The 72,089-nt window shown below is 34.8% G+C and overlaps 1 protein-coding gene across 1 annotated transcript; it reads left to right on the top strand.

Moving 5' to 3' along the window:
• The first annotated feature begins 32,705 nt into the window (after positions 1-32,705).
• Positions 32,706-42,847, top strand: LOC132287170 (1-deoxy-D-xylulose 5-phosphate reductoisomerase, chloroplastic). The gene is made up of 12 exons (XM_059789695.1): positions 32,706-33,048; positions 33,682-33,860; positions 34,190-34,276; positions 34,920-35,045; positions 37,430-37,492; positions 38,687-38,836; positions 39,037-39,104; positions 39,245-39,356; positions 39,532-39,636; positions 39,807-39,928; positions 40,520-40,666; positions 42,484-42,847. The coding sequence occupies exons 1-12, from the start codon at positions 32,958-32,960 to the stop codon at positions 42,650-42,652; spliced, it is 1,419 nt and encodes a 472-aa protein (XP_059645678.1). The 5' UTR covers positions 32,706-32,957; the 3' UTR covers positions 42,653-42,847.
• The last annotated feature ends 29,242 nt before the right edge of the window (positions 42,848-72,089 follow it).

The raw sequence follows: 72,089 nt of genomic DNA, 5'->3' as shown, positions 1-72,089 counted from the left end.
TTGTAACAACTCGAATGTCCATAATCCAGAGCATTAGAGAGTAACCCGACACCTAACCCGATAACTAGTCTGAAATGCGGAAGGAAAAACAAAACAAAAGGGTTAACAGAGACAAAACAATCTTTAGGACAATGAAAGAATACCAAATGGAGTCAATAAGTCTCAACTAGAATACAAATGTGGACACTAAAATCAAAACGGACAAAATATAAAATCAGGGGTAAAATGGTCATTTTGTCCAATGAGGAGATAATTTAACTTTAAATAAGTTAAATGATGTGAACTAAATACCATCTAATCATTTCATGACATCCTTAGAGGTTTCCAAAAAATGCCCCCTCCAGGTTAAGTGATTTCCTGACAGTGTCCCTCTAAAATGAGCATATCTCTCATTAGGAAATGAATCTAAAAATGGGATTGGTACAATTGGAAATATGACTCAAAATACTTAAATTTAGACTCAAGAATGACTTAATTTGGATCTAGAATGAGTGAGACATGATTGTTATAAGTTTGGGTGAAAAATCTATCCAACGCATGAATAGTAACTATGACTGGATTTACATTCTGCCCAAAAATGGGAAATATACTTCTGAAAAGGTTTCCCAGGGTCCCGTTCGAATATGCGGTATCTGTATACACCTAAATGATCTCGAAAAGTCCCGGAATGGTCAGTTCGGTTGTAGAAAAAAACGGTTGAATAGTACCAAGCCTCTAACTAAAAACAAAATAAAAATACAATTGACCACCTTTGGTCAGAAATGGTCCTTAGGATCCCCAAAACCTAACTTAAGCTAAAATAGTGCATAAAGGAGATGGGAGTAAATTAATGCACATTAAGGGAACTAATATCATGCTTTAAAATAAAATGGCTATTGACCTCATTACATTATATCAAATGAATCCCAAGATACAATTTGCATAAAAGGAGATTTCATCAACGGATATGAAGTGCATTATATATAGAAGCAATTATACATTAAAAAACCATAATTGAGTCTTCAACTTTAGAATCATCTGAAGCTACTTTGTTTTTGAAAAATGTTTGTATAATGGGGGCGAGCACCACCGCTCAGTAGGATATGGTGGATTACACTGATAATTTACATCCTTCGGAATCCTCAAGGACATGCAATAATGTTCGGCATCCCGAGAATGAAAGGTCATGCAACCTAAAGCCCTTCGTGAAATACAAAGGGGATCACACCCTAATTTTAGTCTCCGTGGTATGATAGTCTGACTCAACAAGTTAAACACATAGCCAAGTCATTTAGCAGAAATACTAGCCAACAAGTAAACTTCCAAGCAATTTATAAACCACATAAGGCACATTATCACATAATGACTATCACAAAACTATAACGATAACAACGTCTACATAATTCCATGAATGAAGAACTCAACCGAGCCCATGACCTCCTCCATGACATAACTCACACATGTGAATGCCATGATACAAAAATGATGACAATGTGTTGGAATCACCGGGATAACATTCCGCACCTATAATAACAATATGCTGGAATCACCTGAATCATATCCCGCACCTGCAATGATGATGTACTGGAATCACTGGAATCTCATTCCATACCCGCAATACAAATGAGTTCCCTTCCGTATCCTATAGATAGCATCTATCCATCAAATATCTTATGCATGCCATGCATACATAACTTATGAACACAATAATAACCACAATGAATCCTTGCCAAAGTAGCACACATACCATGACCCATGCATAATGAAAATAAACATAAGCATCATAATGCTACAATAATGTCTAAACTACACAAGTATAAAATAAAAGAAGTATTGGGAACTATTCCCGAGCACTTGACCCGATCTGGTCCGATTAGACCCGATTCCGAAAAATAAATGGAAAAAAAATACCGAAAAATGAAATAGGGACAAGTCCTCACACTAGTCATTCTCAAAGTTGCGCTTTAATTTATCCACGAAAGCAACACAGCATGTCAAGATCATGAAACTATGTCCTTGCTCAGGGAATGGGTCTTCTAGTCTGGTTCCTAAAGAGAAGGATGCTTACGCGCCAGCACTTGTTTCCCAAGGGATTACTGCCTCAATATCTCCATCAAATTCAAATTGAAATGTTGGTTCTACTTTAGGTAAGTCTACTCCCACATTTCGTGCTACAAAATATCATTCAGTGTTTCCCTTGCACCAAACTAGTAATATCCCACTCCCCAGTGAATATGATATGACACAACCACTATCTGACACACATTCCAAAGTAGTAACCACTCTCATCATACCTTTTTCTCCTTTGACCAAGCAACCACCTTTGTTGGTGAAGAACTGGGCCTTTCTGGTTCGTAATACAACTAAGCAGATGAGATTCAAATTCTTTGAGCTCAATGCTACAGTTGTAATTCAATTTGATGCTAGAGCTATCCTTGAACCTCTAAGTAAGATTGATGAGGAGGGAGCTAGCTTATGGTCTACATGCCTTGTGGGGTATTTTCGTAAGAAGAAGCTTCCATATGGCCTTGTCAAGTCTCCTACATTCATATTTTGGACTAAATATGGCCTAAAGGAAATTGTTACAGATTAAATGAACTTCTTCCTCATCTTTGATCAACTCTCATGTTGTAACAGAGTTCTAGCTGGTGGTGTGTAATGACCCAGTCATTTTCCTTCCTTTCCTTTTCTCAGATTTTTACGGATATTTTTTTTTTTTCCGTTGATCTTTTCCTTTCTGAGTTTGGTTTCTCACACTTAGTGTCATCTTGAGTGCTCAGGGATGGTATTCGAGACTCTTTTCTTTGGATTGACAACTTCCTTTAAGGACCGCGTCATTTTCACATTTTCGTTTTTTCGATACTATTCACTTTTCGTTCTTTTCCCTATTTTGTCTTTTCCCCATTTGTCACTTTGTTGGCACAACCTCACTTTTTGTGCTCAGAGTTGGTTTTTGACTTCGTGTATCTTTATTCTAAGTGGTTTCCAAGAAATACGTATCTTCACTTTTGCAAAAAAGTACTCTGGTTGCATAGTTCTTCAGAAACTTTTTCTTTTCTTGGGGTGTTTTTAGTAAATATCGTTTGAAGATATTTTATTTTAGGGGTTTTTAAGAAAATATTTTTGGAAGATATTTTCATTTTGGATCATTAGTGCAGTTATCACTTTTTGGAGAGGCCATTGTGCAAATAATGAAAGTTTTTGCAAAATGCCTTATTTTGAGCCTGGATCCTTGTACGGGATTCATTTTCATTTTTCGTTGAGTCGCGTACTCATAGAATTTCCTTCTGGTTGTTTTTCTCCAGTTTTAGGGTTTCTAGCCCCAGTTGCCGCCGAACTTGTTCGGGGCATATTTTTTTGCTCGGGACTCAATTTTCGATGTTGTTTCTTCCGTTGTTCATATTTTCTCATTTTGATTCTTTTTCAATAACAGAGTTTTGCCATATGATCACGTTTACTCAAATTCTACTTTTTCGGACCCGGTAGGGCCCGTTCGGGACACTTTTTGAGTTTTTCTATAAATAGGGTGTCTTAAATTGAAAAATCAGATTTCACTCTCTCTCTCCCCTCTCTTGGCCGGATTCCATGGTAGCCAAGGGCTACCACCTTCTCTCTCCTCTTTTGAGCTTCTTCCCCTTAGGGTTTTATGCTCGCCTTGGCGAGGCCTTCGATTCCACCAATTGGAATCTTGTTTTGGCTATTTCTTGAGTTTGGGTTTGAAGTCAAGTTGTGATTTTAATGGGGCTTGCTTGGGGTTCTTGTTTACCGTGTTGTCCCCGATGAAACCTCGAAGTATCGTCGAATTCTGAGCGGTTTCATTTTGGTGGCTTTTGTGATTTTCATCTCAAATTGAGGTAGGGGGTGTTTTAGGATTATGTATGTATTGTATTGAGTTTTTTTCCATGATTATACAACTTGGTTGCATGCCTTGTATCAAATCTAGAAATTAGTAATATTTATTTCTTTGTATAAGATTTAATTTACAAGGATGTATATAGCTTGGAATTGAATTATAGTATGATGATAAATTATGCTTTGATATGTTTGTTAACATATATTAAATTGAAATTATTTAAATAAGAATTGCACTTTTTATTTAATAATTTTCTTTTGTGAAAGTTTAATTGTCATGGTCATACCTTGCATGAAATTAACTTGTGATATGCTTTTAAATTTAGTCTTGTCATGTTCTTTAACATACGCTAATTTGAGAGCATTTGGATGAGTATAAAAATCTAGAGATTTTAATTAAAAGGATTAATTAAAATCTATTTTAAAGGTTTCATTGGCGTAATTAAGTTTTTAACTTGATATTAGTGATGACTAGGACTTGCATACTAGCATATGTTAATTTGGGACCATTTGATGCTGTTTTAGGAATTTAGAGATTTAATTATCATGATTTAATTAAATTATACCTTATTGTATCAATGACCTAATTAAGTTTTTGATTTGGTATATGTAATGATCATGCTATGTGGTTTAACATATATTAATTAGGGATCATTTAATTGAGATTTGAAACCTAGAGAAATTAATTAGGTTATGTAATTAATTTTCGTTTCTATTGTGTTAATGATTTAATCATGTGTTTGACATTGATTGTATATTTAAATCATGATTTTGGACTTGTAATGGATTCATGAGTTTATGTTTTCAATATTGAATTATATTGTTATAGCGTGTAACGAATCGCACACTGAAGATTCGACATGTGATGTTGTTATAGCATATAACGAATCGCACTCTAAAGATTCGACATTGTCATCCTATGGTAGTTGTGGCTTTAGAGCATGTATTGTGTGGTTTCAACCTACTTGTGCATGAAGGTAGTTTCGTGTACTATTTACTACGTATATAAGTTGTTAACTTATTTATTTTGAAGCCACTTGGGACATTGTTACTAAGATATGGCTAGAGTTTGGCTCTAGTATGGGAGGTATGAGTTTTCCCTATTTTATAGTGTATACTAGGGTCGTCTTCCCAGTGGGTTAATGCCTGAAATAACCGTTTTGATCTTGGTTTCTTCCGAGACGTGATTTCCAAGTCTTCTACTATTTGTTTTCGCATTCAATTCCAAGTTGACAACCAATGTTTAATTGTGACTTGTGGTTTTGGTTATTGGCGATTTAATGTTATTAAGTACATTTATGCATTATGATTTTGAATGAATTATAGCATACTTTTAATGTTATTAAGTACATTCATGTTTTATGATTTTTAATGAATCATTGTAAACTTTGATGTTGTTAAGTACATTATGTTGTATTGTTCAAATGTAGCTTATGAATGATCCTATAGATTCATTTAGAGCATAGACGTTAGGTGATATGACCCACTTTTTTCGTTTTCGTATTTTAGATTTCAAGTTGATAACTTTGAGAATCTATATCTTATTGCTTTGTACAGTATGCTTCTATGTCGTTTGAATTGCAAGAATGATGTGATCTATACTAGAAATGATCTAAGATAGCTTAGGATGCTCCCGGAGTCTCACCTTTGACATAGACGTTAGGTGGAATGAACCACAATGATTAAACTATGCAAATTTTGTAAAACGTTAGGTCTAAGCATGCTCATTTTCTACGAGTAGCTTTATGTTACTCACCCCGAAGTTACTAGGGATATTGTTTCAGGTATAGGAATCAATGTTGAGATTCTCATTATGCTTGGGCGATTAGTGGACTTGAAGGTTCTATTTTTGTAAAAGTTGGCTTGAAATGCCATTTATAGTCTTATGTGTCAAAATGTGTATATTTGACTCTAAACATGTAATGTGTACATAATACACTCTTTGCAATGTATTTGATATATATGACATGAGGGCAAGGGCCACAAACTTTAAAGTTCAAGTGTATGCATTTAGATTCCAAGTTTTACATTTGAAATGTAATTTTTCTAACTTTGGAGGTTTGAGATGTCAAATGTTGTAAACGAATTATAATAAGGCCATATGCCATTGTAACATGTTTAAAATGCCATATTACACTTGCGTGTATGTTCACATCATCACACAATAGCATATAATTTAAATTGATCATGCAATGGGGGATTCAAATTAGACTTAAAGTGTCTTTTCAATTTTGGTGCATAGCAGGTTCATTCTTCACATTTTCGACCTATTTCGGTTGACCGGTGGCTTGTTTCGGTCAACTGGCACATATTTTGAATTTTAATTGAACAATAAACTCAATTATAATAGCCATATTCAATTCTGAGTCACAAACTGGTCAACCAGTTTGTCATTTCAATTGACCGAAATGAAGGCTCGTTTCTTTTCATTTCTTGGCTCACTTCGATCGACCGAAGCATCATTTCGGACGACCGAAATGATGCTGCCTTGGGGTTTTGCTTGGTTTGTTGCCTCTGTAAGTTGACACTGTTTGTTTGTCCCCACAGGACCTTGTTTTTCTTGTTTAAGCCATTTAACGGTATACGTGGTCTAGTTTGAACAATATTTTGTTCCTTTGGTTGTCATTGGTGCCATAGGGTACCATTGACCTTTTTCATTCTAGCTTCTGCTTCCCATTATTTCTTTGAGTTCCGTGACTTCATGGAAGGTCACTATAGTGTCTTGGGGATGATCTATATCTCTAAAGACTTTGGTTTATCTTTTGTTTTCGCATTTTAGATCCGTTACTGGGTTAACTTTTGATTCATCACTGACGCATCGGGTTGCAAAACTTGGGCCGTCACATGGTGTAATACCCCTAATTTTAAGAGGATAGTCTCGGTATTTAATTAATTATTTTAATTACATTTTTAATTATTTATTTTAATTTCTTAGCTATTTGTTTGATTGTTTAATTGTTTATTTGAATAAATTGATTATGTGTTTATTTGAAATACTTGTCTAATTAAATTATATGATTAATGATGTGTATTTATTTGCTTAAATGTTAGTTGTTTATTTGTAATTACTTGTTAGAATTAAATGATTTAAATGCTATATTTTTTTTGTTTTGTTTTATTTTATTTTTTTTTAGTAGTAGTGGACCAAACCTATGGGTCACATAGACTACTTTGATAGGTATAAAAGGGTATGAATACTACCCATGGATGGTTATACATATATATATGGGTATATATGTATATAAGGATATTATGATAATTGTAGCTATTATTATTAATTACGGGTAAATAGTTATAAAATTAATCTATTGTATGTAATTATAAATTATGTATATATTATATTATATGTAATATTAGTTTTATTTTATTTTATTTTACTTATCTTTCACGCTAGTTTTAGGAGTTGTAATAGGATTGGGATTAGGGTTTTATTGTATGCCTATTTATATGCTTATTATGGGTTTGCATAGGGTGGTTACAAACCCTTAAGCAGATATAGAAAGAGGACGTGAGAATAGAGACAGTCGAGAGTTTTGAAAGGAAGAAGGAGATTTGGCAAAGGGAGTTCAAGGCTGAACCTAAGGGGAAGAAAAGAGGCTCTGTGCGTGGACTAGCACAGAATAGCAGAGAGGTTTGACGGCAGGGTAAGTCACCGAAAAATCAGAGAAGAAGGAGTTAAAGTTTTTATCCAAAAACCTTAGAGGCAAGTTCTTTTCTTACTCTCTCCCATTGATCTATGTTTCTATACATGCCTAGGTCATTCCAGGGGATTTAAACAATTAAAACGAAATATTTATGCATGCTTAATCGGACTAAAACAGAGAATTTCACGATTATATATGTTTATTCGTGATTTCTTTATTATTAGATTTTGATGCATGAACTGTTGTTTAGGTTGAATCTTTGCATGCTAACATACTTAAAATAATTTAGTATAAATGTATGGGACTTAGATTAGAGCTTGGGACCCTTAACTATGGAGATTTTAGGGTTTACAGAAGTTGAACTAATGAAGGAGACAAAGCCCATGCGAACCGAGCCGACTCAATTGCTAATCCAGCAGACTCGGTTGGAACTAAGTCGACTGAGTTAGGGCCTCGGGCTGAAAGAGCCGACTCGGTTGGTAATCGAGTTGACTCAATTGACAATCTAGCCGACTCGGTTGTAACTAAGCCAACTCAGTTGGGCTGCGACTTGGATTTTTAAGTTTTAATGACCAGAATCGTTTTAAACCGTATTTAATCCTTACAGATGGGTTTAATGGACTTAGGAAGATCCCAGAATGCATAATATACCTATATATGCTAAGGAGGTGGATGGTTTGGAAATTAAATAACCTATATGTTGTTTAGATTGGATGAAAGGATTAATTTAATTGCTTTAACAATTGAAATTAATGTTTAAACGGTTTTAAACAATGTTTATGAAATTTTATATTGTTTAACTGAGATGTAGGTTAATTACTTGGAAGGTAAGTTAGTCACATGCTATTTATACTGTTGTATTGCTTAAATAAATGCAATATTTATCTGTATGATATTTATCATATTATCTCTGGATTAATTGATGTATTATTATTTTGTTGCATCATTTATTGGACTTGATGGTTTAATGCACCGATATGGGACGGTGACATTATAGGGATTGATTAACCAAAGAAGTTAAGTCATACCTACTTGGATATATAGGGGAATGGATTAACCATAGAGTTAAGTCCTACTTATTTACGTCAGGCCACTGTATCAGATGGATGACATTTTTGTGTTAGGCTTATTCGGACTTTATATATATATATATGATTATGGTGCCATGATATGAGCTTGAGTCTCAGGATCATGGTTAGGGTGTGTATATTGCATAGGATGGATAACTGGATATAATAGACATCTAGGTGCCCTGGTTGGTCTAGCTACACATGCCTACTTTATGTGCGATTTGTGTGTTACCTTCTATTCAGGTTGAAATAGACCTATAGTCCACTGAGCGTCCTTAGTGTGTATTTATATATTTACGGACTATTTAGCTATTGTTGAGTGGTCTAGGATGTATATGTGTATCGGGTCTCTGTTTGGATTGTAGTAGAGTAAAATTTTTCGTGGGTCTGACCCACTATTATTTTTTTCAGGTGTTCGACAGTTCTAGTCTTAGAGTTTGTTCATGCCAAGCAGAGACAGTCACTCACTCTTCCAACTACGTAGGACTTTGTTCTATGTTTTAGTTTCGGTTTTCTTTTCAGTTCAGTTATTTTAATTACAGTTGCGTTATTATTAGGGGTCCACTAGATGGATTCCCAAGTTGTAATAATATTTGAGGTTTTGGAATATTGGATTATTATTTCAAGGATTTATTATTTAGATTTCTTTCAACTTAATATTACTTTATTCTTTATTCTTCTTGTATTCTATGCTTATTTATTACTTAATTGTTTGATATCCCTCGGGTTTGGGCTTGGGCCTGATCAATCCATGTCTTGGATGCGAGGGGTATCACAGGTGGTCCTTGGATTATGGGTGAGAAGCTTCCATTCTCTTTAAATGAAGTGAAAACCTTAGCTCCTCTGTCACTAAGTCTACCTCTGTGCCTAAGTGGATCAGATTGTATGTTATTCCCCTACAGTTCTAGACTAGGAAAGGCCTAAGCTTCATTGCTAGTATCATAGGTAAACCATTATTTGTTGATGCAACCACAAAGGACGAAAAAGGATTGTTTTTTCCAAATTTTGTGTTGAAACTGTCCCAGATACCACCTTAATTGAGTCAATCAAACTCAAATTAAAGAATAGGGACTATGCTACCATTAGAGTGAATACAACTGGTCCTCCCCCTAGGCTAACAAGAAAATGGAAGAGGTAAAGTCCTAGGCTTCCCAATGCAATGATAGAGGACCATTTAAGTAAGCTTTCAGAGACTGCTGATGTGTGTCAGTTTATTACCACTCGCAATAGCATAAATCTTTGTAGGATAGTACTATATAGAGAGTGTCAATTCCATAGGGAGGGGAGTTTTCTTTGCTTTGTTTTTAACTCAAATTTGGTTTACAGGTAACTAGTTGAATTGATTGATTTTGGTTGTCACGAACATAAAATAAAATAAAACTAAATTAAACTAAAGTGATTAGAGAAAGAGAGGTCTTAGGGCTTTGACTTCACCACAACTTTCATACTATGGTTAACTATTTCAACTCTAGGGTTTTAACAAATTATATTTCAAATGAATTGAACTCAATAACATTCATTCAATTCAAGTTTTAAAGAAAGATATTTTATAAATTACAGCTAACTATAACCTATTTGTAGTTAGCATGAACTATCCACCTACCTACCTTAACTACTTTAACTAATTTTGTAAATAATCCATCTTTCCTAAGCATAGACTATGAAAACATTAATTTATAAAAAATATTGGAACACCATTACATGATCTCCATTCTTATGTCCGGTAAGGCTCTGCCAGATACCGTCCAATAAGAATGGGTTGAGCATAGTTAATGAATCAGTTATATCTAAGATAAGGTAATAACAATTCAATAACTATTAAAACTTTAAAGAACCAATTGAGTTGTCTCAGCTGCTCATAATCCTGTAACCAAGAAATAAAATATTTATTAAAAATAACCCAGAGTTAAAACAATCAAACTATAGTAATTAGATGGGTTACATCAGTGCCCTAAGAGAGGAATTAGCTACTCATGACGACGCAAAATATCATATGTGTTGTTGTCGTCTTCATCGTCACAGACGACACTTTTTTTATCAGGATCTTCACCTTCTAAGGTTATGGAAACCCTAAAAGCTGCCACCATAATATCTGCCTTCTGAATAATATGAGAATAAGGAATTTGAAACCCCTTCTATCAAGGTCTATGCCTTATTTTATAGAAGAACATAAAGGTCTGGTGGGCTTTTAGGTCTTCTGGCCCATCTGGAATGAATTCAGACTTGGAAAAGAATAATTCCCGTAACTTTAAATCTGATCTATCCTAGAAGGCTCTAGTTTAAGAATTGGAGCTCGAGCTTTGGGGCTCAGGCTTGAGCTTTAGGAGCCAAGCTCGAGCTTCCTGGAATTATTGCTCAAGCTTCAAAAGATGGTGCTTGATCTTTAATTCTATACTTAGTTAAATTTCTTCAACTATTTTCTGAAGCGTCTTTTCCTTCAACACTAAGAATATTTTGGGATCTCTTCTTTTAACATTTCTCGATCTCAGCTTCATATGGCTCGAGCTTTTGGTCTTGGGCTCGAGTTTTTGGTACTCAAGGCTCGAGCTTTGAATGATGGTGCTCGATCCTTGAGGTTTGGCACGAGGCCCTGGAAGCTTGGTTCTTTCATTAAATCAACTCTTCGAATTCCGATGCCTCATGCTCAAGCTTGAGGGCCAAGGCTTGAGCACCCTGATGATAAGCGCTAAAATGTGTGTATTTAAACCCCTTAATCTTGAATGTTCTAGGATCTTATTCTATCTTATTTTCCCGTTTTAATACTTATTTATGTTTTTGTCTATTTTTAGGTCAATAAGGTTCAAATGGGCTAATTTTGGTCCATTAAGGCATTTTTGGAGTTAAAGTAAGTCTTGGTGAGAAGCTGGAAGGAGGCTGATGCTGAAAACTGCCAAGTTGGATCGATCGAACCCTAATTGATCTAACCCTAAACGATCACACCATACCTCTGAACAATCACACTATTGGTTGGATCGACCGAATTGTTCACATAAGTTATAAAAAAGCAGATCTAAAGCTCATTTGAAAAAAAACTCGGGGTGTGCTTGAAAGGGGAGATCCTAGGGTCGAGTTCTCACATTTTTAGGCTCCAAAAGCCTTGTATATAAGAGGGATTGAGCCATTTTTGTAGGGAGATTCATATTTTTTACATTGTAATTTCTATTTTGTTGTAGTTTCTCTTTCTAGAAAGTTAGAGATTAGGGTTAGAAGAAAAGAGGAAAATGGAGGCACATCTGAAGAACACATCTTTAGATCCACATACTCTCTATCTCTTGAGCTTCAAAGAAGAAGAAGAAGAAAAGGAAGAAGAAGATGGAGCAATGTTTGGAGTTTGCCCTTAAGGGTTTCATGACCACATCCACCTCCTCCATGATTGGCTACATCTACACTTAGGGCTTGGATGAACCCTAAGTATTGTGTAATTCAAACACTTGTATTTTTATTTTTAGGGATTTATATATATTGTTATGATTAGTGGTTAGCCTTGTGATTGTTGATTTAATTCTTCCTTATGATTCTCTATTTTAATTACATGTTGTCTTTTGTGTGATTATTTACAAATTGATCTCTACACTAGATTCTCTATGTTGGTTGCATGTCTATGTGTAATTAATTAAGGATTTAGTGATGGCTAAACATGGTTTTCACTGAATGGGTTTGTCAATTATTTTGATGGGTTATACTTATGCTTGATGGGTTGTTCTACAATTTAATTCATGTTTATAGGTAGGTAGACAATCTATTCTTGATTTGATACTTCACACTTATTATTGCAAATTCCATGATTCTCTAGATTGATGTGTGCTCTCATTAGACCCATTCGTTAACTAATTGATGGATTATGCCTTTGTCTTGGTGGGTTGTTCTACACTTAGTTTACTTGTTGGTTAGGTAGACAATTCACTCTTGCATTAGATAGTTCACACTTTTATATGCAAATTGTGTTTATGTTTGTGGCCACATCTTGATTGCAACAATGTATTCCCCATTAATGGAAAACAAGTGGTTAATTACATGAGCTTATTGATGATTCCAACACCCTAATACCTCTCTTCATATCTCTAAATCCCTAACTCAACTTAGTTTATTTTAATTGCATTTTAATATCCTTGCATCTTAGTTTAATCAACCAATCTCCCTCATTTGCAATCTTTTGATACGCTAAAGTTGAAGCTAAATTCCAACATGTGTAATCCCTATGGACGATCCCTACTCGCTATACTTCATTAGTTGTAGTAGTGGTTTTATAAATGTAAATTTGACTTTCTAAGCTTCCGAAACCACAATCATATTTTGACTTTGCGAAGTGACCTCTCGCATTAAAAGGTCTGTTTTTTAAACACATAGGAAGGGGCTCGTCACCTGAGGTAAGGCTCGAGCACCATTGAACTAGGGCTCGAGCTCTGAAGGTACAAGGCTTGAGCTTTAATGCCTTGTTGATTTTCTTCTTTTTTCTTTTGTAGGGCTCGAGCCTTATGACTTAGGCTCGAGCTTTGGGACTTGCATTCTTCCAAACTTCACCATTTAAGCTCTTGACTTGCTTTGAATGACCGTCAATGACTCTATAAGCTTTGATATTAGTCTTTTTCATCATAAGGTCCCGGTTTTAACCGTTTCCCTGGAAAAGTACCTATAAACACACAATAAACACAAATCAGTCTAACAATGGATAGAAGCATCACTTTTAGGCCTTAACATACGTATATTTAGGGGCTCGAATATGCAATATTCAGCGCTCATCACATGCCCAAACTTATATATTGCTAGTCCCTTAGCAATACAGAACTAAAGAGCTGCTTTCGTGAGAATCACGGTTGTATTTAGCTTATACAACAAGCCTTTAATCCCCTAGGTTACCCCTAGTGGACGAGTTGTAGTCTCGTGAGGGTTTCCAGTGATGATACCCACAAACATCTCAAACAGTGTCTTAATTGCACAATGCATTCATTCAAGCCTGTTTTCAAATCAGTATATCCTTGTAGTTCATCAGTCAATCAAATATAGCAAGTACAACCAATTATATTAATCAATAAAACTTTCAACTTCCAATTTTAATTTAGTAGCCATGGTCCCCATGTGTCAGTTTAATCATTTATTCAATAATCTCAATCTCCAAAACACTTTTTAGTAATGAACTTACAGTTAAACATGTGGCTTACTGTCTATTCTTGCATTTATTCCTTGTTATCGCTTAACCTACAAACAAACTTTTTAAATTCCAACTCTCAAGGCATTATTATTTTTTTCTACTGGTCTGCATTTTTCAAAAAGGATACTGTGCAATGTTTAGGTATATTAAGTTTTCTAAATCACCCATGTAACAAACTTTTAGCCAATGACTCCTAAACTAGATAGTTTTAGGGCATTAAGTGATAAAGCAGCCCTCCAGATCTAATTGTTCAAGTAATCTAGGCAACCTAAACCCCTTATGTCACAAACTTTTAGCCAATGACTCCCAAACCAGATAGTCTTAGGGCATTAGGTGTCAGAACATACCCTTAAGGACTTAATTGCTCAAACAATCTAGGTACAAACCTGAACTTGACCCTTTTCTACTCTCCTTTTTTTTTTTTTTTCATTCACATTGGTGAAGAATTTATTTATTTATTTTTTCATTCATTGCTTGCATACATACCTTTCTAAAGCTTTTTTATTTTTATTTTTTTTATATATATCTTGGTTATCAAAATCATCAAATTTACCTGCTTATCTCAGTTTAATTCAAAACAAAGTAAGACTTCTAGTTTATACCCCACAAAAATCATGCAAGTGTGAATATGTACAAAGTGGAGTAATTCAGAGATCAATTTCATTAAACAATAATCATCCTAACAAAGTGGACCACAGGCTACCAACTGATTTCAAAAATTTTTAAGACTTCCTTTTCAATATTATATTGGCAAACAAACCATTTCTAACCAACATCAGACTGCAAAAAGAATACCTGACAATCAACAGACTCACAATCATGCTTGTAATATCAAATTTTCAGAACCTTGTGTTATGTATTCCATTATAAATTTTGAATTCCCTTACCCCCAAACTTAGTGTGCACATTATCCTTAATGTGTGAAAATATAATAGAGTTAGAAAGATAATACCATAAAACCAGACTAGCAAAGATATACCAAAATGAAGTATGAGAGGGCAAAATAGAGAGCACCCCCAAACTTAGTTTGTAGTACCTGGCAAAATCAACAAACTTCAACACACATCAGAGTATCAAGTATATGGAGTAATAACAGAGAAATATCATATGGAGCTCACATACCAACACAAGTATAAGACAGGCAAAAAACATATATATAAATGATCATAATCAGTACAATGCTTCTAAATAACAGACTTAGGGTAGAAATACAGTATAAAGAATAAAATACATTAGAAATACTATCTTAGCCAACAAAAGTACCTATCTATCAAAAGAAAATACAGAAAAGCCCTAGACAGCTAATCCATATGAGGTGGAGGAGCATCTGTAGAAATAGAAGGACCAGACGGAGTGTGGTGTAATAACTCCTCAAGAATGCTCTGCTGCGTAGTCAGCAACTGTCTCAGCACTATCTGTCTGTCCTGTAACTTTGCCACCTGGGCCTGTAAAACTCTAACCTCAGCTTGAGAAGAACTCTCAGGCTGTGCTGCAGGAACTGGCCTCCTCCTAGGCGGGGCCTGACCATCAGAGAGATTCATCTCATCCTCTGTGGCCTCATTATCATCCACTTTAGTATTGACTTCTATATAACCCTCATCTCCAAACTCCATTACATTGCGATGACTCTCCGGCATATGTGTCCACACCTTATTCCATTCCTTCATTCCAAACAGAGGAGATACAGCACAAGACTCCTCTTTCTTATCTACCTCAAAGCCCTGTAGCTCTAATAGCTTGGTAATCATATATGAAAAAAGGTAGCTTATAGGTAGGAACATTCTTATGTGGTCCAATCTCGGACGAAAACTCCAATAGCTGGCAGAAAATCATCCGAGGAAATGAGTACCAATGCTCAAACTGAATAGCATAGAGCACTTGAAGAAAGTCAGTATTCTGAATATTCTTATGCCTAAGAGGATGAGCATTAGCAGAGATAATAGAATCCAAAATCCATAACCTCTTTGGAATCTTAGCCTTGGTAGTACTACTATGCTTTCTCCTAACAAACCTACCATCACACAACTTTTTAATCAAATTTTTTGCAATTGGTACCCTAGGGAAATGTGTGAATAGGACAACTACGCCTCTCATCAACCACCGGAGGAAGCTTATGATAACATTCTAAAGCTTCAGCAATAGCACAAGGATAAACAATGAACTTATGCCCATCTATCATAGTTCTAAGCTCCCAAGGGTCATCCTCACTATAAACAAGATTGAGATAAAACAACCGAACCAGGCGAGGATAAGCAATCTTAGTAACAGGAACCATAAGATGCAAAAGATGCCTATAACTAAAAGACTTCATAGCTTATTTAGTGGGAGGATCAGTGATGAATGCCTGATAATCAAAGGTCGTTTCATAGGAAATTGGAATGTCCTTCTAAGCACTTGGCAAAATATCCTTAATCACCCTGGCACGCTTAGAAGGAGCAGGACGAACCATCTTAACTCTTGTTGTAACATATCCCATATAGATATGAAATTTGTTGGAAGAGACTGCAACCAAGTTCTTGCTTTGTTCTTGAGAGAGAATTAGAAAAGTCGCATCCTAAATGAATTATTGGTAAGAGTGGTCAACTTGGTAGTGGAACACAATTCCAAAAATGCATCCAATTGCGTATAAGGATCCTATGTTGCAAACCCATGGAAAGTAGGAAGCATTTGGATCATAGCAGGCTTGATCTTATAATAGGTTACATCAGCATCAGGGAATACAAAGCACGAAGGGGAAGTGTATGTGGTTGGAATAAAATGATCCCTCAATTGTGGTTGTGGAGGAACAGGTGGAACTCGTTCTCCATTACCATTACCATTACCCGGTGCATCACGATTATCAACCATGTTATTAGAGGAACTTCATATTGCATTTAAATGTTTTTTAAGTTTTCTCAATTAACTCGGAGTTCTCTCTATTTCAGGATCATGCACTAAAGGTTTTGACTGAGTATGACGAGTTAACATGCACTAAATCCACTAACCCTAATAGTAACAAAAATAAAATTTTCCAAGTAAAAGAAAATAGCAAAAACTCACAGTAGGTTTTATAAACCGAAGTTTTTTTATCCCTTAAGTGTCTTTTTCCTCATTGCTAATTTCTTGCACTTGAAAAGAAAAAGAATTAAGGTGAGATATCAGAAAGTCCAAATACTGGTAAACCAAAAATAAACTAATTAAAAACTAGACAAATAAAACAAATCTCCCCAGCAACGGCACCAAAAATTGATGTGTGTCAGTTTATTACCACTTGCAATAGCACGAATCTTTGTAAGATAATACTATATAGAGGGTTGATCCCACAGGGAGAGGAGTTTTCTTTGCTTTGTTTTTAACTAAAATTTGGTTTACAGGTAACTGGTTGAATTGATTGATTTTGGTTGTCACGAACATAAAATAAAATTAAACTAAAGTGATCAGAGAAAGAGAGGTCTTAGGGCTTTGACTTCGCTATAACTTTCATACTATGGTTAACTATTTCAACTCTGGGGTTTTAACAAATTATATTTTTAATGAATTGAACTCAATAACATTCGTTCAATTCAAGTTTTAAAGAAAGATGTTTATAAATTGCAGTTAACTATAACCTATCTGCGGTTAGCATAGACTATCCACCTACCTACCTTAACTATTGTAACTACTTTAACTAATTTTGTAAATAATCCATCTTTCCTAAGCATGGACTATGAAAATATTCATTTATTAAAAAACATTGGAACACCATTACATGATCTCCATTTTTATGTCCGGCAGGGCTCCTTTAGATACCATCCAACAAGAATGGGTTGAGCATAGTTAATGAATCAGTTATATCTAAGACAAGGTAATAACAATTCAATAACTATTAAAACTTTAAAGAACTTGAGTTGTCTCAACTGCTCATAATCATATAATCAAGAAATAAAATATATATTAAAAATATCCCAGAGTTAAAACAATCAAACCATAGTAATTAGATGGGTTACATCAGTGCCTTAAGAGAGGAATTAGCTACTCATGACGATGCAGAATATCATCTATGTTGTTGTCGTCTTCATCGTCACGGATGGAACTTCTCTTCTCAGGATCTTTACCTTCTAAGGTTATAGAAACCCTAAAAGTCGCCACCACAATATCTGCCTTCTAAATAATATGAGAACAAGGAATTTGGAACCCCTTCTATCAAGGCCTATGCCTTATTTTATAGAAAGAAATAAAGGTCTGGTGGGTTTTTAGGTCTTCTGACCCATCTGGAATGAATTAAGATTTGGAAAAGAATAATTCCCGTAACTTTAAATATGATCTGTCCTAGAAGGCTCAAGCTTAAGAATTGGAGCTCGAGCTTTGGGGCTCAGGCTCGAGCTTAAGGAGCCAAGCTTGAGCTTCCTGGAATTATTGCTCGAGCTTCAAAAGATGGTGTTCGATCTTCAATTCTATACTTAGTCAAATTTCTTCAATTATTTTTCGAAGCGTCTTTTCCTTCAACACTTAGAATATTTTGGGATTTCTTCCTTTAACATTGCTCGATCTTAGCTTTATAGGGCTTGAGCTTTTGGTCTTGGGCTCGAGCTTTTGGTACTCAAGGCTCAAGATTTGAATGATGGTGCTCGATCCTTGAGGTCTAGCACGAGGCCCTGGAAGCTTGGTTCTTCTATTAAATCATCTCTTCAAATTCTGACGCCTTATGTTCGAGCTTGAGGGCCAAGGCTCGAGCACCCTGAGGTAAGGCTCAAGCACCATTCAACTAGGGCTCGAGCTCTGAAGGTACAAGGCTCGAGCTTCAATGCCTTGTTGATTTTCTTCTTTTTTCTCTTGCAGGGGACTTGCATTCTTCCAAACTTCCCCATTTAAGCTTTTGGCTTGCTTTGAATGACTGGCAACGACTCTGTAAGCTTCGATATCAATATTTTCATCAAAAGGTCCCGGTTTTAACCATTTCACTGAAAAAGTACCTATAAACACACAATAAACGTAAATCAGTCTAATAATGGATAGAAATATCACTTTTAGGCTTTAACATGCGTATATTTAGGGGCTTGAATATGCAATATTCAACACTCATTAACTGCTTTTCACATTAATGGTGATATGATTCATGATATTCCCCTAATTATTGCACCTCCAAAGCATACTTCTGAATGAAAAGTCATAAAAAATAAAATAAAAAAAAAGTCATAAAAAAAAAAAAAACGACTAAATCCTTATCCCATGCACCAATCACAAATGTGAACCTAATTTCCTCACCCAGTACTTACAATCATGCTCCTACTTCACCCTCTAACATAATCATCAACACTTCACCTCAGATTATACCATCCACATCTCATACACACCATAAATATGTGAACAAACTGAAAAACACTTCTTACCCCAAGAAAGGTTTTTTCCACCTTAGGCACTGTGGTACCTTTTCAAAATATGTAATGGGGAATCTTGTGGCGGACACCTCACCATTTGCAGCTCTCCTCAGTAGCAAGTCTCATTACTATCTACTTACATCAAGTTCATCTCCACATGACACCCCTCTCTATCAGCAAATGACATCACTGACTCCAGCTCCTCTGGATCACTTGACGATGGTACATCCCATAACAGAAAGGGAAAGATGACCACAAAAAGATAACAGCAAAGAGCTTGTCCTAGCTCAAGTCTTCTTTGAAGGGGGGTTCCACACCCCTGAAGAGGACATCTAGCCTCAAAGCACACTTCAAACAATATTAGCCATGACTATAATGGATGTATAGAATATTAGGCGGTTAAACCAATCCCCTAAATAAATCGAAGTTAGAGATTTGATTGCTGAGCATAATCTAGATATTATAGCAATCTTGGAAACAAAAGTCAATCCTTCAAACATGAGCTCTATTAACCATTTTATTGCTGGGAATTGGTCAATAGCTTACAACTATAGGCACTTCATCTTAGGAAGAATCTGGATTTTATGGAATTCCACTAATGTTAACCTCACTGTTTTTGAGGACCATTGGCAGTTTATGCACTGCTCTATATAAATATTGAGCTCCAATACTCACTTTTTGCTGTCTATTGTTTATACAACTAATATTTTTACTAATAGGCATCATCTATAGAAGAACATCATCAACTATTCCTCCTTAAATGCACCCAAACCATGGACAATTGTTGGTGCTTCATGTGAGATATATATTTTGGGGAGATGAAAATATATATTTTGTATATTGGCAACTTTCGGTGTCAAAACAAGTCCTAGTCGAGTTATAATTTCAAGTTACTATATCGGCCGGGATCGACAGCGATTGTGGAATTGGAAGGTTTTTCAAAGTTACCATGACTGAGATCATTCGAAAAAGGTAAAAACAACATTTGAGGAAGGAATCTAAAAAGGTTAGGACACATTTTACACTTGGTTATTTTTCAAACTTACTATATATAGTGTTTTAGGCTTAAAAGAACCAAAATTCAAGTACTAGCCAACTTGAACCAATTTAGCCCCTCTGAACCGGTTCAAAGCTTCAAGATTGGATTCAAAAACCAATCTGACAAGCTTGAACCAGTTTAGCCCCTCTGAACTGGTTCAAGATGTCCTGACAGCAATATAACTTCTAGTTTCCTGTTTCAGAATTCTTTCCTATTTGGTTTAGAATTTTTCTAAATCCTATGCACGAATTTTACCATATTTTTAGAGGGATTAGGTCATTCTAAACTCTATATAGATCTTTTCATATTCATAGGTTTATATATGGCTTTTGCATACAAAATTCAGATCTATTAGAGAGCCATCTTTGGGAGATATTTTTATTCAGAAAATCAATCTAATTTTTCTGATTTTATTTTTGAGAGAACAAACATAAATATAAGAGTGATTTAGGAGTGTTGTTCTCTATCTTATCGGAATTGGACCATAATCGAAGATTCAGAAATTTTGAAAAGCAGAATTTATTCATTCTTCATCAAATTCAGATATAGAAAAAAGGAGGTGAAACGATCACACTTTGAAGGAGTCAAAGCATTCGTGGAGTGTTATTTAATCTACTTGCAACTCTTCTACTGAGATCAATAGTAAGCCTGAGGTCAAAAACTGTTAGACGGGGGAGTCACAAAGCCAGGGATTGTCAGCAATTGGTTTTTGGTAGAACGACAGGGTGTGAGACTGAGTCAAAGTTCGGTATACTTTGCTTCAAACATAGTGGATCATTTATCTCAGGACTGCAAAGTCCAACAAGGTTTTTCCTATTACAATTGGTCTATTATACCAATTGGGGTTTCCTCACTAAAATCCTAGTGTCATCTTTCAAACTCTATTTATTTTACTTGCATTTTATTTTTGCCTTGAGATTTGATTTTAGTTTTATTTTGATAAAATTAAAATAAGTAAAAATTGGATAAAAGAGCAAGTTGAATCTATTCACTACCTCTCTAGATTATCTATTCATATTATTCCACAACCATTCCGTTGCGCACCAACTCCCAACACTTCAATGCAATCAAATCACCTTCTGAAAGCTTTGGAGGATGTAATGCCAATAATCCCTCCATGAATGAGTTCGCTTATTGCCTCCTTGATGCTGAGCTTGATAACTTAAATTTTTTTGGCTTTTTTATACTTGGAACAACAAGAGTTTAGGGACTGCAAACATTGCTAGGAAATTGGATAGGGCTCTGATCAATAACCAATGGAATTCCACCTTTCCATACTCTCACTATACATTCTTGGCCATGGTTTATCAAATTATTCACCTGCTCTTATCTCATTTGGTAACCCAATAATCAAGAAGAAAATACCATTTCAATTCTTTAATACATGGAACTCTAATATGGTTTTCCTTTATACAATTGCAAAGGTTTGGGGTGAATTTGTCACCTACACATCTATGTTCTAAGTGCTCAGTAAGGTGAAAAAGCTTAAGTATCCTCTAAGGCAGGCTTATTTAACGCCCATGAGTGAGATTTCATATAGATTGCATCCTGTCAAACATGAACTCACCTCTTGTCAAATTAGTTTGGATCTATCCCCAACTAATGTTGATCTAAGAGTGCATGAAACTATCCCCATTTGTGATGGCCTTGGTTTTTCAAGCCAGTGTATCATGTGATTAACTGAAGTTTGACCCAATAACGAATCCGAATGCGGAAGCAAAAACAGAAACAAGTCTCTAGGGATATACAACATCCCTAGGAGAACAAAATGACCTTCAATGAGACCACGAAACTCCACGAGAATCAACACGGAAGAAAAGATCAGAAAAGACCAAATAAGCCCTCAAGGGCAAAATTGTCTTTTTACATGGAAGTAACGTCTCTGAAAATGTACATCATCCCTAATACACAATCATGACTTTTTATGAAGCCACGGAAACAAAAGGGAAACAAGCAGAAACGACGTTTTAAAAACGGACAAGTTTAGCCCCAAGGGTAAAAATGGTAATTTTTAGCAAGATTTGGGTGCTACCGAGCACACCATTGGAAAGACGACAAAAAATTAATCAAGTTGGACTCAAAAATCACTTGATTCAGCCGTGAATAGTCTTTTGACAGCAGTGAATAGTCTTTTGACAACAGTGAATAGTGACTTGGGCAAAATGCTGAAATCGTGTGCCGTTTTGATGCGCTAAACGATATTTTTTAAAAAAACACGAAGAAGAAACCCCGCTCAAAATAATTTTTCCAAGCTAACCATATCGAAAGAAAATTTTATTTTTGACATGAAATCCACAAAATGCCCTTACAACATACTTTTTCAAAAAATGCATGTGTGCACAGAAAATCAGATTTGACACTGGGTGTTTGAGACTGAGACGGCATTTTTTGGAAAAATGTTGTGATGAAACCCCCCCCCCCCCTAAAATCACGTTTTCTATGTGACCATGTCATAGCCGGAATTTATTTTTCAAAAAAAATTCCCAAAATGCCCCTAGATCAGATTAGGTCAAAAACGATGAAAAAAATAAACAACTTTGCACCAAGTGTTCATTTGACCCTAAATGGTGTTGTGTGCTAAAACGATCATGCGCACAAACGTAAATAGTGATTTTAAGCGTGTGGGAATGGTCTGCGGCTCCCAAAAATGCCCGATGCAAAATACGACCTATCCGAACCTCAAAATGCAAAGAAAATGTTTTAAATGAAAAACTTGAGACCAACAAGCATTCATTTCATACAAATGTGATATTCTGTGCAAGGTGAGCATTCTCGCAAATGTAATCTAAATATTTATACGCGTTCCAATAGCCTACGGCCTCAATGGTCGCTAAATATAAAATATCACCTATTAAACCTCAAATTTTGCCAAAAATGGCTTTTAAAAGAGAAACTTATAACTAAAATTATCAAATGGTCTCGAAAGTCTATTTGGCCCCTGGCCACACTTCATATATAATTAAAGGGAACCTATAGAAGTGCTAAAGTCCACTTCCCACCACCCATGCAAATGCAATGAAGTTAAAGCATGCTATTTTTCTATTTTTTAACAATATAGTTTGAAGGTAAAAGTACTTAGGATACAAAATAAAAGTCCGTGACTCATGACCTCATCTTATACAAGTCAAATACATCACAAAAAGTGTACTTACGTACACATTCATATTTATAACCAATTATACAAGTTTTGACATATAAAACTACAAATAGCATTTCATGGTAACATTTGCATGAATTGAATACTTCAAGTCTATGAAACTTCCAAGACATAGTGTAAATCCCAAATCTTGATTCCTGTACATGAAAAATGTCCCCACTGCGTGGGTGAGTAACATAAAGCTACTCGTTAGAGATGAGCATGCATAGATCTAATATTTTTCTGTTCATTAAATTGATATAAATCAATATATAAGGTCCATGCCACCTAGCGTTTATGTCCAAGGTGAGACTCAAGGAGCATCCTAAGCTACCTTAAAGTATTTCTAGCATAAACCACATCATTCATGCAATTTAAACAACATAGAAGTATGTGGTACACGCAACAAGATATTCAATACACAAGTATATGTACACAAGTATACAATTAATGTTGAAATACACGTAAGACAAGTATATAAGCCACAAGTATACTAGGTTATCTACCTTACTAAATCATTAATATACAAGTGTACACACCAAGTACGCTAAGCAATATTGAAATGGAAATGCAACATATATACAAGTATACATTCATACGTATACTAAACATTTTTTATACACAAGGCATATAAGTATACAAATCCAAGTATACTAATTAAAAATGAAATATCATGCACCAAAACACAAGTTAAAAGTAATCCACGATTACAACTAGGAATTGAATGCAAAATCAACCAATAATGGCAGAAAGACAAAGGACATAAGGTCTCAATGACCAAGCAAGTGATTCCGGGTTACTAACCCGCAAGGTATTACCTAGTGCGCACTAAATCCAGAATAAAACCGTTATATTGGTATTTTTGGGTTACTAGCCCTCAGGGTACCACCCAATATGTACTATATGAAATAGAAGGAACTCTCATCCCCCGTACTAGAGCTAAGCCCTAGCCCTAGCCATAACAATTTCTAATGTCCATAAAACCTTTCCAAAAATCATCAAGTTATACAACAAAGTATATCACATATACACAATGCACAAAAATTAATTACCACGCACAACCAAGTCATGGAATATATACAAGCCATGCCCTAGCATTCAAGCTACAATGGCATATTAAATGTCATATAAGTAAAATGTGAATACTTACAAGTTAAATCATAACTTCAACTCATGGAATACTATCATATAATCATATAACAAGTTCCAAACCACAAATTAAGCAAGAATACAACATCAATGCCTAATTACCTCAATGGAAGTATAAATGGAATTTAATTAACTTAAATAATTAAATTCTCAAGATTACAAAGTAACTCCAAAAATTCTACAAATCATATATGTCAAAGGTCACATCAAGGCCTATTTTAATTTCATGATACAAGTTAATTCTACACTAGGCATCACTTCGTGAATTAAATTTCATATAAGATAATAATTAAATAAAGTATTCAAGACTCATTCAATTATTCTTAATTTAAAGTATGTTAATGAACATATCAAGGCCTAATTTAAAACCACATTACAAGTTAATTATACACTAGTTACAACTAGGTAAATTAAACTCAATGCCAAGAAAATAATTAAATAAAATTCTCAAAACTTATCGGAATATTCTCAACTTAATTTATATGATAGAACATGCCAAGCTTATCAACAATATCAAGTTAAAAATCCATTCAAGTGAATAGAACATTTAAAATAAAATTAATTAATCTCATTAATTAATTTTCTCTAGATTGTAAAACAACTCCAAATACTCTCAATTTAACATAGGTTAAAGAACATACCAAGACCTATTGAAATATCACATTACAAGTTGATTTCATGCTAGTTATAACCATGTGAATTAAATTTTCATTCAAGAAAAAAATTAAATAAAAGTTTCATTACTTATTCAAATAATCATAATTTAATATATATGTTAACAAACATATCAATACCTAATTTAATAGCATGCCACAATTTAATTCCAAGCTATATACAACCATATGAATTAAATTTTATATAAGAAAATAATTAAATAAAATTCTAGAATTAATATAAAGGCATGCTTACAAGTTGTATATGCTTATAAAACCATCAATACAATACATATATAAACCTAAAACATCCCCTACCTCACTTTGAGATGAAATCTCAAATCCCACTAAAAGGAAACTGCTCCGAATCCTATGATACTTCTAGGTTTTATCGGGGACAACGAGGGAAGCAACAATAACCCTTGAGGCACCATGAAAATCCAAACTTGAACTGAAAACCCGAACTCAAAAATGGTTGGAATCGGCTTCTAATAAGGGGGAAATGACTGTTTCGCCAAGGCCTACGATAAATACTAAGGTACTATGACATTTTACAAAGTGGAAGAGGGTTAATTTGGAAAAAGAAGGGTGGCAGCCATGGAGGAGCTGTAAATTTGATCTTCAGCAGTGTAGAAGAAGGGGAAAATGAAATGATTTAATTTTTCAAACCCCCTATTTATTGAAAATCCCAAAAAGTGCCTCAAACGGGTTCCGTCGGGTCGGGAAAAGTGGAATTTGTGCAGAAGCGCTTAAACGGTAAAACACGACGAAAAAAGAACCGAAATGAAAAAAAATAAACAACAGAAGAAATGGCGTCGAACAAGTTCGGCACTAACTAGGGTCGAAAACCCTGAAATTGGGAAAAACGACCAGAAGGTAATCTAAGAGTACACGACTCGACGAAATGTGAAAATGAATCCCGTACAAGGATCCAAGCTTAAAATGAGGCATTTTGCAATAACTTTCATTAATTACACAATGACCCCTACAAAAAGGGATAACTGAAAAACTGCCCAGAATGAAAATATCTTCCAAAAGATATTTTCTTAAAAATCCTTGATCAAAATATCTCTAAAAGATATTTACGAAAAACACCCCAAGAAACATCAATATTTCTGAAGAATCCTTTCATCCACGCCCCTATAGGAGAAATAAATAACCGGTGAGCTTTTCTCCAAAAGTAAAGCTACGTGTTTCGAGGGAATCAACTGGAATGAAAACTCATTAATTCAAAACTCAACTCCGAACACGAAAAGTGAGATTATGCCAACAAAGTGACAAATGGGGAAAATGACAAAAAGTGAATAGTGTCGAAAAACGAAAAATGTAGAAATGATGCGGTCCTTTAAGGAAGTTGTCAATTCGAAGGAAAGAGTCTCGGAAACCATTTCCAAGCACTCGAGATAACACTAAGCGATGAGAAACCAAACTCAAAAAAGAAAAGTCAACGGAAAAAAATTTATTCGTAAAATTATGAGAAAAAGGAAAGGAATGAAAATGACTGGGTCATTACATCATTTGATGAAATTAAAAGGCTCATTGACATGGAAGAAAGCAACTGGAGGTAAAAGTCAAGGGTTTCATGGCTTAAAGATGGGGACTGTAACTCTTCTTTTTTCTTCAATGACAGGAATCATAAGAACAAGCTTACAAGACTTACTTCTGCTGATGGTTCAGTTCTTGCTTCCCCCTCAGACATTCAAAATGAGGTGATTTCATGCTTCAATAATCTACTAGGGTCTTTTACATTTTGTTATCTTGGTATTGAGGCTTTAGCTCCATTTATCACAAAGGCAATTCCATCTTATCTTTACTTTAAGCTCTCTGCATTGCCCTCTAATTTAGAGATTCAACAATGCTTTTTCTTCTTAGATAGCAACAAATCTCCAGGGCCAGATGGGTTTAATTCCTTATTCTTCAAGAAGGCATGGCAGATTATTGGATGTGATGCATTGAAAGCAATTAGGGAGTTCTTATTTAATGGGAAGCTGTTGAAGGAGCTTAACACCTCCCATATTGCCTTGTGCCTAAAGTTCCAAATCTTTCCATAATGAATGATTATAGTTGCAATACTATATAGAATTGCATCTCTAAGCTTTTTACTAATAAACTTAGGCTTGTTTTACACCATTCATTATATCTCCTTCACAGACTGCATTCATCCAAGGAATATGTATTGATGACAACATATTACTAGCTTAGGAGCTGCTTAATGGCTATCACTCCTACTTAGTTCCTTCTAAGTGTGCCCTCAAGGTTGACATTAAGAAGACTTTTGACTCTATTTGTTGGGACTTCATTATTGATACTCTTGTGCTTTTTGGATTACCTCCAACTCTCACTTCTTGGATCAAGGAGTGTATCTCATCTCCATCTTTCTCTGTGTCCATTAATGGGGAACTTTAGGGCTTTTTCAAAGGGGCTAAGGGTCTAAGGCAAGGTGACCCTCTATTACCTTCCTTCATCCTTGCAATGGAAGTGTTTTCGTTAATCTTGCAACTACTTATCTCATCAAATCCACAATTTCAGTATCATTGGAAATGCAAGGAGCTCATTATCATTCATTTAGGCTTTGCTGATGACCTTCTGTTCCTCTTTCATGGGGACCTCCATTCATTACAGATATATTTAGATGATAATCAAGATAAATACGACATGAATACACAATTACAACTTAGATATAGGTTCAGTTCTGCAAAATCTTCAAGAACTAGGGTTTCACAAGGTTAAAATCTGTATTGACCTTATTTATGTGTAAACCTCAACTTTTACAGCCTTGATTCAACTATGGAAACTTGCTCAGATGATAATAATGCAGCTCATAGCAAGTTATAAGGATATTAAGTTCAGATCAACAAGCTAAACCAGTAAAAAGGACTAAAACACAGGTCTGAGAAATCAAAATCAAATGTAGCTAAAAGATGGTCACAAACATGCTTTCTGCAGATGTAAAATGATAAGTTACACTTGCCTCAACTTTGTCTCAACACCATAACAAGCTTAAACCAAACTTAGGCCTTCAAACCAACTTCTGCACCAACAAACATCATAGCAAACAGCCTCCATTTGATAATCTGCTCTTGTGGATTCTCTGAGTGTATTTCTGTGCTCAAATCAAGCTTTGATAATTACAACTAATATAAAAAATGTGTGTTCATATTCAGCTCACTTTTCTCACTCAATGCAGTTTGCCTTAAAGTTTTCTTAAAGGCTTAAACCCTAGAATAATGATATAACAACATATATATAGTACTCATCTTATCTGAAAGAGGAAACATATGTGTTATCATTATCCAATCATTGGCCACAGAATAACGTGTAATTCCTTCGTGAATGTACCATAATACCCCTGCCACCTTTACAGAAAATATCTTCTAGCATGCAAGCTAATTGATAGCTTGTGTATGTATATGTATACGAATATATAACAAGCTTAATCACTAAGCAAAGAATAACAGCCTACATATTCTCATACTAAAACCACAAGACACGTGTCACAAGAATGTTTAGCAATTTGCTTTAACCAAAATGCCCTTGCAGTGACACTTGTTAATATACACTGTCTTCTGCAGTTGTGACTGTGAATAATTGATTAACCTGAGAATATAAGCAATTCAATACAATATACTATCATACACAAGTGTACATGATATAACACGTATGTGAAAAGACCTAATTGCTCCTAAAATGCTCTGTAACCAAAAATCAACTTATGTGCTAGGGCTTGTAACCCTAATTGGCCTGCAAAGAGAGTCTTAAAGACAATGTACCTTCCTTAGGTCATTTGAGTATTCTTCTTAATAATGTGGAATGACCAAGCTACCTCTGAAGATCAATAATATGCATTGTTCATGCCAGAATCACTTAGAACTCAATGTAAAGAACATGTGACAAACTTTTTGACATTTATAAGGGCAAACCCTAATTCAAACTATATATAAATATAAATTTTTATTTATATACATATTGAGTAATAGTATTATAAAACTTTAACTCATTTCTAATCTTTACACTAAGAGTTGCTCTTAAATGATTTAGAAAATAAAATTATGTGATCATTGTAATGATTTTTATATCATATATATTATACTGTTACTTCACTACTTAGTCATAATAGTGTTTTTGTTTTAATTCAACAAGTATCATTTCTTCACTTGTGACCATATATATAATGTCAATTTTTCGTAAAGGAAAAAGTTGAACAGTTTAGAATGTGTTCATATTATTTTCAGGATTACCAGATAGACTTGTGTTAGAAATGTCGAAAAATGTTGGCCTAACTACTGCCTAAGTGTTTGAAAAATTTCAACAAAGTATTGGCTATATATCCAACACAATAAAATTTAATTTTTATTTATGAGCAAATAAATGAAGTATCTAACAGTGTCCGGAGAGACACCAACACGAATATGACATAAATACAACTACTTAATAGAAATTTCCGGGCTTTCTAGGCCTCCTTTTTCTGCTAGAATTGAAAAGGATGTATTTTTCCTTATTCATTCGATTGAGTCCCGTGACATAATTTTGGACCAATAATTTTTCTCAGTTGGTGGTCAAAAGAGAGATGAACTTAATGAAAATGTATGCTATTTGAAAATTTGGACAAAGACAACTCAGGTACATATAAAACACGCCCATGCATGAGAAACGTGGATGCAGAACCCTCCAATTACATGCACATGATTTCTTCAATTTAACTAATTTGATTCAACCTTTTGGTACTAAAAACTATAGTCAACAATTCTATTATTTATTCTCACTTTTTATTTTGAAAAAAAAAATTTGACCGTGTGACCTGTCTCGTTACAATTATAATGAGATTTAAATTCAAGATTTTGTCTGCTCTAATAATATTAGGTTAATCATATTTGTTTTAAAAATTAAATCTTTCACAGTATTAATTGATTAGAAGAAAACATACAATCATAATTTACGTTGAAGTAGGCTATACATCTCAATCAAATATGAGTCTCATCTACTATTACACAAATGGACCTGACAAATAGGAATCATTTTTCTAATTATATAGGAGTTTTTGTTTTATGCATGAATTTTTTTTTTTTCCTAATTGATATTCACACGCTGTCTCTTTACGGAAATCATTTATTAGATTGTTTATCAGACAATCTAAGACTTGATGTTTCATGAAACATGTCCAAGTTCTCACCCGCGAGGCCAACTCTTAGAATTATTGCATTAATTATTACATAAAGAGGTGTGGTAAATACAGTCGCTCAAGCGACTGTGCATTCACAGTTGCACATTTAATTGGTTGAAAAATCCAATTATAGAAGTTGCAATTAATTTCTCTTTTCTATTTTTTGAAACTATAAAACTTTAACTTTTTAAACCAAATTATCCTTTTATATTTCTTTTTTTTTTTTTTTTTTTTTCTGTCCTATTTGTACTTATATATATATATATATATAACCTTCATTCTTTCTTTGTTTATCTACTTTATTCTTTCTCTCTCTTTTTTAATTGTTTTTAACTCTCTCTCTCTCTCCCTCTCTCTGTAAATATATATATGCTCATCATGTGAATAATTTTTCACGGCTTCTTCTTCTTTAGATAAAGAGAGAGAAAAAAAAAATTATAAATTCATGTGAATTGATTGCTTCTTTCTTTTTTTTTTTTTTTTTCAATTATTTTATTATATATATATATAGTAGTTAACCATACTCTGAATATCTCATATATTAACTAAAACTCAAATTTTATAATATTACTTTAATTAAAAATCAATCTCCTCAATGTCATACAGTTATTTTAATTAAATTACATAAAATCTAATAAAAAATCCATCAAAATGGAACGTGTGTGTATATATATATATATATAAAAGACAAGTGAAAAAAAAAAGAAAGAATGAAAGTAAAGAATAAAGTATAGCCATACATATCCAATCAGGCAAGAAAGAGGAAAAAAAGAAGAAGACAATTGTTAAAAATAAATAAATAAAAGTTAAATATATGTAACAAAGGAAAGAAGGAAGGTTATTAAGTATAATGAAAGAGAAAATAATTTAAAGCAAGTGAACGTGCATTCACAATACAACTGTTCTCCTATTGGTCCCTAATACAATTTTATTTTAGCTTTGTCTTATCATTAATTCATTTTTTTCTCTCAACCATTTCACAACTTTTAAACTTCTTCTGATTTTTAAATTCTCTTGCACATGCTTGTTTAGAATAATATTCCTTTTGTACTTTGTAATTTTTTTGACCATCTTACAAATATTTTTTAACACAATTAAATCACTATTTGTTAAATTAGAAGTTAAAGATACAAAAGGCTCCAACCGGACTCCTCACTCAACCACTACAAAAATCTAAATTGTGTGTTTTATTGCAAGTTAAGTAAAGATAATAAATTATTAAGGAGAATACTTAGGTCCTCGCTAGTAAAGATTTATAATATGGTCACGGCTGATATGGACCAATAATAAATTGATATAGAATAATGATAAAGGAATCGAAAAGGAATCCCCGAATTAACACCGAATTTGACGTGGTTGACTATACTTCAAGTGTTAAACAATTATTTTTTAGAAACTGTTTAAGTAGATGAGATAAACAAAAACACGAGACTTATTCGGAAAAATCAATCGGTGACCTTATCATTTTTCATTGATATATAATCTTTAATTATCGATGAGTTAAATACTCACTTACCAAATTAATGATAATAATTTAATTATCATTTATAATTTAATAATTAAAATATAATTTGTCTAATTATTATTAATCTACATCAGTAGTGAGTATGTTATCCTCACTAGTAAGACCTAAGTATTGTTTAATTATTAATACTATATTAGTATTGCAATATACCTGAGATGGCCCTATTTCAATTCGAGGCCTCAAAGTGCATCAACCCGACCCTGATTGTTTTTATACTCTAAATGCACATCGTTTTCTACACATGCATTTACCATTACCAACACTGCGTCTATGAACCCATGATATAAAACGATTTAATCATGTTTTAAAAGTATATTCACACTTTACAATTGTCTCAAAAATAATCACATCTAAATAATTGTGTCTAATTTTATAAAAAGAGAAAAAAAAAAAAAAAACCTGCAATAAATTGTTTATTGCTAGTGGAAATGATTCCCATGACAAAACCTTGTTTTAACCATTTCTTTAACTCAAAATATTCCTTGTGGATATAGATATACATACATAAAAAAAAATATTCCTAGTGCTCATATCTATTCTTAGTGCATAAAATTGTTTATTCTTAGTGTGTCTTCGTGTGAGAAGTTATTACGTTATGAATAAGCCCAGACCAATTACTATTGAACACAAATCCACCAGCATCATTTTATCCCCTTTGACTCCCTAACCTACTAACCCATTGCCAAGTTGAAAAAAAAAAAAAAAAAAAACAAAATTATTATTAAACATGTAAATAATTATGTTTAAAAGATTTATTTATTTATTTATATGTCTAATAATAATTAACTGAGAGCAATGATTCGGACCATAGTCCTTCCATAGAAGCTTATAATGGACGGTAAATAATGTTGAGAGAAATTGGGCCCACTTTAATTTTTATAGTACAAGACCATATGCTATTTTACAAAAGGAAATTTGAGGAGGTACATGGGAATGATGGAGGAACGACGTCGTAACACAGTCTTTATGATTGATTAGTTTATGCAATACCAAAAGCATATAAGCATAAACTAAACGCATGCATTCCACGAGCCGAGGTGATTCTCCTCTCGTCTTATCCGTGTTTCGTCGGCTATTCTCCACCTTCTCTCTCTAAAACTCACTTTCTTCTTCTCTATAAGAAAACTCTGCCATTGCTAGACCCATAGAGTAGTTCGATAATTAATTCTACACTCTCTCTCTCACAGAATAGTCATATAGTTCTACACTCTCTCTCCTGTTCCGTTTGAATTTGAGGATCAGAATTCACTAAAAGGGGCTTTTGATGGCTCTGAGTTTACTCTCCCCAGCCGAAATCAAGGCCATTTCGTTTTTGGAGTCCTCTAAATTTAACCACAACCTTCACAAGCTTCAAGGTCCCTCCCTCTCTCTCTATACATAATATATGTATATATTTCTCTTTTGTTCCTTTTTGTTGCAGTTATAGATTTATTAGAAATTTACTACTTTCTGTTGTAAAGATTACTTAACTGCTTCAAGTGTGTACTGCTGATTTCTCTGTCGTTTGATTGATTTTTTTTTTTTTTTTTTTTTTTTTCTGAATATTAGTGCTAATAAAATGATGGGTTTCATGTACTCCAATGCTAAATCAAATTTTCACTTTTATTTTTGTGGGTAATTGCTCACTTCTCTATGGTTACCAGGATTCAATATCTCTTTCTTTTTTCTTTTTAATTGAGTTTAGTTCAGCTAAATTGTTATATCTTATGCACGCCTAATAAGTTACAATAATGATTTTGATTCTTTACGTTCCTCTCTTGCAAGATTTTATTGCGATAAATCTGAAGTACAGAAGGGGTATATATATCCTTTTCTTTTTCAAAAAATATAGGGTTTGAAATTCTTTAGACTTCGATTTGCTTAGGGACCTCTTGGAGCTGAATTAATGTTCTAATGTTGTGTTGATTTGCTAAGGGACCTCTTGGTGCATACTCTGGTTTATTGATGGGAGGACTAAATGTTCAATTTTCTATTTTATAATATTTTAGGTGGTGTTTCTTTGAGAAGGAGGGACTGTGGAGCAACATTTGGAAAGATAGTTCACTGTTCAGCACAGCCACCTCCTCCAGCCTGGCCGGGACGGGCTGTTGTAGAGCCAGGTCGTAAGACTTGGGATGGTCCAAAGCCAATCTCAGTTGTTGGGTCTACAGGTTCTATCGGAACTCAGGTGAAGAACTTCTATTATTATATGAAATTAAAATAGACTATCATTTTTCACATGCATACTTTTCTATTATCAATTTATTAATCAAACATGTTCTTGAGGAACTGCTTTTGACTAGCTCATCTTGTCAAATTATTGTCTTACTCTGGTGATTATTGTGCTTTTTATTTAAGTCATTCTCTCCTCTAATACACATACAGTGCAATGAAAGTGGCGTTATTTTGGCCCAGTTTTTGTCACGTCTTTATGTTATGGTCAAACAAATTTCAGGCATGTGTTTTGCGTTTTTAGTTTTCTTTGACTTCTTACAATCATATCTTGGTGCTTTACAGACACTGGACATAGTCGCGGAGAACCCAGATAAGTTCAGAATTGTGGCACTTGCGGCTGGTTCAAATGTTACTCTTCTTGCTGATCAGGTGGTCAATCTAATAATTTTTCAATGTTGTATAAACAAGACAAGGTCTAATATTTTAAAATTTTGACAAGCTATTCATAAATTAGAGCTGAATAAACTTTATCCAAGTTACTTGATCTGACAGCTCCAATTACCAACTATATCGTGAGACACTTGTTGCCTGATATTGTAGGCCTCTGTTATGAGTCTAAGATATTTGATTTTTGAGATTACACTTGAGCTGATTTGCAAAATTGATTTTGTATTGTTATTGTTAATTTCTGGTAAGGCATGCACTTACAGAAAACGGTGAAATTGAGTGAAAAGTGAATTGGCTATGGCGTACCACTAATCCAAAGTCAATAGGAAACAATTTCTGTCCCGTCTGTATTTGGTCTTACAAATTGTAATATTTACTAATGATTCTATTAATTGAAAGATAAGCTATCAAGCTAGGTTATCGTTTCCAACATTGGGATCTAGGCGTACATCTGTCTTATTGTACTCAAAATAAAAATAATACGTAGTTCTGTTTTAATTGTTGTCTCCAACCAAAATTGGGGTTTTCTGGTAAAGTTGTATCCAACCTGAACTTGATCTTGCCTCTTATTACCTTTATATTCATTTCCTGAGTTTTGATAATGAAAATGTGTTTTATTGTACAGGTCAGGACATTCAAACCTCAATTAGTTGCTGTTAGAAACGAGTCACTGGTTGATGAACTAAAAGAGGCTTTGGCTGATGTTGAACACAAGCCTGAAATTATTCCTGGAGAGCAAGGTGTCATTGAGGTTAGCCCGATTTCCTCTCTTTATATCGGGACCTGGCTCACGTACGAGGATATTGTTTGCTTTGCACCCTATCAAGTTCTTATTTCTCTCTTCACATTACATTATCCTACTTTTATATATATCTTGTATGTATATGGAAGTTCCCCTCCAAGCATAACTATTAATGTTACCTGACCTTATTCAAGGTATCCTAACTGGACACTACTTCCTTAGTTTTTTTCCTTTTGTTTTAGTTTTAGTTTTTTTTTTCTTTTGTTTAGTTTTTTTTCTTTTGGTCAAACCTTATACTAATGGTAAGGGACAACTCTAATTTTTGAGTGTCCTGTTCACAGCAAGATTTAGAGTCTCAACCGATCGAAGTATTGGTCGAACCATACTGCTGAATTGTCGATCAATTGAAACGCTTTGGAGTTCCGTCGATCGATCAATAAAATTCTCGATCAATCGAGCCTTAGTGATTTCTGGTTCTGACTTTAATTTTCATAAAAATATATCTTTGACTTAGTTTTGGAATACCAAGTTACTTTAGAACATTTTTAAAGCATGTTAAGCCCCAACCCATGAATATATTGGCTAACCTAAGGTCAATATAAGTTCATTTACCTGTGATTGAATATCCAACTTTCTTGAATTCTACATCTGCCATGTCTTTAATTGATGTTCTTGAACAACTTAACGGCCAACACTTTATGCAAGTATGTGTTGATGAGTAATTTGCCAACACATTGCTTATTTTCGTAACACTTCCCACTACTACACCATAAGTTAGAAGTTTAAGGGTGCTAACTGACCATGGATCTTTAATTTTAACCGTTCTTGAAAATTTTGAGCCTTAAGGTGTTCATCAGCCACCATCTTTGGTGCATATATAGATAACTTAGTAAACTTGGACTCTTCCTCTGCCAAAATCATATCTAATGTAAATTAATGAACATTACTCTTTTCTGACTCCTTGCTGACCATGGAAAATACTTCTCCAAACATATTTTCTGAAACTGCCTCCAAGTCATCTGTGAAGTATTGGGTGTCCTTAACCATTTTCCACCATATATCAGCCTTATCTTGAAGTATATACTAAGCTAAAGTCACAGTTGTCTCTCTGTGACGACAAGTAAATTAAACTTCTTTTTAATCTCCCTTAAGAAATTTTCATCTTCATTAAAATAAGGAGGATCAGGTTTCATAAACTCCTTTGCCAACTTCACAGCTCGATCCTCTTCAGTCCCTGCATGAACTGATTTGACTTCTTGTCCTGCCTGATTTGAAATATTTGGTTGATGATTTTTGAGCTTGCCGCCGCATTATATCTACAATACAATGAAGCGTTTGATAGATGCCATGTACCTCCTCCCGTCTAAAACTAGCAAAACTTTCACTCTAGTCATCTTAAAAATTAACAAGCGAATCATGATTAATAATCCTCTCCAAAAGTTTCAATACACAATTTTAAAAAATCTCCAAATATTCCGCAAACCCCAAAAGTTTATCGATCAATCATACATTAACCACAAATGTAATTAGATCAAACAATCTTGTGAGCTTTTATCAAAATCTTCTTATTCCACAACGATTTATAGTTTTAAATGTGCCTAATACCCCATTTGGATTTATTCTCTTGGCTCTAATGCCAGGACCCACCTCACACTGTGTAGATATTGTCTGCTTTACAGTGCTCAAGGTTTTAAAATGCGTATACACAGGTAGGAGGCATCCCCCTTATAAGTGCTAGCTACTTCTTTCCCCAATACAATGTGGGAAATCACAACTGGCGTGATCCTTGTGGTCTTATGCACACTCCCCCTAATTACAGCTGAGGATTGTCTCTGATACCGTCTGTCAGGAGTCAGGACCCTCCACACACTCTGCAGATATTGTCCACTTTGCACCCTCAAGTTCTTATTTCTCTCGTCACGCTTCATTTTCTTACTCGTGTACATATCTTATATGTATAAGGAAATTCCACTGGTAGCATAACTAGTAAGGTTTCCCGACCTCATTTATAGTATCCTAACTGGACACTACTTCCTTTTTTTTTTTTTTCAGTCGAACATTATATTAATGGTTTAATCCTTATTCATTTTGTTTGCCATGTATAAAAATATATATATATATAACTAAGGACCATTGTAGCTATCAAATAGTTTCTGTTATTCATATTTTCAAGGTAAAGTTCTTACGGAATCTTCCTTAACGCCACAAGCTTCTTCCAACTGTTATCTCTTTAACCTTTTTTTTTTTTTTTTCATTTTCTATACATATTATTTATATATATATATATATTAATTATAAATAAGTCAATGCAAAACGGGTCATTACACTTGTTATGTTTCGCAGATAGAGGTTATTCTCATTTCTTGGTTTACATTGTTCAAATTTCATTTCAGGTTGCCCGACATCCAGATGCTGTCACTGTAGTCACAGGAATTGTAGGTTGTGCAGGTTTGAAGGTAAACTTCTAAATCAATCCATTTGAATTTCTTTCCTAGTTACTTCCCTTTTAGACCATTTTAGCCAAAACATCTAGGGCTTCAACTCATCTATTAATATAACATGTGATACATATTAAGTTCTAGTTGTTTATGTTGACTGTATTATTATCTAAAGGATTAACATATTTTCCAAAAGGAACATTGGAAATCACACATATGTTTCTGCATATGTATATGTATATGTATATGTTTCATGTATGTGTATTTGTGTATATGTGTATTTGGAGTCACGCACACATGGCACTTCTTCTGAATCAATATATGCATACAAGTGTTGGTACATGACTGCTTGAAGCACCTTATGGATTGATGAGAGTTGTTCTTGTGAGCATGTGATTGACTAGTGTGTTTACACTATTCTTATTTTTATTGCATGAAGAATCTTTAATGGATAAAAGATTCTTATTCATGTTATAGTGTGATGAAGGATTTCTATTCCTTTAGGTCAGCCAAAGAGAAAATTAGAAAAAAAAGAAAGAAAGAAAGAAAGAAAAAAGATTATGTTTCTTCCAAGCTGAGGACAAGTCAAATATAGTGTTTTGTGGAAACCTTTCATCCAACTTCAACATGATAGAAACATATGTTAGCATGGATGGGAGTTCACACTATTGTGGTATCATATTGTCATTATTACTTTTAAAGGGTTAATTTCTTAATGTAGACCAATAAATAATAATGTCTTCATCAAATCACCCAAGCTAAGTACTTCATGTTAGCCAGCTAATGAAACAAACAAAAAATAAATAAAATAAATAAATAAATAAATAAAAAGAAGTAAAAATAAAAAATAAAAAAAATCATATAGATCGGACTTGGAACTTGTTGGCTTTGCTGCCTTATGATAGAAATAGTACATACCTGTCGTAGCTTGTAACTTCGTCTTGCCTAATATCATCATAATGAATAAAAAGAAAGGAAGGAAAATCCACATGGGTGCAACTGTGTGAGTGCACACAGATAGAGACCCTTAGCAGATATAAACAAAAGTTGAGGTTTTTTGACCATCCATCTGTTTTCCTTGCGGACTTGAAAATATTCTGCAAATGAACTTTGGTTGCTGGTTTATTTGCTGAATGCATTTACACATTGTCTGATGATGATACTTTTTGAACAAAAATCTAATTATTCTATACTCTTCTTCTGATTTATTAGCCAACCGTGGCTGCAATAGAGGCAGGGAAAGACATAGCCTTAGCCAATAAAGAAACTCTAATTGCCGGGGGTCCGTTTGTCCTTCCTCTTGCACACAAGCATAATGTAAAGATTCTTCCTGCTGATTCGGAACATTCTGCTATATTCCAGGTATGAACACACATCTTTCTTGATAGGTAAGTGCATCAATACAGAGGCCTCCATTGTATTTGTTGCATCCTTTTAGACAGTCAATGTGAAGCCAAAATATAATTCCATGTGAATTATATCGTGCCACTGTTCTATATATATTTGCTCCCAATTTTTATTCCTGCTCATTACAAAAGCTAAAAGAGATGCCCTTGCTTCAGTGTATTCAAGGCTTGCCAGAGGGTGCTCTTAGGCGCATTATTTTAACTGCATCAGGCGGGGCTTTCAGGTTTGAAATTTTATTTCAAGAATGAAGCTTTTGAATTGTATTTAGAATTTATATCTGATATGTGTCCTGTAATATAATTTAGTCATAGTTCCATTATCTTAAAAGTGATATTTAACCAGTTATTCTTCTGTTGCTGACAGGGATTGGCCTGTTGCTAAGTTGAAAGAAGTTAAAGTTGCTGATGCTTTGAAGCATCCAAACTGGAATATGGGAAAAAAGATTACTGTGGATTCTGCTACCCTATTCAATAAGGTCATTTCTATTTCCGTTTTTTCATTTTCATATCCAAGCACCATTTTATGTCTTATTGATTAATTATTTTTACGAACCATGCTATGTTGATTAAACAGCTAAAGTGGTGGTTCGGTCATAAGCAGGGAATATTTTTAGCCTGACAGGTTCTAATACATTATTTTCTTTTTGACAGGGTCTGGAAGTTATTGAAGCCCACTATCTTTTTGGGAGTGAATTTGATGATATTGAGATTGTTATTCACCCCCAATCTATTATACATTCAATGGTTGAAACACAGGTTTAATTCTCTCTTAATTTTCATTTTGCTTATTTCCTGAGGCTTGGATCGTTTTTGAGATTTCATGCATATATTTTATCAATAAACTGGTTTACTTTAATATCTCGAGGTACCCTGTTTTGAATCTGACAGAATGATTTTTTTTTTTTCTCTTACTTTTTCCTTTGCAGGATTCATCTATCTTAGCACAGTTGGGGTGGCCTGATATGCGATTACCAATCCTCTACACATTATCCTGGCCAGACAGAATTTACTGCTCTGAGATTACTTGGCCCCGGCTTGACCTTTGCAAGTAACTAGCAGATGTCCCTTTCAGATTGTGATTTTGATTTTCATTAATTTTTTATATTATTTTTCCTTCAATTTTATATATGTAAACTTTTAAAATGTAGTTTCACTATCCATAAGTTACTTTTCTTAGGTAGGTACCATGAGTTACTTCAGCTTTAGAGTGACCAGATATTTAATCAAAGCCTATTAGCATGCCATTTGTCTTCATATCTACAACTAGGAATTTACATTTCTAACAAAAAAAAAACAAAGGATTTTGCTACAAATAAAGAATATGGAGGTCAATTTTTCTCCATTTTCTTGTCAAAAAAGAATTTAATTACCTCCTTAGAAGTGAGGAAAAGAAAGAAACTAACTCAGTGTTTCTTAAAAGAGAATAACTAAATCTTTAGTATTCTTGTCTCGCACTTATTTTGACTTTTTATGGAAGTGGTTTCATTTACTAAAATGTCTCTTTTGTTTCCATCCAGTTCTGGTAGGATTTTGAATGAATACCATTTCTGATGTGAATTTTTGTATTTGTCAATGAAGTCCATAATTTATTAACATACAACATATTTAAACCTTATATTTTTATTTTGGTTTGATACAGGCTTGAATCACTGACATTCAAAACTCCTGACAATGTCAAATACCCATCCATGAATCTAGCCTATGCTGCTGGACGATCTGGAGGTACCATGACAGGAGTTCTTAGTGCGGCCAATGAGAAAGCTGTTGAGATGTTCATTGATGAAAGGTATGTAGTTAGATTCCTATTTTTACTTTGTCTGTTAAATGTTTTTCTGGTTCCGCTTTCTGACCTGTTAGATTGTCAGAAGGAACTGAAAGCGTGCGTGATTTTTTCTGTTAGTTTTTGCAAAATTTCATGCAAATTAGTATCACTTCTAAAGGGCAGGCTGTTAACAAAATTTGAGTATCAAGGTTATGGGTGTTAGATCAGGTTAATGGATGCCGAGACTGTTAAAACCAAATTTGTTGACTTTTGTCAGAAAAAGAAAATATGTTTACATATAAATAAAATAATAAATACCATCATGCTGACAAGGTTTAAACAACAGTTCCACTTAATGTTACTCACCTTTAATTTTCCTCAGTTTTAAATTCCAAAGCTATCAACTAGTGATAGTATAAGTGTTACGGTGCAAAACTAAGTGGAAGGATATATTGTACTTCAGAGACACATAAAGATAACTTTTCCAGAAATTTGTTAATACCTATCATCAAATATAGCTGTTGGTCATACACCCATTGAGCTTGTCAAGACAAAATTAATTTATTGTGATTACAAATGCAATATAAAGCAAGGATATTTATACTGGGGAGTCGAATCCATATTGTATCCATATCGAATACAGCTGCTTCTTTAATACACACTGATACTTGTCCGTTATTTTTTACACGAATCCATAATTTGAAAACATTTTTCTACTTCGGACATGATCTGTTACTTCTGAGATGCTTTAGAAGAATAGAACACGTGATTGACATCTTTTCAACAGTAAAATGCTAATATTATCGCAGTATTATTGTTATGAAAAGTGGGGGTCCTAATACTTGGAATTTTTTAGAAATTAAGAATTGCAATATAATGAGAATATAGTGTTTAATTTAGTCCAAAGTCTATATGTGCACATAAATATCAGCTATTTCATTTGATTTTTATTATTTTAAGTTAGAAATACAAAATATTTTTTTCCATGAACAAGCACAAAATATTGTAGCTTCATAAAACAATTGTTTGTCAAAATCCTTTTAGAAGAGTATCAGTTATAATATAACATGACCAACAGTTATTTTTTTAATTTATATATATGTACATTTATCATTCATACAATGTATACATATAGATATATGTTGCCATATCCCTATCTTGTTTTCCAAGAATTTGTCAGGTCCAATTCTGGGTCATATTCTTTTCTGTATTCCCCATAATTTTTGAATTTCTTTGTCATAGATGACCATCCTTTTATTCAAATTAATCTTGGATGAACCCCTGAAAGTCCCAATCTATTCCTGTTGCATTAGTTTTAAATTTGTTATGCTGCAATAACCTTCGCGCTTTAAGTAGTATATGGTTATGGATGAACTTTTATAGGTTAATATTGCGTGTTTTACAATTGGTGGTGGCAGTATTTTTTTAACAAATCTTGTGTACTTGAGCCAAAGCAAAGAAAAAGGTTAGAAAATTACAGCGTCCTTTTTTTTCTGTCTTCCAAACTTCTGCCATCTTATAGAGTTGCTTTGTTAGTTTTATTACCATTCATAAAAACCAGACATTTATATGATTTTTGAATTTCCGAAAAAAAAGACATTTATATGATTTAAATTAGCAATTATGTTTTCCTTGAACTTTTGGACATAAACTAGATGGCTGTTACTCTTTAAGAAAATGGCTGTTACTCTTTAAGAAGATGACTGCTTTGTTTGACTTCATCTGAACGTCTGAAATGTCATAGATGTTTGAGTGCCTGGTAGTTGGTTGTATTTGACCATGTGATGAGTATTGTGCATTTCATGGAATTTTCAGCTAATGTATTGTTTTCCTGTTTCCAGGATCGGCTACCTGGATATTTTTAAGGTTGTAGAGCTAACATGTGCTAAGCATCAGTCAGAGTTGGTGACCTCTCCATCCCTTGAGGAAATTATACATTATGATATGTGGGCACGAAAATACGCTGCTAGTTTGCAACTCTCCTCTGGTTTAAGCCCTGTTCTGGTATGAAAAGACGGCCTTTCCCCAGGGAATGAAAATGCTGAATTTAGATTCAGAAGAATGTGTGGATGCAGTCCTTTGATGTCATCTTTCCGAGGTATGTGAGGCATGAATCAACTGTATCACATTTGAAAATTGATGTAAGCGTCTGTAATGTGTTCATTGTACTATAAGGTTATAAATATATGAATGCATTCTTTATCATTTGGAGTACAAAACTTAGCTTGATCTCCAATGGAAATGGAAAACCAAAAAAAAAGGGGGAAAATGATAAGCATGGTACATTATTTGTGCAAATTAAGGAATAAAAGGGGAAGACAAATGATGAAATTTGCAGTGTGAAGCATTCCAATATTTATCTTTTTCCTAAATTGAAGCCCTTCTGGATTGCAAGAAATTAGGCAGTCACAGTCTTTGTGCAATATTTTCCAGCTTGATTGCATTCTCTTTACTTCTAGTCAAAGATTTTTCTGAAAAAGAAATTTGTATTTTTAAAAATGTTTTTGTTAGTGAATCAACTAACACTTGATCAAATTGTGATGAACCATTGATAAAGTATTCAAACTTTGACATTGCCATGTTTATTCAGTACAAATTGGATCTAGCTTGAGGAGAACAATTTGTTAATAACTTCATATGGGTTCGAGCTGATTGATCAAAAATGCCATTTTCATACCCAGTATGACAAAATGAAAATGGAACAAATTTTAAAGATACAGAAATACGTTAAAATTGAATCAAATACCCCACTTCAAAAACAGCGATGGAACAGAAAGGTTCTGGTACTCCATCATGAAAAAAGAGAGACTGAAGAAAACCTGCTGGAACGGCGTCATCGTCGACTTTGTGACGGACGTAGACACAGAAAAACCATCTTAAGAAAGTTTTTGAGAACTTGGCCCCTCTTTGGGATCCGACGAGGCCTACAGGAAGGTGGCGGGGGCCGGATTCTTTTGGTGGCGGCTTGGCGGGAGCAGCCATCTAATTAATATATATATATATATATGTATATATATATATATGACTATGTAATGGAACTGAGTTATAAGTGAGCAAGTTGGATGCTGAGCAGGCTACACAGTACACGATGCTTGAGAGAGTGTCGACGAAATGCTATATAAATTCCAAAGAAGCGTGAAGGCCGCGTAACCGAGTAAAGGAGCGTGTGAGGGCTGGGTTTGGGGGTTTAGTTTGTCTTCTCCAATTTAAAGAACCATTCTCTCTCTCTCTCTCTCTCTAAAACCAAACTCAAAAGCCTTCTTTTTCCTTTTTTTCTTATTAATTTGACCGAGTCCTCGTTCATCTCCCGTGGCGCATCAGCTGCTTAGAGTTCTTCAATAAAGCTCCTCGATATATATATATATATATATATATATATATATATTTAAACGATTATTTCTGCCACACACATCCAAGGAGTTGAGACTTGAACCTTTGTATCACACACAAATAAGATTTGAACTACTTTCCCTTTTTAAAATTTATTTATTTTTTCTTTCTTTCATTTTTCTGTTCTTTTAAAACAAGAAAACATACTTACCTAAAAAAAAACATCAAACATATTTTTCTAATTTAATTTGTTTATTAAAGCTATTTGTTTTAAAAAAAAAAAAACAGAAGAAATTTGAAAAAGAATGTAAAGTTACACTACAACTGCAAGCTTGATACAAGATGTGTTGTTTTCAATAAACAGAAGCAATTTAACCTGCTCTGCCAAAGTCCCATCTCGCTTCCCCCTATTTGGGACAAGTTTGGAATCAACCTAATAGGGTTAGGGGTGGTTTGAGAAGAGAGTTTAAAACCCGTAAAACTCTGAACCCGTATGTAGGTGCAAGAAAACTTTATCAAACGTGGTTGTGTGCGAACAATGATTCCTTACTCCAAATACCCAAGAAAATAATGCAATAAAATTAACGCAAGTAAATATAGAGGAGAAGAAAAATTAACACTCAGAATTGCCTGTCTTTCATTGGGATCTTAAACTTTTATTTATAGACTACAAACCCTAGTTAAGTCCTTCTCGGACTCGTTCCTTGCTATACAAGTTATTTCCATATTGAAATTTCCTTCATTATCTGGCCAAATCCTTTTCTTGATTGAATATGGATTACGTTTGGGCCTGGTGGGCTTCTTTTCGCTTATGGTTTTGCATTGGTCCACTAAACGAAATAGGTTGCTCCATCTCCTCTTATTGGGCCTACTCTATATTATTCTAAAATTTCATTTTATGGAGATGTGTGTCTTGTTGTAATTAGGCCTTCATGCACCGCACTCTGATTGGTGGGGATTTTTCCCTCCACACTCTGCTCTTAATTCCCTCTTTGAATGAGATACACATAGGTAATTTCAATTGCCTTAGAAGTGGAGGAGTTTATGTTGTTCGTGCCCATTATTGTTTCCCTTAAAACCCATGTCGTGGGGTTATGTGCAGCCGCTATTATAACTAGTTTTGCTTTATATATATATATATATACACACAAACACACACATATATCACTATTGCAATCTATGGAAAGGAACTCAATTATGATACACTCCTTCAATTCTGAAGATCCTTCGAGCAATCTTCTACAAACTTTACTTGGTTCGAGCCCTAAAGTCAGTTCCTTTCCCTCCTTTCATTCAATTTCATTTCTTTCTAGTCTTAATCATGAATGAGGAGAGTAGTAGCCGTACTATTAGCAACACAGCCCCACAATCTAAATTCCAAAATCAAAATGAAGGGAAGAGGTGGTGGTAAGGGATGAAGGCCCTATAATCCTTGATATAAGCACTATAGAGAGGAAATCTGATGAACCAAGGGGGGTGAATTAGTTCTTTTACAAAACCATCTTTAACACTTAGCCAAAATACAATGTTATTTTAGGCTCACATAATCATCCACAAGTACACAGTGATTTTATAAGGAAAATCTCTCTCAACTAGAGATCAAAAACCTTGGTTCTTGGCCTCAGCCATTGTAAGCTCCACTAGTTGTAACGCAAGTAGATACACACAGCTGTCTCTTACTCTGCACCCACCCTAGATCACATTAATGTGCACACAACGCTCCCCCTATCCTAAACAACACTGTTTGGACCCTATGAGCTCTCACAGCTCACCAAATACATTGAAAAGGGTGAATAATATCAATTCTTAAACTATTACACAAGATAAGATCGATTGTATAGCTCAGATGATAATATCAATGACACAGGCAAGGTATACAATAATCTCAGCTCAAAAGGACTATTTCTGTAGAAAACCCTAAAAGCTAGGGTTTCAAAGGCCAAAGCACCAAATGACCATTTTTCTATGCAGATCTTAACTTCAACAACCTTAATTCAACTATAAAAACTTACCAAGATGATAACAATGCAACTCATAACGTGATATACATATAATAAGCTCAATCAATAGGCTAAACCAATAAAATAAGCGTATATGGAGGTTTGAGACATTAAACTCAACTACAACAAGAATATGTGTAAGAACTTTGTTTCTGCAGTTGTGAATCTGTAGTAGTGAAATGGTAAAACAAACTTGCCTGAACCTTTGGAAACCTCTGTGTTGGTTCTTGTGTTTCAAAGTGTTTGCACATTTAATGTCAAATCCATGCTTACAATGCTGTAATTCTGTATTATCACCATTCATGCTATGTTTAGTGCCTTATAATATTCCTCAGGGGTAGTTTAGTCATTAACCATCCTATGATACTCTTTCATGAAGTTTAAAGATGGTAAATTGTATTTGCATCACAATTCTCAGGCCTTTTCTACTGGTTTTGATAAGGTTTATGGTGTGATATTATGCTACAGGGTTATCTAGGGACATTCATGTCATTTAACAGTTGTATTAGACCTTTTCACACTCGTCTAGTATACTGCATTGTATTGATCATCATAGAATTGAGGTGTATTACATGTTTTACAGTCTTAGTAACAGATTCTATGCATTGTGTGACAAGTGGCTTATAAAGGGGTATTCTTATCTTTATACTCAATGGCCTAATATGTGACACGTGGCTGTGGTATTAGAGTGAGTGTATATATATAGAAATGCATTTCTTGAGCACCAAATGTGGATAACAATAATGTATGTGCCTTACAATGTGAGCTATAATTTTTTGGTATACTAGAGGACGAAACAACTGAGGTGGCAAGGGTACATTGGTCCTTTCAATGAGGAAATGTCAGAATATTCTCTTGCCAATGATTGGTTACAGGTGCAAGGTGTATATCCTCTTTAGAGTAGGACTTGGATTGTATACTTGAATATATATATATATATACACTTATAACATTTCTGCAGACATAAGCCTCTTTTGTAAAACCCTAATTAAAACTACTTTGTGTAAGACTCGAGAACTGAACATGAAGTATCTTTCTTGAGATTATTTTTGATGACTTGAGCTTGGAATTCACTCAGAAAGATGCTTGGAGTGATCATAATATTGTTGAACATCTTAGTATCCATTTTGCTGTTAGTTTTCTGGTGCAAAGGCTGGATTGGGGGTTCACTTTTAGGTTGATCTTGCTGTGGTGCTAAGTCAAGGTTGAGATAGGTATATTTTGGCTTCTTACATTTGATGAGCACTTGTTCTTGAGCTATATGTTGTTGCAAGTTAATTTTGTATCTTAAACCTGTGATTAAACATGGTTTAGCCTTTTGATCTATGTATAATATAATTATAACTTGCTATGATGTGGTTGATTATCATTCTAGCAAGTTTGTATTGATAGATTAAGGCTATTGAAGTTAAGTTTTGTATAGAACTCTGGTCATTTCTGAATCTGGCTTTGCAAAACCCTAATTCTTAAGTTTTATGTGGTTTAAGGCCTATTTGGTGTTGATTTGTTACACACATTCTATATTAATTATAATTAGCATATGAGCATATATACATTGAAGATTTAAGGATGTGGAATTCATCTCTGAGTTTGAGGGTACACGAAATTCCATTGTTACCCTTCAAACCCTAGCTAATGCGGAATGAAGAACAGTTGTTGTTATTGAAACTTTGGCTATGTTTATCACTCTTATCTTGTAATACAGCTTGAGTATTGTTGATTATAACCTTATATATATATTTTTTATGAGCTGAGAGTGCACATTTGGTCCAAGTAAGGGTGATATGGACAAGAAGAGTGCAATGCGCCCTTAGTGGTGCTAGTGTGTGTGTAGAGATTATGAAAACTAGTGTGTTAATTTTTACAAGGGTGTGTGCGGAGTGTGAGACAGCTGAATGTGTAACTACTTGCATACAACTAATGGAGGCATTATTGGCTGAGGCCAACAACCAGGACTTAATCTACCCCCTACCACACTAGAGAATTGTATCTCTAGAAACCAAGGAAAGTGGAAGAAAAAATGGAATTCAAAGCAAGGTATGGTAGACAACAGAGTGAGGAAGCTTTTTGTCTTCCAAGTGCAAGACTAAAAGCCAAGAGGAAAAGTCTTGAAAATGAGCTTCCAAGGCTAGGGTTTCAAGCTCCAATAGTGGTTTAGGTGAGAGCTGTAATACCCTTAGTTTTCTAAAGGATAAAATTGGAATTTAAATTTTATTTTGTGTGAAATTTTAATTTGTTTTTGTGGCTAGGTACTTATGTGTCAAATTAGTTATTTGTTTGATTTTATTTTAATTAATTGTTGGTTTTATTTTATTCGTTGATTTAAATAGATTGTTTTCTTTACTTGTATTTTTTTTTAATTAAATTAATTGGCTTATGTGTTTAAATGGATTAATTTAGTAATTATTAATTTTGATATAAATAAGTTAAATGAGTTTTTGGTTATTACGTTAGTTAACTAGGGTCTTTAGGAAGACAGTGTGTTTAACCGACATGGATACATCTTGGTTGCTTTATGGGCCGACTTGGGGTAACATTAGGGCTCTGTCTCTATTATTACAAGGATTAGGATTTAGAATTTAAGTCTATAAATACAACCATTATGTTGTAGTCTAGGGTTTACGCTCATAACTCATAGCACAAAAACGGGGAGATAATTCTGTAAAAACAGAGGGTAGAAGGAACAGAACATTGTATGGGTGGCAAAGAGAAGAACAGAGGGGACCAAGGTGGGATTTTGGTGGACTATTCTAGAGCACTAGGAGGCTTTACAAAGGTTCGTGTTGCCAGAACAGTGGACACGACGCTGAGATTTCATAATTGAAATCACAGGCAAGTTCAATTCTCTCTCTATCCCTTTGTCCTGTGTTCTGTGCATACCTAGATGTCTCTAGGATTTTAATTGAATTTTAATCTAATCTGGCACGCGAAATATATGTCAAGTTGATTATCAGTATGTATATGGTTGTTTAAAAGAATTCTTGAATGACTTGTGTTGGTTTATTTTAAGCTTATAGATTGGTTCTGTTTTAATGAATGATTTAATTCGTATTGTTATAAACAAGGGATTAGGATGTCATGGAATATATATAGGATGGTTAAGATTAGTTTTGATTATCTGTATATGTTCTAGTATTACATGTAGTTATGTCTGCAAATCGAAGATCAAGTTGTATGTTAACGTATAAGGAATCGGTAAGGTTTTAAATCACTGTAATAAATTTCAATTGTCGAACCAAACCATTGGGATGCTATTTGGTATTAATAAGACCCTTAGGATCAGTTTTAGAAACCAACTGAAGGGTAGAAAGTGGCCGGGGTCGAAGCAGATCATCGGAAACAAAGAAGGAAGCGGAACAGTGGGCTTCCCCTTTTTGGAGGCGGCTCCAAACACTTTGAGCCTGCTCCAAAAGTTTTTGGAGCCGGCTCAATGTTGGTTTGAGCTTGCTCTATTTTTTTTTTTAGAGCAGGCTCTTTCCATTTTGACGCGTACTGTAAGTTTTCAGAAACTGTTTAGGCTCTTGGGGTTTCTAAACAGTTTTAAAAATTTAATGGGGGTTTCAATAATTAATTTAGGATGTAATTAAGGTCTTGTATTGCATAAAATACCCTCTTTGCATTAATGGAATTAGCAGTGCTCTATTTAACAACTTGTGCGCGATTAACTGCTGGAAGGAAGTTAAATTGTCTAATTTTAATTTGACAATTTAGGGTGATATAATATGATTCTAAATTAAATTTTAGATGTATGAGGGAGTCTTTTAATTAACAAATTGGACTTGTAGCATAGTTTATGGCTCGGTGCTAAAACAATAAAACAATATGCAAAGATGCAACCTAGCATGCTATTGATGGATAAACGGAACTGAATTGTTAGAATTAATTTTAGCAATTTCTTGGACAATATTATGATTTTAAAACTTATTTATATGCATGATAGAGTTATTGATTTGTTAAAACTGATCTATTCATGCTCTGGATGTTAGTCATTGAACTGTTAAACAATACATGGTTTAACTCTTGGATTTAAATTGCTGAACCTTTAAACATCTTTCTGTAATTATTTGGGTTATAGTTTGGACTTAGATTGCTGAACTAATACTTAGGTTCTGTTAATCTAATTAGATGTTGGCCTAGAATTAATTGAAGAATTAATTATATATATTTTTTATCAATTACTTAGATGGATGCTGGATAATTAACTTGATGAACTATTGAACCTTGTCTTGTTAGTTACGTGGATGGATTCTGGATTATAGATGATGTACTGTTTAAATTCTGTTTATTATCTATTTGGATTATATGGATGTGTTTAAAGTACTGCATAAAATGTTGCATCATTTACGGATCATTTGCTTGTATGTACCGGTATGGGACGGTGACATACGGAGGGACGGATTAGATCAAAACGGTAATTCCAACCCAATCATACATACGGAATGGATTAACTAAAATAGTTAAATCCTACATGGATGCATGTCCTGTCAACTAAAACAGTTGAAGGACATAACGGATGGTTGTTTATAATTTCTGTTAGTAGAATGGATAGGGATTTTGTTAAAACATTTAAATCCTAATTTTATGTCGTGTCATGGCAACGAACTGTTGAGCGGTACTACATTGGTTTGGATGGAATTTATATATATAAACTATGGTACCGTGATCTGAGCTTGAGTCTCATAGTCGACGGTTAGGGAGCGTATATGCATTAAGATGCGTAGCTAGCTATACTGGTTGAGGTATACCCTATTAGGCTTAGGTAGTCATGCCCACTCAGGTGCGTTTTTGCATATTGCATTCTATTCAGGTTGAGACCCTCAGCATAGCTTAGTGAGAGTCCTGTAGTGTGGTTATATGTATATATCTATTTACGGACTATATAGATATATGGTTGAGACATCTAGGATGTATCTGCGTATCAGGTCTCTGTTTGGATTGTAGTTAGGATAGAACTTGTTCGTGGGCCTAACCCAAAATTATTTTTCAGGTAAAGGACGGTATCAGGTCTTAGAGCTTGTTCGTACTGAGCAGAGACGACTACTCACTCTACCGATGACGTAGGTGGTTCCTGTATGGTTTAACATTGGATTCCTTTCCGGTGGTTCATTTCTCAGTGTTGGTTTTATTAGGGGTCCACCAGATGGATTCCCGAGTTGTATTAGAATTAGAGAAATTGGATGTATCAGATTAATACTTTCTTTATAGACATTTTATTCTGAGGTTTTCAGTTTTGAGTTTACTATTCTAATTTCTTTTCAGCAATTTATTTATTCCTGTTTTCTTAATTATATTCTGTGTTCATTTATTGCTAATTGGTTTGATATCCTCAGGTAATCGGGCATGGGCCTGGCCAACCCGCATCCGGAAATTCGGGGGTATCACAGTTGGTATCAGAGCACTCCAGGTTCTAGTGTCCTTAGGAGTGTCTTTCGTTATAGGACTTCCGCGTTGCGTCTCTTAAAAAAACTTAGAACCATATTAGGATTCGTTATACTCTTTTTATGTTTCGGTAGGAGGAGCTGATGTCAATTCTATCCATAGTTTTGGAATGGTTGACACTAGGAGGAAGATGGGGTTCACGGCGAAAGCGATACAGACCCAACGGAGTAAAGGAGTATGTTGTCCAGTTCTTTGCTAGAAGCAGAACTTGGGGATTGAAGATTTAGTTCTACTGTTGGCATTACTTAGAAAGTATACGCCAAGACCGGATTAAGATGTCGGTGTTGGGTCACCGCATGTCAGGACCAACACAACTTTAGATGTTCTAAAAAAGGAGACAAGCGAAGAGTATAATTCTAAAAAGGATCCTAAAGGGAGGAGATATCAGCGTCTCCAAGAAAGGGGATATTGAAACTTGAAGATGAAGGATCGCACAAGGGTGCTCTCATTCACTAGCAGTATAGTGAATGATACTGGTAGCGTTGGTGTGAACCAATCTACATATGGATGACTTTTCATAATATCTCTCTGGAAGTTATTTGAGAGGTACTCTTCTGGAGGGTTGGAATGTGGTGAAGTTCTTATCAGAACGAAGACGTGATTTTATATCACATTCCGGAGAGTATGGGGATTAGGTTGTGACATTCTAAGTTACTTTGTAAAGCCACGTTAGATGGTTTGCATTTTGTATATTAGGAGGATAAGGGTTAAGACTTTGGCTATTTGTTTAGGTAAACGATTATGCAGTTAAGCTATGGTTAACGGATAGGTTTCAAGGTTGGGTGATTACCAACAAAACTACGAAATGAACTTTTGTGACCTAATTTGGGAATTTGAGTTCAAAGGAGGTTTTCTTCTCTGGAATGGAAGATGTCTTAAGTAGAATTATATTTTGGTTGTTTGTGTATTGTGTGTATCTACGCGTTTCATCTTTTATTGTTATGTGTCTCGGTTTTGTTATTACGTATTTCATTTTTGTTAATTAGTCTGGATTGGGAATATGGATTGGTTGGGGACACAAGAATGTGATCAACCAACTCTTATTTTGATGACATGGGTAATAGCGCTATGTACGCTAGGATTTGAGAATGTATGGTCATAGGATTGGGTAGAAATATAAACTTCTAGCCAATCTATTGGACCTGGATATGCATCAATATGGTATGCTATTTAGGATGGGATAGTTAAACTATCAACACGAGTCAAATAATCTAAAATGATTAGTTTGATATGCTATGTGCTAGGTAGGGATTCGTTTTTACAACGCTATAATAATAGTGATGCATAGATACAGTTGCAGGGTTAGCTTTTGACAATGCTTCGATATAAGCAATGGGTGCAGACGGAAGCTGGTGGTACCAGACTAGTTGGTACTTTTTGTAGACAAACGGGAAGGAGGATATAAGGACTGAGATTCATATCTCTTAGTTCTTTATTCATCCCGGTGCAACATAAAATGCTTCATGGTATGAAACAATTGTTTGGAGGATCGGCAAGCAGAGGGACAAGGTGATTTGGATACCATTTCTAATATGATCGAGATGGACCATTCGAGATTATGAGACCCTTGTAGACATTTTCTATGTTTAATTAATAGACCCTTTTCATGGATTTAGATGAGGGGTTGCTAACTTTTACAAAGGATCAAGATTTAGTTGGGATGTTGGTTCATGTCTTTATTACATCAACTAAATTCTGGTTTACTGCAAACTGGTGGGTCATCAGTTTGTATGAATAGAGGGGATTACAAGACGACTTAGATGCCTTAATGTGTTGATTCACATTTTTGCATTAAGTTCTGTCCGGGGGAAAGGAATAGGGAGGTGGATGCTCTCAACAACCGATCGGATATTCATATCCGGCGATTCCTTGTTGAGTTCACAGTGGCAGGTTCGTTTATATAACAGCGACATGGGCTGTTATCACAGGAAATAAGGAAGTCAACTGCACATATTGGGGTTGATCTTCATGGAGGTGTTACCTTACTCAGTTAGAGCTTAAGGTACTAACGGGTGATTTGTAGTTTGTTGGTGCTGTCCGAATGAATGTGATTTCACAATCGACATTTTTTTTCTCAATGCACTCGGATGGTCATCAGGAACATCAAGACATCAACTGTTAGTTCTAGGGATCAGGTTTGGGATAAGACATGTATATAACTGTCTATACGAGTAACATTTGTTCAAACGGTGGACGATGGATAACTGAAGATCATTGGAGATTTTCGTCACTACCTAAAACAAAATGGGAGTGGGAAATAGTTGATTTGGGGATGTCTTCTATATCGAAAACAAGTTGCATTATTGAGGAAGGTCAGTTTTTATATATTGCATTGACTTTCATGGAGGGTGTTTCTCTATTTAGGCGGTAGCTTATTGATTTGTGTTTTAAGACGTTAGGATGAGATTTCTGCTATGTAACTTGGAGGAAATGTGGATCTGTACCCTGTCTAAACAATTTGGGTAAGGATAGGAAGTTGCTCAATACAACCTACATGTTGAATAATTTTTATGTATCCTTGCTATGGGCCTCATAAGTTTTTGTGGAGGGTTTGGAATGCAGTGGAGCTCCTATACGGAGGCAGCATCCACAATGGAATGGGAAATGACTTTTAACAATAATAATTCAGAGTTTCGTGAATTCCGAAGATGGAATTCCTTTTGTTAGGGAGGAAGAATGTAATACCCCTAGTTTTCTAAAGGATAAAATTGAAATTGAAATTTTATTTTGTGTGAAATTTTAATTTGTTTTTGTGGCTAGGTGCTTATGTGTCAAATTGGTTATTTGTTTGATTTTATTTTAATTAATTGTTGGTTTTATTTTATTGGTTGATTTAAATAGATTGTTTTCTTTACTTGTATTTTTTTTAATTAAATTAATTGGCTTATGTGTTTAAATGGATTAATTTAGTAATTATTAATTTTGATATAAATAAGTTAAATGAGTTTTTGGTTATTACGTTAGTTAACTAGGGTCTTTAGGAAGACAGTATGTTTAACCAACATGGATACATCTTGGTTGCTTTATGGGCTGACTTGGGGTAACATTAGGGCTTTGTCTCTATTATTACAAGGATTAGGATTTAGAATTTAAGTCTATAAATACAACCATTATGTTGTAGTCTAGGGTTTACGCTCATAACTCATAGCACAAAAACGGGGAGATAATTCTGTAAAAACAGAGGGTAGAAGGAACAGAACATTGTATGGGTGGCAAAGAGAAGAATAGAGGGGACCAAGGTGGGATTTTGGTGGACTATTCCAGAGCACTAGGAGGCTTTACAGAGGTTCGTGTTGCCGGAACAGTGGACACGACGCCGAGATTTCATAATTGAAATCACAGGCAAGTTTAATTCTCTCTCTATCCCTTTGTCCTGTGTTCTGTGCATACCTAGATGTCTCTAGGATTTTAATTGAATTTTAATCTAATCTGGCATGCGAAATATATGTCAAGTTGATTATCAGTATGTATATGGTTGTTTAAAACAATTCTTGAATGACTTGTGTTGGTTTATTTTAAGCTTATAGATTGGTTCTGTTTTAATGAATGATTTAATTCGTATTGTTATAAACAAGGGATTAGGATGTCATGGAATATATATAGGATGGTTAAGATCAGTTTTGATTATCTGTATATGTTCTAGTATTACATGTAGTTATGTCTGCAAATCGAAGATCAAGTTGTATGTTAACGTATAAGGAATCGGTAAGGTTTTAAATCACTGTAATAAATTTCAATTGTCGAACCAAACCATTGGGATGCTATTTGGTATTAATAAGACCCTTAGGATCAGTTTTAGAAACCAACTGAAGGGTAGAAAGTGGCCGGGGTTGAAGCAGATCATCGGAAACAAAGAAGGAAGCGGAACAGTGGGCTTCCCCTTTTTGGAGGCGGCTCCAAACACTTTGAGCCTGCTCCAAAAGTTTTTGGAGCCGGCTCAATGTTGGTTTCTATACAGTTTTAAAAATTTAATGGGGGTTTCAATAATTAATTTAGGATGTAATTAAGGTCTTGTATTGCATAAAATACCCTCTTTGCATTAATGGAATTAGCAGTGCTCTATTTAACAACTTGTGCGCGGTTAACTGCTGGAAGGAAGTTAAATTGTCTAATTTTAATTTGACAATTTAGGGTGCTATAATATGATTCTAAATTAAATTTTAGATGTATGAGGGAGTCTTTTAATTAACAAATTGGACTTGTAGCATAGTTTATGGCTCGGTGCTAAAACAATAAAACAATATGCAAAGATGTAACCTAGCATGCTATTGATGGATAAATGAACTGAATTGTTGGAATTAATTTTAGCAATTTTTGGACAATATTATGAATTTAAAACTTATTTATATGCATGATAGAGTTATTGATTTATTAAAACTGATCTATTCATGCTCTGGATGTCAGTCGTTGAACTGTTAAACAATACATGGTTTAACTCTTGGATTTAAATCGCTGAACCTTTAAACATCTTTCAGTAATTATTTGGGTTATTGTTTGGACTTAGATTGCTGAACTAATACTTAGGTTCTGTTAATCTAATTAGATGTTGGCCTAGAATTAATTGAAGAATTAATTATATATATTTTCTGTCAATTACTTGGATGGATGATGGATAATTAACTTGATGAACTATTAAATCTTGTCTTGTTAGTTACGTGGATGGATTCTGGATTATAGATGATGTACTGTTTAAATTTTGTTTATTATCTATTTAGATTATATGGATGTGTTTGATGTACTGCATAAAATGTTTCATCATTTACGGATCATTTGCATGTATGTACCGGTATGGGACGGTGACATACGGAGGGACGGATTAGATCAAAACGCTAATTCCAACCTAATCATACATACGGAATGGATTAACTAAAATAGTTAAATCCTATATGGATGCATGTCCTGTCAACTAAAACAGTTGAACGACATAACGGATGGTTGTTTATAATTTCTGTTAGTAGAATGGATAGGGATTTAATTAAAACATTTAAATCCTAATTTTATGTCGTGTCATGGCAACGAACTGTTGAGCGGCACTACATTGGTTTGGATGGAATTTATATATATAAACTATGGTACCGCGATCTGAGCTTAAGTCTTATAGTCGACGGTTAGGGAGCGTATATGCAGTAGGATGCGTAGCTAGCTATACTGGTTGAGGTATACCCTGTTAGGCTTAGGTAGTCATGCCCACTCAGGTGCGTTTTTGCATGTTGCCTTCTATTCAGGTTGAGACCCTCAGCATAGCTTAGTGAGAGTCCTGTAGTGTGGTTATATGTATATATCTATTTACGGACTATATAGATATGGTTGAGACATCTAGGATGTATCTACGTATCGGGTCTCTGTTTGGATTGTAATTAGGATAGAACTTATTTGTGGGCCTGACCCAAAATTATTTTTCAGGTAAAGGACGGTATCAGGTCTTAGAGCTTGTTCGTACTGAGCAGAGACGACTACTCACTCTACCGATGACGTAGGTGGTTCCTGTATGGTTTAGCATTGGATTCCTTTCCGGTGGTTCATTTCTCAATGTTAGTTTTATTAGGGGTCCACCAGATGGATTCCCTAGTTGTATTAGAATTGGAGAAATTGGATGTATCAGATTAATACTTTCTTTATAAACATTTAATTCTGATGTTTTCAGTTTTGGGTTTACTATTCTAATTTCTTTTTAGCAATTTATTGATTCCTGTTTTCTTAATTATATTCTGTGTTCGTTTATTGCTAATTGGTTTGATATCCTCGGGTAATCGGGCATGGGCCTGGCCAACCAGCATCCGGAAATCCGGGGGTATCACAAGAGCAATGAAGAAGATAACTTTTTGTAGAATTTCCACTAACTAAAATAATATGTTAGTCACATATACAACACTCACACACACACACACACACACACACACACACACATCACACCAATCCACTTGTCACCATCCTAGGCCTCCTCACAAGGCTTAATCTACCTTTTACACTTGTCATCATCCTAAGCTTCTAAGTGTTCCAACCAAAAGTCAACAAATGGTTCAATGGAAGTGTGACACTTGTCACACTTTCCAAAAATTGTAAAATGGTACTTCTTCAAAATATCTTACAAAAATAATTGCAAAAAGGTCCCTAAGCCAAAATATCTTGAAAAGTTAATTACGCAAATAACCTCGAAAAATGAAAATGTTTCCGAAGAAACTATGCAATCATACCCCTAGAAAAATAAAATTAAATAAGCATGCATTTCTACATAATTAATTTAGGCATTAACAATAAATTAAATTAAAGTGAACGCATGCGATGTCGGAAAACATTTTCAAACACAAAACCCTAAGGCAATAAGAAAAGAATTGAACAAATAAATAATTAATTAAAAAAAAAAATGAATGTCGAAAAAGGGAAAAGATGACATGGTCATCACATTTGGGGTCACATTAGAGATGTAGGCTAATGTGGGTTATCACTTCTACAGTTTTAACCATTTTGGTTTCCTTTGTCATTAGCTTGTCGTGCTCATTCTTGAGTCTCATTGACTTCGTTTGTGATTCCATTGTTGTCTTGGAGATAGTATTCGTCTCTAGTGATGTCTTCCTTGTATTTACTTTCGTATTCAGACTCGATATCGGATCGGATTTTGGTATTCTTATTTAATACACTAGATCATAGGATTTGGGGTGTTACAGACCAAGTGCAGAGAGGGGTAAGGGGAAAGAAAAATGATATGGTGTGTGAGAAAAAATACCTGGAGTTAGGAGAGGTAAACCAAAGGAGGGTATCTGCGGTAATGTTGGGAGGTGGGATGTAGACAAGTTGTTATGTGAATGTTGGAGTATGGATATAGGGGATGTTGAGACTATGATGTATATGCCATTAGTTATTTGAGATTAATTAAGGACCCCACTATTGAATATAAATCATGTTAAATGATGGCCATTAGGCTGAGGTGGTTGATGATGGGTCCATTAGGCAACTAATAATCTAACCAAAGCATTGTATCAATTCCACATCCTAACTTATGCCTTATGAGCAGTGCCTAACCTAGAAAATTTTGTTTGGGGGGGGGGGGGGGGGGGCTTTTTAATTTGTGGGGCCAAACTTCTATGGTGGGTCCATTTTTGTAATTTCAATGAGCTTTTTGATGACTACCCGAGCGTGTGCATAAAATAATGCACAACACTTTTGATGAGAGCTGAAAAGTGCACATTTAAACCCCTTAAGCTTAGGTATTCTAGGACCTTTATCTATCTTACTTTTCTGTTTTAGACTAATTTCGTGTTACTGCCCTTTTCAGGCCCTTATCCCCAAAATAAGTTAATTCAGCTAAATAAGAGCCTAAAAGAAGCAATCTCAATTGAATGGAAGAAAAGAGCAAAGTGGAAGCAAAATGAAGTAAAGTGTGAAAAATTAACAAGTTCGATTGATCTCAACATCATTTCGATCGATCGAAGCAACATCGATCTAGACACTTCAAGATGGATCCAAGCCTTTGTTCTTATCCAAAAGATCTCATCATCTTCGATTGATCCAACCTTTCTTTGATCGATCGAAAATATTCGATCTTATCCTCACCTACCACCCCACCTACCACTTTTGTCTCTTTCCCAAAATATCACAAAATATCTCAGAGATTTGTCTTTATTCAAAAAGGCGCTACCAAGGATGATGGATCTCAGCAGTATTTGATGGATCTTAGCAATGTTCGATCGATCTCAAGACAGTTCGATCGATCGAACCTCCTCAAGTTTGAAAAAAATAAGTTTCAGCTCATTAAAAGTTGGCTCATGGTGCAATCAATTCAAAGACTATAGTGCACGAATCCAGACCATTGAATGTGACACTTGAGCCTCCTATATAAGGATTTTGAGCCTTTTTTACATATATATCATCATAACTCATAGGAGACAATATCATATCATATCTTATTCTTAGAAAGGAAGAAAAGAAAGGAGGAGAGGCTAGAGACTAAAGGGAGCTTTTACACATCTTTGCGAGTTCTTCCATTCTTCTAGGGTTTCCATCAAGAAGGAGGTCATTTTCTACCATGGAGATAGCCCTTGAGGGTTGGATGACTACTTCAATGAGTGGCTAAACATCTTCTTGGGGCTAGAGTTAGCCCTAAGCATGTCTTCTAGACTCTAATGCTTTGTATTTTGAGGGGATTTGTGTTGTAATCTTGTCTTGACATTTATTTTATATATGAATCTTGTTTATTCAATGATTTGTGTGGTTTAATACTTCCAATTGATCATTTCATTCTATCCATATGTCTATGTATGCTAGAATAGATGGTCATGTGTTTATCTTTAGTTTTTGTGTTATTGATACATGTCTATGTGTGTTGATGCTATGAATCTAGAGATTGTCAAGGCATAGTGCTTAATAGAATACTATTGTGGTTTATTTGATGGTTCATACTCATGTCTTGATAGGTTATACCTCTCCCTTAGTTTCTTTAGTTTAATTTTCATGCCCTTAGCTTAGTTGTAGTGTAGTTGCCTTAGTTGTTAGATGGGCGGACAATCCATGCTTATTGTTTGATGTTCCATGCTTATGAATGCAAGTAGTATTATTCTCTAACCATGTGATGTGTTTGGATTGTGAGCTTAAAGGAATGGTTAATCGCTTAATTTGATGTATTGTGCTATTCACTAGATTGCTTAGACGATATATGCTTAATTGGTTATCCATACTTGTTGAAACAATCAATCACACACTCTCAAATTGCTACACATGTTTCCCCTCATTAATTATGCATTGAATGTCTAGAATGGTGATCTCTAGACCCCAAGACCTCACTCTCTTGGTTTCTCTAAATTTCATCTAAATTGTTTATGTTAAATTGTACTTGTTTAGTTTAGCTTGTAGTTTAATCAACCAAACACACCATCTCTTGATCATTCGACCTACTAACCCTATACATTGTTTCCATAACTAGTGCACCCACAATCCCTTGGGACGATCTCTACTCACCCTAGCGATATTTTTAGTTAGAAGTAGTAGTGGCATTTATAAATTTAAAACTTGGCCACATTGCACTCACACACTCTTAGTGCACATCTTTTAGACGTTGGTGCGACGACACACCAATTTTGAGTTTGGAAATTAGTGTCAAGTGGGCATCATATACTTTAAATTTATAAACCGCTTAACACCTATACTATGTAGTATGAGTGAGAAGGGATCGTCCCAAGAGATTATAAGTGTCGGAATTTAATTTTGACTCTAATGTACCAAATGATTGCAAAGAAGGGTTGGTTGTTTGATTACACTAAGATGCAATTAATTAAAATGCAATAAAATCAAGCTAAAGTGAGATTGGGAATTAAGGGATATGAAGAGAGGTCTTAGGGTGTTAGAATCACCACTAAGCTCACGTAATTAACCACTTGCTTTTCATAAATGGCGAATACATTGTTGTAACTTAGATGTGGCCACAAATATAAACACCATTTGTATGTAAAAGTGTGAACGATTAATACAAGGGTGAATTGTCTACCTAACCAGTAAGTAAACTAAGTATAGAATAACCCATCAAGATAAAGGCATAATCCATCAATTAATTAACAAATGTATCTAATGAGAGCACACATCAATCTAGAGACTCATGGAATTTGCAATAATAAGTGTGGAGTATTAAACCAAGCATAGATTGTCTACTTACCTACAAACATGAATTAAATTGTAGAACAATCCATCAAGTGTAAGCATAATCCATCAAATTAATTTACAAACCCATTTAATGAAAACCATGCTTAGCCATCACTAAATCCTTAATTAATCAAACACAGACATGCAACCAACATAGAGAATCTAGTGTAGAGATCAATTCCCAAATAATCACACATAAGACAACATGTAATTAAAATAGAGAATCACTAGGAAGAATTAAATCAACAATCACAAGGCTAACCACTAATCACAACAATATATATAAATCCCCAAAAATAGAAATGCAAGAGTTTAGATTACACAAGACTTAGGGCTCATCCAAACCCTAAGTGAAGGTCTAGCCCATGGTGGTAGAGGTGGTCAAGGTGTCAACAAGGTCCTTCTCCAAGCATGGCATCATCATCATCTTCTTCTTCTTTGAAGCTCATTAGAGAGAGTGTGTGCAGATGTTCTTTAAAACCTTGTGCCTCCACTTCCCCTCTTCTTCTAACACTAATCTTTAACTTTTCTAGAGAGAGAAAACTAACTATTACAATGAATTACAATGTAAAAATAAAAAACCCCTTTACAAATGGTTCAATTGGCCTTTTATATGTGGCCCTTGGAGTCCCAAACAAGTCAGAAATATGCCCAAAAATGGTCCAAACCCGTAGCCCCCTCATCCATGAAGTTTAAGCCCGAACTGATATTAAAACTGCTTTCAGCACGATCGTTCAAATGTATGGTCCGATCGTTCAGAGCTCACTTGATCGGTCAAAGCTGTGGTTCGATGATCATAGCATGTCGGCGTATAATGTGGATAAGGACAAAGGCTGAGATATTTATGGGGATAAGGGCAAAAGTAGTTATGAGAATAAGATCAAAAAGTTCGATCGTTCAGAGCTCGATCGTTCAGGGTCGATCATTCAGAGCAGGCAGTTTTCAGCATCACCCTTCTTTTGCTCCAGCTTTTCACCGAGACTCAGTTTGACTCCAAAAAGGTCTAAATGGACCAAAATTAGCCTGTTTGAACCTTATTGACCTAAAATCGATAAAAACATAAATTAGAACTAAAACGGAAAAATAAAAATAGATGAAAGGACTAGAATACCTTAATTTAGGTGCTAAAATGTGCAATATTTGAGCACTTATCACACCTCCAAACTTAAATATTGCTAGTTCCTAGTAATGAACTACGAAGTAAAGAAAGAAATGAATAACTAAATAATTATGAACTTGAAAGCAATAAATGGATAATGCCACTTTCATAGGGAACACGGTTGCATTTAGCATATGCAACAAGCCTTTTAAACCCCTAGGTTACCCCTATTGGACGGTTGAAGTCTCGTGAGGGTTTCCATAAATGATACTCACAAACATTAAGCTCTTTCTCACTAAAGAGACACCAACATATAAAACAAGCATTGGGAGAAAACTACCTCAAATATGTAATTTTTCAACCATCTCTAAGCGATTCTCTAAAATTTCAACACCAAGTAAGCAAGTATGGTCCTCCACGCATCAAGAAAATGATCATGCAAATTAAAACAACTCTAGAATCCTTTTTAAGTGAACCGGCATCAAATATGTTGCTATCTAAGCCATCTATAGAAATGATCACATCCGGCCTCAAGCTAGCACACAAATCCAGTACCTGTAATGACCCGATCATTTTCTTTCCTTTCCATTTTCTCAGATTTTCACAGATATTTTTTTTTCCGTTGATATTTCCTTTCTGAGTTCGGTTTCTTGTCACTTAGTGTCGTCTCGACTGCTCTGGAAGGGTTTCCAAGACTCTTTTCCATGAACTGACAACTTCCTTTGAGGATCGCGCTAAATCCATATTTTCATTTTTCGACACTATTCACTTTTCGTCTTTTTCCCTATTTTGTCTTTTTACCGTTTATTATTTTTCTTTGTATAACCTCACTTTTTGAGCTCAGATTTGATTCCGGCTTTGTATGCATCCACAATATTGGAATTCCATGACATTTGTATTTTTACTCTTGTAGAAAATACATTCTAGTTGCTTACTTTTCGTAAAGGGCATGGATGCATACTTTATTGTGATTATTCTTGATTTTGGGGTTTTAGTGTAATTACGTAAAATAATTATTTTTAATCTTGGGGACCATCTTGTAATTTTATTTGGAAGATATTTTGAAAAAAGAACCATTTTGTAATTTTTAGAAAGTATGACAAGTGTCACACCCTCATGGAGCCACTTGTTGGCATTTGGGTGGGGAGACTTGGAAGCATAATCTTGTGACATTTGGAGGGTGGAGATTCACCCACTTGTTGGCCTAGGATTGGTGCATTTGTTGGCTTAGATGGTTGACAAGTATAGGCTTAGGATTAAGCCTAGAAAGGAGCCTTGGTTTTGTGACAAGTGTAGGCACCAAAATAAGTCTTGTATTAGTGTGTGTGTGAGAGGTAGTGTAAGAGCACATAGTGAGTGGTGGAATACTAGATCCTCCACTCACCATTTTCATTTAATCTTTTTCATTACACTTGTTCTTCAAACCCTAACCTAGCCACCATTGGAGAAAAGCTTGGTTAATAGCTTATTTCTTCATTTTGGCTTCCTTCCTTTCACCTTAGACCATCAACCTTGAGAGACAAAAGTTTCCTGTCACTCCCCTCTTCAAAACCCTTGTTTTGTTTTCCATTTTTGAGCTTGGTTGCTTGGGATTATAGAGATTCAATTCTCTATTGAGGTAGGGGGTGTTATAGTTTACATTTTTGTTATCTTGCATGTTATTGATGCTTTTACAACTTGTATACATGCTTTTGTTCAAGTTCTAGACATTAATTTAATTTGATTTAAATTCTACTTAATGGTACCTTGCTTGTATTCCATTTTAGACTTAATATATGGCATGATCATGATGTAATCCTTGTTATATATTAATTTGGGACTATTTGAGTAACTTATGAAATCTAGAGGAAAATTGATTAATTAGTTTAATTAATTTTAATTTAAGTGTTTCATTCACTTAATTAGATTTTCAACTTGATATTGTTGATGGCCATGTTAAGTTCTTTAACATATATTAAATTGAGGCTATTTGAAATTGTTTTGAAATCTAAAGATTTTAATTAAATGAATTAATTAAAAATCTTCTTAATGGTCCCCTTGATTATCATGTATTTGAGTAGATATAACTTGTATAGAAAAGTTATTTAACTTAGTAGATTACTAAATTCTTGTGATTTCATAGTATTATGAATATGAATGTTTTTTATGCATCATTGGAAGTTAAATTGTTAACTTGTTACTATGTAGTAGTAATATGAGATTCTTGTGAATTATCGATATTTTTAGCCTTGTAAACTTCTTGCTACAATGTCATAGAATTGGTGTTTAAAGTTTACCATGGAGGCATGACTTAAATTGTTAAGTAGATGGTATGTATTATACATTGTATCATAGTAAAAACTTGACATTATGTATGCCATTTTGGAATTAAAACTCTATGGCATGGATTGTGTGGTTTCAACCTACTTGTGCATGGAAGGTGATTTCGTGCATCAATAAATTATGTATAAGTTGTGAACTGATTTGGTTTATTTTGGAGTCTTGGGACATTGTTATAAGTGATATGGCTAGAGTTTGGTTCTGGTGCGGGAGGTACGAGTTCTCCCCAATTGAGATAGTGTGCACTAGGGTGGTCTTCCCAGGGGATTAATGCCCGGAATAACCATAGGTCTCGGCTTTATCTGAGATTTGATGTCCAAGTCTTCCACTATTTGATTTCGCATTCAATTCCAAGTTGACAATCATTTTTAATTATGACTTGTGGTTTTGGTTATTGGCGATTTTGATGTTATTAAGTACATCTATGTATTATGATTTTGAATGAATCTAGTTTGCTTTTAATGTTGTTAAGTACATTTATGTTTTATGATTTTTAAAGAATCATTGCGAATTTTGATGTTGTTAAGTACATTTATGCTATAATGTTCAAATGTAGTTACGAATGATCCTATAGATTCATTTGGAACATAGACGCTAGGTGGCATGACCCACTTTGTCATTTTCGTATTTTAGATTTCAAGTTGATGACTTTGAGAATCTATATTGTGTTGCTTCGTATAGCACGCTTCTATGTGGTTTAAATTGCATAAATGATGTGTTTTATACTAGAAATGATTTGAGGTAGCTTAAGACGCTTCCTGAGTCTCATTTTTAACATAGATGTTAGGTGACATGACCTTTTTGAATTGCTTCATGTAAATGTAAAAATCTATAAGAAATCGAGTCGATGCATGTTGATTCCGTACGAGTAAACTTGTTTACTCACCCCGAAGTTACTGGGGGTATTGTTCAGGTACAGGATACAAGATTTGGAGATTTGCACTTACCTTGGGTGGTTTGGAGATTTGAAGCTTCGTTTAAAGTTTTCTTGTTAACATGCATGTGTAGCATGCTTTACTTTTGGATGATATATTTTGTACACCATGGATGTATGGTATTTGATAAGTGCTGAAAGGTGCGTATTTAAACCCTTTAAGCTTAGTTATTCTGGAATCTTTATCTATCTTATTTTACCGTCTTGTATTGATTTCGTGTTATTTTCATTCTCAGGTACTTATCCCCAAAATAAGCTAACTTAGCCAAATAAGAGCATAATTGAAGCAATTTTGGGATTAATCAAAGAAAGGAGCAAAGTAGAGCAAAATGAAGTAAATGGTGGAATTTCAGCAACTTCGATCGATCTCAAGAAAAGTTCGATCGATCCAACTTTCATCGATCACAGCACTTCAAAATGGATCTGACCCATGTTTATCCCTGTTCAAAGATCTTAAAAGTTCGATTGATCGAACTTCCTTCTCTGATCGATCAAACATCTTGTCCTTATCCAAATGATTGATCTTATCCAGTTGTACCACCCTACCAACCACTTTTGTCCTTTTCCCAAAAATATCTTCAAAATATCTCAGATTTGTTTTTATCTAAAGAGGCGCCGCCATTGAGGATCGATCTAACCTCAGTTCGATAGATCTCAGCCATGTTTGACCGATCCAAGTCCAAGGTTCGATCGATTGAACTTCCTCCAGTGCAAAAAAGTTTAATTTTCAGCTCACAAAAGTTGTCCTTTATCCAATCATTGGGGAATATTTGCTGTACGACCCTAGCTCATTTTGGGTGTCATTTGACCTACCTATATAAGGATAAGGATTACTTTTTATATCATAACATAGAGGATCATATTATATCACATCATATCATACCATACCTTAGAGAATCTTAGGGAGGAAGTAAAGAAGAAGAGGAGGCTAGAGACACCATTGGAGACTCTTCATCAACCAAGGAGCAGATTTTTTCCATGGAGCTTGCCCTTGAGGGTTGGAGGACATCATCCATGAGTGGCTAGACATCCTCTTGGGGCTAGAGTTAGCCCTAAGCATGCTTTCTATTTCTTGATTTATGTATTTTTGAGAGGATTTGTATTGTGATTCATGTCTTGACACTTTTATATATATAGATCTAGTTTCTTCAATGATTTATATGGTTTAATGCTTCCAATTGATCATTTCATTCTATCCATATGTCTATGTATGCTAGAATAGATGTTCATGTGTTTGTCTCCATTTCTTGTGTTATTGATGCATGTCTATGTGTGTTGACGCTATAGATCTAGAGATTGTCAAGACTTAGTGCTTAATGTCATGTTCTTGTGGTTTATTTGATGGTTCATACTCATTTCTTGATGGATTGTGCCTCTCCATTAGTTTAATTAGTTTAATTTCATGTCATTTGCTTAGTTGTAGTGTAGTTGTTAAATGGGAGGACAATCCATACTGCTTGTTGATATTCCATACTTATGAAAAGCAAGTAACATGTATCTCTAACCTTGTGATGTGTTTGGATTGTGAGCTTAAAGAAAGGATTAATGGCTTAATTTGATATGTTGTGCTATCCACCATGTTGTTTAGACAATATATGCTTAATTTGTGATCCATGCTTACTGGAACAACCACACACACACTATATTGTAATACATGTTCTTCCCCTCATTAATCATTCATTAAAGGTATAGAAAAGCTATGTTTAGTGGTGATCTCTAAACTCCAAGATCTCTCTCTCTTTTATTCTCTCTATTTCATTATTGTTTACCTTAGTTTAATTTGCATTTAGTTTAATTCAACCAACCAAGCACTATTTGATCACTCGACCTACTAACGCTAATCTTGATTTCTCAACCTAATATGACACTTAATCCCTTGGGATGATCCCTACTCACCCTAGCTATATTTTTAGTGAAAGGTAATAGTGACAATTTATAAATGCAAAACTTGGCCACTTCATTTCCATACAAAGTTCTCGGGGTGCGACCTCCGAGCATACCAAGTTTTTAGCGCCGTTGCAAGGGATTGATTGATTGGCAATGTCGTATTTGTGGAATCAATTAGGAATTAGTACTCTTTTGATCGTGTCTTTGCTTTGTTTTCAATTTTTGTTACTTATTGTGTTTGTTCTTGATTGATAAGGAGCATTGAGCTAGGAAGTAAGTAAAGGAGTATTCCAAGCAAAGAAGCTAAGCAAGCAAAGGAAAAATTGCTAAAAATTTAAAATTGCTAAGCTAAGCTATAAATTTGGAGTTGAAGTGCTAAAGGACCTTTGTGAGCTTTTCTTTACTCATCCCTTAGTTAAATCGTCGGCCCGCGTGGAGGCTTGTAATTCAATTCTTTAGATAAATCGTGAGCCCACGTGCAGGCAATTTACTTTTCTTGCATATTGTCGTTAAAGTATGGGAGGATGGGAATATTGTATGTGGAGGAAGTTTGTTGATTGTTGATTTGTTGTGAAGGAGAAGTGTTTGCTTGTTTTATTGTGTTTCATGTGTCGCTAGAAGTCTTGGGTAGTCATTGTCATATCACTCGTCCTAGGCATTCACATGGAAAATCTAGAGGGTAATCTTGGCTACTTAGACCCACGTTTCATGCAAAATCCCCCTCTTAATCAACATGGCCCCGGAGTTCAAGCTCTAATTCCTTCAATGATCCTTCGTGATCATTACAATCTTCATGCGTATCATACACCTACTTGTATTGTGTTGTCTAATTTTGAAGCAAATCAATATGAAATCAAGCCTGAGACTATTCAAATGTGTCCATTCTTTTATGGTTTAGATGATGAGGAACCTTATAAACATCTAAATGAATTCTTTGAAATATGTTCCACCGTAATATTTATGGATGTCCCGGAGGAAGTTCTTAGGCTACTTCTCTTCCATTTCACACTCACAAATAAAGCAAAGCATTGGTTCAATACTTTGGGGGCAAATTCAATAACATCTTGGGTACAAATGCAAAATGAATTTTTGAAAAAATTTTACCCCATTAGTTTGACTAATGTAATGCGTGCTTCAATTAGAGAATTTTCTCAAAGGGAAGGGGAGTGGTTGCATGAGGCTTGGGAAAGATTGAATGACTTGCTAAGCAAATGTCCACATCATGGCATTCTGAAATGGCAAGTGGTTCAATATTTCTATGAGAGTCTATCCGACATTCATAAGGACATAGTCGATATATCATGTGGAGGATCATATTTTGGAAAACATGAGGATGACATATGGCACCTCTTCTAGAAAATGAGCGAAAACTCTTTGCAAAAATATTATACTTCTTAGTTTGACCATAATTCAAAGGAAAAGAAGAGAGACTTGCAAGTATGTCAAATAGAGAATCCATTAGAGATTGTAGCCGAGGTTAAGACTCTCTCTCAAAAACTTGATCAATTCTTGTTGAGTCAAAAACCGGTTATAAAGTCACATTCTTTTCATCATACTTCTCATCTTAGTGAGCCATGCATGACATATTCAAGTGTTTTACATACCACTTTCGCTTGTCCCCATGGACATGCATTCAATGAGCACTTTGAACAAGTCAATGCTATATTCGCTCACCCTTACTTAAGTGCATATGTCCCAATGTGGAATGAAAATTTGAATTTCCTTCAAGCTAAAAAATTTCAAGGCAAATATATTCCACCTCATAAAAGGAAGGAGGTTCCCAAGGATTTGTTTCATCTTCATCGCATCAAAGAACCAATCACTTTTCACATCCTCAAATGTATGATTCGCAAATTTGCTCTCATTATCCTCATGCGCTTTATAACAATTTTATATTTGAAGATAAGGTTTTGGTGGCCTTGGGTAGCTTAGAAAGGAATACCAACTTGTTGCATTCCCACTCTCAATCCATATTAAAGCTAGAATCCCAAATAGGGACCATATCTAATGCACTGAATGCAAGAGAAATTGGGAAATTACCTAGTCAACCCGAGAGGAATCTGAAAACCCAATTTTGTGTGTGTTCTTCCCAAGCTCAAGTGCAAGTCATCACTACCTTGAGAAGTGGTAAACAAGTGGATAATAGGGTTGAACTACCAAAGGAAGATAGTGAATCGGTACAACTTAAAGTTGTCACCCATCCAATTCCCAATTCCACTCCTACTTCCTTGAATGAAAATGTTTCTAACCAGAATTCTCAATCATCTCCATCATCTCCTCAAATTGCAAAGTCTTGTGAGCCAAAAGCTCCGTTCCCTTATGCTCTAAAAGAAACTTCGCCTTATGGAAGGCAAGAAGGGAAAATACATGATATGATGGAAGTTTTTAAGCAAGTAAACATCAATCTTCCTCTTTTGGATGCCATTAAGCAAATTCCACCTTATGAAAAAATTTTGAAAGATCTTTGCACACAAAAGAGGAAGAGCAAGGGACCAAGCCCTAAAAAAGTGTTCCTCACGGAGCTAGTGAGCTCCATTATTCAACAAAACACTCCACCTAAGTTCAAAGATCCCGGTGCTTCGACCATCTCATGTGTGATTGGGAACCATGAAGTTCGTAGAGCTCTTCTTGGCTTAGGTGCAAGTGTTAATTTGATTCCTTACTCCATGTATGTCCAACTAGGTTTGAATGAGTTGAAGCCAACCTTGGTGGTGCTTCAATTGGCAGATAGATATGTCAAAACACCTAGGGGCATGGTTGAGGACATACTCATCAAAGTTGATAAGTTCTACTTCCCGATTGATTTTGTAGTTCTTGATACCGAACCGGTTGCCAACCCCACCAATCACATCCCAATCATCTTGGGAAGGCCATTCCTTACCACCACAAATGCAACCATCAATTGTAGATCCGAGGTTATGGACCTTTCATTTGGAAACATGATGGTCAAGCTTAATGTTTTCAATGCAAGTCAACATCCCATAGATGAAGACGAGTGTTGTCTTGTAGATGTGTTGGATGAGATTGTTGAGGGATCAATTGCCACCATGGTCATGAAACAACTAATTGAGGATAACCTTTTATCTCTTCTATCCGATGATCCTTTTGCTTCTTGTCTTCTTGAAATGTATGGAAATTGTGGGTTTGATGATGAAAAATCAATGGATGAAGTAAGCAATCTCACGGAATCTGTTGTAAGCTTAGATTTTCCATCTTGGAAAAATCAAATAGAACCTCTTCCTCCACTCTCTAGCACTCCACCGGTCTCGTTTTTAATTTCTCCACCACCTTTTGAGCTTAAAACTCTACCTTCCAATCTCAAGTATGCATTCCTAGGACCAAAAGAGACTCTTTCGGTTATTATTTCTTCAAATCTTGAAAAAGACCAAGAAGACGCTCTCTTAAATGTGCTTAAAAAAAATAAGGAAGCCATAGGATGAAGTGTGGCGGATCTTAAGGGAATTGACCCTTCTATTTGTATGCATCGCATACTTATGGAAGATGATGCAAAACCCTTTAGGGATGCCCAAAGGCGACTTAACCCTAACATGAAGGAGGTAGTAAAAAAGGAAGTTATCAAACTCTTAGATGCCGGAATCATTTACCCAATCTCCGATCGCAAATGGGTGAGTCCAACTCAAGTAGTTCCCAAGAAATCGGGGATTACCGTGGTTGAGAATGCAAAGGGTGAGGAAATCTCTAAGCATACCGCCAATTCATGGCGTGTATGCATTGATTACCACAAATTAAATGCTGCCACTAGAAAAGATCACTTCCCTTTGCCATTCATTGATCAAATTCTCAAAAGATTAGCCGGACAATAGTACTATTGCTTCCTTGACGGCTATTCGGGGTATAATCAAGTAGCCCTTGACCCATTGGACCAAAAGAAAACCACCTTTACTTGTCTATTCGGCACATTTGCTTATAGATGGATGCCTTTCGGTTTGTTTAATGCCCCCGCCACATTCCAAAGGTGTATGATGTTAATTTTCTCGGACATGGTGGAAGAGTATCTAGAAGTGTTCATGGATGACTTTTCTGTCTTTGGGTCTTCATTTGATGTATGCCTCAAAAATTTGGATCTAATGCTTAAGAGATGTCGTGAAACAAACCTTGTTCTTAGTTAGAAAAATAGTCATTTTATGGTTCAAGAGGGTATTGTTTTGGGTCACGTCATCTCAAGGAGGGGGATTGAGGTAGATAAAGCAAAAGTGGAGCTTATTGCTAAATTGCTACCACCTTCAACGGTGAGAGAGGTTCGCTCCTTTCTAGGTCATGCCGGCTTTTATCGCTGATTCATAAAAGACTTTAGCAAAATTACTCGACCCTTGTGCAATCTCCTTGCCAAGGAAACTCCTTCTGTCTTTGATCAAGCATGCCTAGATGCTTTTCATAAATTGTGTGATTTTTTGTTTTCTGCTCCTATCATGCAACCTCCCAATTGGTCATTGTTATTCGAAATTATGTGTGATGCTTCTGATTATGCCATGGGAGCGGTTTTGGGCCAAAGAGTAGGAAAGCTCCCTTGTGCCATCTACTATGGAAGTAAAACTTTCTCGGGAGCTCAATTGAATTACTCCACTACCGAGAAAGAATTACTTACCGTAGTGTATGCTCTTGATAAATTTTGATCCTATCTTTTAGGCTCTAAGGTGGTCGCTTACTCCGATCATGCTACCTTGAGACATCTTTTGACAAAGAGAGAAACAAAACCTAGATTGATTAGATGGATTTTGCTTCTTCAGGAATTCAATTTTGAAATCAAGGACAAGAAAGGCACCGAGAATGTGGTTGCCGATCATCTCT

This window comes from Cornus florida, unplaced genomic scaffold, assembly GCF_030987335.1.
Source record: "Cornus florida cultivar Cherokee Brave unplaced genomic scaffold, ASM3098733v1 CherokeeBrave_3.0.0_Hap2_Chr11, whole genome shotgun sequence".
In the NCBI taxonomy this organism is placed as follows: Eukaryota; Viridiplantae; Streptophyta; class Magnoliopsida; order Cornales; family Cornaceae; genus Cornus; species Cornus florida.
The sequence above is the reverse complement of the archived record's forward strand: the minus strand, read 5'-3'. Positions and strand labels throughout refer to the sequence as shown.

Bases quoted from the DNA above. Each gene is read 5' to 3' on its own strand.
- LOC132287170 (XM_059789695.1), top strand. From the start codon at position 32,958: ATGGCTCTGAGTTTACTCTCCCCAGCCGAAATCAAGGCCATTTCGTTT. The intron at 39,929-40,519 runs GTAACTAGCAGA...GGTTTGATACAG, and splicing joins CCCCGGCTTGACCTTTGCAA to GCTTGAATCACTGACATTCA. The intron at 40,667-42,483 runs GTATGTAGTTAG...TCCTGTTTCCAG, and splicing joins GAGATGTTCATTGATGAAAG to GATCGGCTACCTGGATATTT.